Source organism: Staurois parvus, unplaced genomic scaffold (assembly GCF_062004578.1).
Source record: "Staurois parvus isolate SC_StPar_1 unplaced genomic scaffold, SC_StPar_1.0 ptg000283l, whole genome shotgun sequence".
In the NCBI taxonomy this organism is placed as follows: Eukaryota; Metazoa; Chordata; class Amphibia; order Anura; family Ranidae; genus Staurois; species Staurois parvus.
The window spans coordinates 8,281,940-8,354,028 of record NW_028318079.1 but is presented as its reverse complement, the minus strand read 5'-3'; the positions used below and the strand labels follow the sequence as shown (position 1 = coordinate 8,354,028).

The 72,089-nt window shown below is 45.9% G+C and overlaps 2 protein-coding genes across 2 annotated transcripts in view; one reads left to right on the top strand and one right to left on the bottom strand.

Moving 5' to 3' along the window:
• Positions 1-12,973: 12,973 nt before the first annotated feature.
• Positions 12,974-56,288, top strand: LOC149458593 (tubulin tyrosine ligase 3-like). The gene is made up of 12 exons (XM_089682009.1): positions 12,974-13,030; positions 23,565-23,742; positions 25,544-25,605; positions 29,201-29,329; positions 35,715-35,829; positions 38,215-38,343; positions 43,452-43,638; positions 45,389-45,537; positions 47,435-47,678; positions 49,959-50,394; positions 53,626-54,226; positions 56,083-56,288. Exons 1-12 carry the CDS (start codon positions 12,974-12,976, stop codon positions 56,286-56,288), a joined length of 2,493 nt encoding a protein of 830 aa, XP_089538135.1.
• A 2,835-nt stretch (positions 56,289-59,123) lies between these two features.
• Positions 59,124-72,089, bottom strand: part of LOC149458592 (mitochondrial mRNA pseudouridine synthase Rpusd3-like) — a 20,654-nt gene continuing 7,688 nt past the window's right edge. Inside the window, exons 5-9 of the mRNA XM_089682073.1 lie at positions 71,581-71,688; positions 69,291-69,375; positions 67,899-68,025; positions 66,008-66,147; positions 59,124-62,620 (exon numbers count right to left, since the gene is read on the bottom strand). Of these exons, the coding sequence (XP_089538199.1) occupies positions 62,426-62,620; positions 66,008-66,147; positions 67,899-68,025; positions 69,291-69,375; positions 71,581-71,688 (655 nt within the window). The 3' untranslated portion in view covers positions 59,124-62,425. The remainder of the gene's footprint in view (positions 62,621-66,007; positions 66,148-67,898; positions 68,026-69,290; positions 69,376-71,580; positions 71,689-72,089) is intronic.

Sequence of the window (72,089 nt, the reverse complement as noted above, 5' to 3'; positions counted from 1 at the left end):
ACGGAGTGAACTATACATGTGAAAATCATATAGTATGGGCTCATACTCCAAATCAAAAATACCACAGTACTCACATCTAGTTAGGAGGTATGTAACATATCATAAACTGAATTGCAGATAGAGGTATTCCAAGAGTTTTGTAAGACGAACATAATGTAAGGAGAGCAAATAAATAATGCGAATAGACTATTAATATGATATTAGCATTGATCTAATTAAGAGACAAGGGTCAGAGGCAAGCACGTACAGCAGCACACCAAGATGGTACGAAATCTCATGAATCCAGATTATGGTATTATTGTTTAGGATGCTTCAGGAGAGATAAACACATCTCGGTACACTACTGATCCGCACAAGCCCCCATCCCCCGTCCCACCAAAGATGGTATGTACAAGCGTATAGGCTAGTCCCGAGGCATTTCAAGGCTTATGGAGAATTTATCTGCAAGATCAAGACAAATAGCTTTTCAGAACCATAGTATTGCGCACTAGCCAAGCAAAAAAGAGCCCATCAATACCAGCAGGTACACAACCAATAGCTCCACAGATCCCAACATCTCTCTTCCATAACACAAATAAGGATACCTCAGCACTTACATGCCTACAAAACGAATAGATATGATTGATACATATTACATATATGAAGCTTGGCAATGTGATGCGATACACATACCCTAGAGAAGTACAGGTGATGTTAGGTATGTCACATAAAGGAACCGTGGATAAAAAATAACAAAACCTACTCGATTCACTAGTAAAGCAGCCTCAGACTGTGGGGGTGTTTATACTCATGAGCATGAATATCAGAAAACGGGAAAAGGTCATTCATGACGCGCCTTACGGTGTGCAGGCGATGCTGGTAAACTGTCATCATTAATAAGCCTTCTTCGTACCGGGGAAGTTGAAGCTGGGTGTGAAGATTTGCGTCGTCTTTCTCCAGATAAGTGGCCAGCAGATTGTGCTTCCATGGGGCTTTCATCTAGCTGCAATTGTAAAGAAGAAACACTGGACCAGTTAGGTATATCCGGTAGAGGGATATGCAAGGTTTCACAGAATGGTGCAAGGTCTTCCGGAAATCTCATGAGAGCTGATCTCCCCATATGTGTTGCAGCAAGACCAAACGGAAACTTCCAACGGTAGGCGATACCTTCAGAGCGAAGTAAATCTAGTAAGGGGCGCAGGTCTTTCCTACGTTGCAGGGTGAGATGGGAGAGATCCTGAAATAATTTAATTTCCGTTTCCTGGTAAAACAAGCGCTGTTTGTCCCGAGCTCTACGTAATATTTCCTCTTTAAGTCGGAAGTCGACTAGGCAGCAAACTATATCTCTCGGTGGGTCTGTGTCTCTGCCTTTGGGACGTAGGGCCCTATGGAGACGTTCGATCTCAATAGGAGATTCATGCGGTCTTTCCAAAAGATCATTAAAGATGGTTAAAAGAACTTGGGCGAGCTGGCCAGACTCTATTGCTTCCGGTACACCGCGCACCCGCAAGTTATGTCGTCTTCCCCTATTATCCAAGTCCTCAATATGACGATCGAGCTCTCTTAGGTGCATTGTGTGCGTGTCAACCTGCTTGCGCACCTCATGAATAGCAAGGCCTTGCATACTAACTTTATCCTCCACTGCGTCCAGCCTATGCGCCACTGCCTGCAGGTCAATATGTAGCTCAGCTATTGCCGCTGAAAGAGTCCCTTTAATATCTGATGCAACCGCTTTCAACCGCTTTCAAATCCCCGATGGTGAGAGGGGGAGGTTCGACATTGTCCAGGTATGGCCGCTGTTGTGGCAACTGTTGTCAAACTAATAGACTGTGATGGAATCTCCTTTGTAGGCGAATGTAATGGTGATGCAATAGAAGAGGATTCTGAGTGATCCGGAGTGTGAGACCGGAATAGCTCCGGGATACTGCGATTAGCAGGACCACCTGTACGGCGAGGGGATCTGGAGCGAGGAGTAGTAGCTTTCCTGTCTGCCTTCCCCATGTTTGCATCGCCTCTCAGTGAAGATTGCGTAGCCCCACCTACGTGTGTCAAGGCTCACGGTATTATATTGCCATTTTCTTTGGGGTCAAGCTGGATCCCCCAGAACAGATATGTGAAAATGAGAATAGGTAGTTTACAACAGGCCCAGAATTGCACTATATGCCTCAGCGTGCAGGAAAGGATAAGCGAAACAGGGGGGGTCAATGGTTTCTGCTGTGCGGACTTACGGATACAGGGATTACCACAGCCTTCCCCTCATATGAATCTGTATGGGACGTCTTCTATAGGCCTATCCTCAGCACAGCTTCCTGTTGTAAAGGCTGTAGCAAGGCCTCTACAATATGCCGATATTTCCTGGGTTTGTGTGGGGGGTGACCCAATGGATCGTGAAGTGCTGGCAGTTCTCTGTGGGAGAAGGAATGTGCTCATGTGTGATGTGTCTCCCTGGACTGAAAACGCACTCAGCCTGTACCCTGATGGGAGAGGTCCTGGGCTCACTAGGCCTCACTACTCCACACCGCCCCTGTTTCACATATGGGGGGAGGGAGGGTGACACTTATATGCCTGTCGTCCCGTCTGGAACGGAGGGACGACAGGCGGATCGTTCACTGAACGAGTGGGAGGGGGGGTGACCAGTCCTCCCCCTTCCCACCTCTGCCCCGCGTGCTCTGTCACCACCGACCGGCCCGATGTGAGCCGGAGGACTCCGCGGCTCCACCCGGCCGCAACAAGGCCACACCCGGTCACCGCCTCCGAGTGGCGCCGACAGCGCCCGAAGCTGCCCAGTAGGGAAGTCGCGGGGACGGGTGAGTCTCGCACTCACTCCCGCCCTCTGATGTATGGTGGATGCCGGTGAACTCCGCGGCTCCACCCGGCCGCAACAAGGCCGCACCTGGTCACCGCCTCCGAGTGGCGCCAACAGCGCCCGAAGCTGCCCAGCAGGGATGTCGCGGGGACGGGTGAGTCTCACACTCACTCCCGCCCTCTGATGTATGGTGGATGCCGGCGGATGAGGAGATGAGCCGTCGGAGCTCCAGTTCAGGCGACTGGTCCGATCGCCATCTTGGACACGCCCCCCCCAATTCCTAGATATTTTAAATCTTTATCTCTCCAAAGGAAAGGGAATTCCTCTTTTAGTTTTTCCTTTTCTTCATTTTTAAGGTTGATATTTAAAATTTCAGTCTTTGTCGGGTTTATTTTCAGATTCGACAGTTCTCCATACTCTCTCAATGATTTCATTAAATTTGGAAGTGATGTTCTGGGATTTCCTACATAGAACATCAAATCGTCCGTATACGCCGCTACCTTATTTTCTCTATCTTTTATCTTTATTCCTTTTATATCTATATTCTTCCTAATCCTAGACAGCAAGGGCTCCAGTGATAATACATATAACAGTGGGGACAATAGACATCCCTGTCTTGTACCATTTGACATCTTAAAATACTCTGATCTTCCTCCATTTTCCATTATGGTGGCGGTAGGCCCTCTATCTAACTCTCCAATCCACCCTCTTATTCTATCTCCCATTCCTAATGCTTCCAGGGTGTCCATCATAAAACCCCAACTTACTCTGTCGAATGCCTTCTCGGCATCTATCGACATCAATATCATTGGGGTTTTCCCTTTCTTGCCCTCTTGTGTAAGCAGCAGTGATCTCAGAGCGTTGTCTCTACCCTCTCTTCCTGGAACAAACCCCACTTGATCTCTATGTATCCACTCCGGCATCAGTTCTTTTAATCTATTTGCCAACACCTTTGCAAATATTTTAGTGTCTACATTCAATAGCGCTATTGGTCGATAACTCGCACATTGCGTGGGATCTTTATCTTCCTTCTGAATCAGTACTATATTAGCCTGTAACGATTCTCCCCTCATCTCCATCCCATTCCCCAAGGCGTTCATATAACTCTTCATCTTGGGTATTAAAAGCTCTATATATTTTTTATAGTATTTAACTGTGTATCCGTCTGGACCCGGACTTTTCCCTCCCGCCATGCTTTTTAACGCTATTTTTATTTCCTCTGAAGTTATTTCTTCCTCTAAAGAGTTCAGTTGTATTTCTCTTAATTTCGGTAGACCTGCTTCCTCTAGGTATATCTTTCTTTTCCCCCTATTTACTATTTCCATTTTCTTAAACTTATCCTGGGGTATAATATTATACAACTCATTGTAATACTCTTTAAATATTCTGGCAATATCCTTAGTTGAGTGTAGAAATTCACCCCTGGGGTTTCTTATTTTCTCAATATAATTTCTATTTTTCTTCTTTCTTAAAGTTCTCATTAAATACTTTCCCGGCCTATCTCCCCATCTATACCTTTCACATGTTATTTTATTAAAGACTTTTCTTTTTTCTTTCTCCATTACATTCTCTAGTTCCTCTTTCTTCTTTATTAACCCCTTGTCAGGGCTACCGGGTATGACCAGAGGTGTGTGACTGACGCAGGGAAACGCAGACTTCAGATATGTTATAAACAATGTAATTTATTCACACTAACAATACAAACATAAACGCAGTGCAATACTAAAACATAACACAGAGCAAACAAACCAAACCAAACCACCCACAGATAACAGTACATACAATGCAAGCGTCGTCAGGCAGGCCGGGTCAATATCAATCGGGCAGGTAGGTACAGGGGGAGCAAGCGGAGAATGGTCGGGGTCACAGGCCAGGTTCAGCAGGTAGCGGGCAGCGTGGTACAGAGGGTCAGGCAGAGGGTTGGTCAGGGTCACAAGCCAGGGATCAGAACAGGAGAAGTCAGCAGAGGTCAGAATCAAGCAGGGTCAGCAACAAGACAGGAACAGGAACAGGAACGCAGGTTTACAAGATACAGGGCCCAGGAAAACACACACCAAGGCAGAGTCTGCAGGTCTGGCCATCCCTTAAATACACCAGTGTAAGCAGTTTCAGCTGTTTTAGCTGGCTGCAAGGTTGAGTCTCTGATTGCTGGGAGCACCCGCTGGCCAGCCCTGGTACTGCAGCGCATAAGGCAGGCGAGTCCCACCATTGCTGGCCAGTCCATTCCTGACAGTACCCCCCCCTCAAGGAGCGGCCTCAGGATGCTCCAAACAGTCCTAGCTGGGCAAAATGTTCCACCGCCTGGGTCTGGTAACTGGCGGGATATCAAAGACTGGCACACCGGGCAGGACTCCGGGCAGCGGCACACCGGGCAGGACTCCGGGCAGCGGCACACCGGGCAGAGGCACATCGGGCAGAACTTCGGGCAGAGGCACATCGGGCAGCGGCACATCGGGCAGGACTCCGGGCAGAGGCACATCGGGCTAGACTCCGGGCAGAGGCACATCGGGCAGGACTCCGGGCAGAGGCACATCGGGCAGGACTCCGGGCAGAGGCACATCGGGCAGGACTCCGGGCAGAGGCACATCGGGCAGGACTCCGGGCAGAGGCACATCGGGCTGGACTCCGGGCGGAGGCACATCGGATCACCAGGCGAAGCAGCAGGCAGCGGCCACCAGGCGGAGCAGCAGGCCCCGGGCCCCCAGGCGGAGCAACAGGCACCGGGCCCCCCGGCGGAGCAACAGGCACCGGACCCCCAGGCGGAGCAACAGGCACCGGGCCCCCAGGCGGAGCAGCAGGCACCGGGCCCCCAGGCGGGGCAACAGGCATCGGGCCCCCAGGTGGAGCGGCGGGCGCCGGGCCCCCAGGAGGGGCGGCAGGCATCGGGCCCCCAGACGGGGCGACAGGCATCAGGCCCCCAGATGGGGCGACAGGCATCAGGCCCCCAGACGGGGCGACAGGCATCGGGCCCCCAGGCGGAGCGGCGGGCGCCGGGCCCCCAGGAGGGGCAACAGGCATCGGGCCCCCAGACGGGGCGACAGGCATCGGACCCCCAGGCGAAGCGACAGGTCTCGGGCCCCCAGGCGGGGCGGCGGGCGCCGGACCCCAAGGTGGAGCGACAGGTCTCGGGCCCCCAGGCGGAGCGGCGGGCGCCGGACCCCCAGGCGGAGTGACAGGTCTCGGGCCCCCAGGCGGAGCGACAGGTCTCGGGCCCCCAGGCAGAGCGACAGGTCTCAGGCCCCCAGGCGGAGTGGCGGGCGCCGGACCCCCAGGCGGAGCGACAGGTCTCGGGCCCCCAGGCGGAGCGGCGGGCACCGAGTCACCAGGCACAACAGTGGGCTCCGAGTCAACTGGCAAGACTGCGGGCACCGAGTCGTCTGGCAAGACTGCGGGCACCGAGTCAACTGGCGGAACAGCGGGCATTGAGTCAACTGGCGGAACAGCGGGCTTCGAGTCGTCTGGCAAGACTGTGGGCACCGAGTCGTCTGGCAAGACTGCGGGCATTGAGTCGTCTGGCAAGACTGCGGGCACCGAGTCGTCTGGCAAGACTGCGGGCACCGAGTCAACTGGCGGAACAGCGGGCTTCGAGTCGTCTGGCAAGACTGTGGGCACCGAGTCGTCTGGCAAGACTGTGGGCACCGAGTCGTCTGGCAAGACTGCGGGCACCGAGTCATCTGGCAAGACTGCGGGCACCGAGTCGTCTGGCAAGACTGCGGGCATCGGGTCACCAGGCATCAGGTCATTTGGCTCAACCGCGGGCACCGCGTCATCTGGCAAGACAGTGGGCACCAAGTCACCAGGCACGACAGTGGGCTCTGACTCAACTGGCAAGACTGCGGGCACCTAGTCGTCTGGCAAGACTGCGGGCACCGAGTCAACTGGCGGAACAGCGGGCATTGAGTCAACTGGCGGAACAGCGGGCTTCGAGTCGTCTGGCAAGACTGTGGGCACCGAGTCGTCTGGCAAGACTGCGGGCACCGAGTCGTCTGGCAAGACTGCGGGCACCGAGTCGTCTGGCAAGACTGCGGGCACCGAGTCAACTGGCGGAACAGCGGGCTTCGAGTCATCTGGCAAGACTGTGGGCACCGAGGCGTCTGGCAAGACTGCGGGCACCGAGTCATCTGGCAAGACTGTGGGCACCGAGTCGTCTGGCAAGACTGCGGGCACCGAGTCATCTGGCAAGACTGCGGGCACCGAGTCGTCTGGCAAGACTGCGGGCATCGGGTCACCAGGCATCAGGTCATTTGGTTCAACCGCGGGCACCGCGTCATCTGGCAAGACAGTGGGCACCAAGTCACCAGGCACGACAGTGGGCTCTGACTCAATTGGCACGACAGCGGGCACCGGGTCATCAGGTACCGGATTGGCTGGCTCGACAGCGGGCATCGGGTCACCAGGTATGACAGCGGGCACTGGGTCACCAGGCCATTTGGCTTGCCAGCGGGCACCGCGTCATCTGGCAAGGCAGTGGGCACCGGGTCACCAGGCATTGGATCGTCTGGCTCGACAGCGGGCATCGGGTCACCAGGTATGACAGCGGGCACTGGGTCACCAGGCCATTTGGCTTGCCAGCGGGCACCGCGTCATCTGGCAAGGCAATGGGCACCGGGTCACCAGGCATTGGATCGTCTGGCTCGACAGCGGGCATCGGGTCACCAGGTATGACAGCGGGCACTGGGTCACCAGGCATCAGGTCATTTGGCTCGCCAGCGGGCACCGCGTCATCTGGCAAGGCAGTGGGCACCGAGTCACCAGGTACGACAGCGGGCTCTGAGTCAATTGGCACGACAGCGGGCACCGGATCAGGTACCGGATCATCTGGATCAACAGCGGGCATCGAGTCAACTGGCCTAATAGGATCATCAGGCTGGATCAGTTCATTATGCTGGGTAGAGGCATCCGGCTGAGTAGAGGCATCCGGCTGAGTAGAGGCTTCCGGCTGAGTAGAGGCTTCAGGCTGAGTAGAGGCTTCAGGCTGAGTAGAGGCTTCAGGCTGAAGAGAGGCATCAGGCTGAAGAGAGGCATCAGGCTGAACCACGGAAGGCAGGTTCTCAGACGGCAGGCTCACCGGTTTGGATACTGGCAGGATGGTACTGGTTGTAAAGAATTTTCGCTTTTTTCTGGTTTTAACTACTGGAGCACTGCAAGTAAACGCAGGTCTGCAAACAAATGGAGCAGCTGGAGACAGAGAAGAGCTGGAGGATGGAACAGAGTAGGGAGCAGTTGCTACAAAGGGCTTTTTTACAGGGTTAAAGGCAGGATAGGTGCAGCGAGCGGGAACAGGGTACTGACATGCGGTAGATAGCAGGGCAGGAGGAGCTGTTGGGAATGCAGGAATAGAGCTTTGAGGAAATAGATTAGAAGCAGGACTGGGTTTTTGTAAGCTGACTGAGGCTGGGTGCAACAAATCTGTCCATGTCTGCAGTATGGGTTGAACAAAGCTCAGCTTACACAAAGCCTGTCTGACCAATGACTGCACTGCGTTTATACAATCTCTTAGTGTCTGTGGTGAACATGCAGCATAATGCTCCAAGAAGCAATCCACATCATCCTCTAATAACCACACCAGGGACTCTACCTGGTCAGCACTAAATGGCGGCAAAAATTCATCCCTGCATTCGGGGGTACCAGATGAAACCAACTCCGCACAAACCTGAATCAATGGCTGCACCTCAGAGAACTCTGTGCCCTGATCTACTAGAACATGAGCGAGCCGTATACATTCTAGCAGTTCATCCCGGGGATACTCCTTCAGAGTTTGATAAGCATACTCTCTGTCATCAAACACTAGCAGATATAAATACACAACCTCATCAAGATCCATCCTTCCCATCAACAAGCCAAGATGGCTTCCCTGTGCAGCCACTTCTGGTCAGGATTGGCCTTGGTGTAATGTCAGGGCTCCCGGGTGTGACCAGAGGTGTGTGACTGACGCAGGGAAACGCAGACTTCAGATATGTTATAAACAATGTAATTTATTAACACTAACAATACAAACATAAACGCAGTGCAATACTAAAACATAACACAGTGCAAACAAACCAAACCAACCACCCACAGATAACAGTACATACAATGCAAGCGTCGTCAGGCAGGCCGGGTCAATATCAATCGGGCAGGTAGGTACAGGGGGAGCAAGCGGAGAATGGTCGGGGTCACAAGCCAGGTTCAGCAGGTAGCGGGCAGCGTGGTACAGAGGGTCAGGCAGAGGAGAATGGTCAGACAAGCCAGGGATCAGGAGCAGGAGAATGGTCAGACAAGCCAGGGATCAGAGCAGGGTCAGCAGAGAATCAGACAGGAACAGGAACAGGAAACAGGGCCCAGGAGAAACACACCACCAAGGCAGAGTCTGCAGGTCTGAATGTCCCTTAAATACACCAGTATAATTAGTTCCAGGTGTTTGACTGGCTGCAAGGTTGAGTCTCTGATTGCTGGGAGCACCCGCTGGCCAGCCCTGGTACTGCAGCTCATAAGGCAGGTGAGTCCCACTATTGCTGGCCAGTCCATTCCTGACACTTCATCAACAACACCAACAACTAGGAAACTTTATCTTCCCAAGTTTTTTATAGTCTCAAATATTAGTAGTCTCTATTTATCCAAATCTGTGCCCCCCTGTATAGTACAGTGCTAATTCTAGTCCAGCCATTCTCAACCAGGGTTCCATGGAACCCAAGGGTTCTCCAGGAGTTGCTAGGGGTTCCTTGAGCCGTGGCTGGTTGACCTTCCTTTTAATGGTGCCTGTATTGTTCTAGGACCAACAACACTTGGCAGAGTCAGCAGGGTGACATCAGTTATCTTTTTTTTTAGCATTATTGCTACTTTTATTTCCAATTTTCTTTTTTATCATCATTCCTACTGACCACCAACGTAAGGAACCTTTGCCTCCTGATTAACTGGTTTTAGTAAGGTTCCTTTGAGATCTCCACACTTTTTTAGGGGTTCCTCTGGTCTATAAAGGTTGTAAAAGGCTGTTCTAATCTGTGAGAGTCTCCATGTTGGAGCTTGTATAGCATTGTGTACTGTACATTAGGGGCAGGTATACCTTGAGGCGTCTCATTCCTTCCTAAAGGTGCAGGGACACACAAGAAGTCCAGCAAAGCACAATGACAGCTGAAGGCGTCCAACGTGTCCCTGCTTCAATTTAACCAATTTAACTAAATAAAAATGGCAATCACCCGAACATACATATAACATGCTTTTAAAGTATGGTGCACATAAAAAGCCTTTGCATAGCAAAGTTCTTTTATGTGGATCTTACTTAAAAAAGCTAGTTATAAATTCAGGTGGCTGCCATTTTTGTTTATCTTGGTTCTGTCTCCAGTCCTCTGCCCACTGCACCTTGGCCATCCATAGGTACACATCAAAAGTGAAAAAAAGTAACTTTTAATCAGAAGATTTTAGTTTTACCTCCTTGGAACATCTCTTAGCCAGTTGGCCAAAAGGTAGTAGAAAAACCATATAAGCTCCACTTGATGGACAGGTTGGGTGAGTATAGTTGTGGGTCACAGTACCATCAGGGGCGGGCAGGAATCTCACTGGATTTTTTACTCAAGAAGACACCCGTCCTATCTATAGCCACTACTGCATCAAGTCATCTACAGAAACCTGGTGTGGCCATGTTATATAAAATAGGTTGGTTCATCATTTCTGAATATAGGTTCCTCCCAATCTAGAAGTTGTAGAGTAGACTTTCTGAATGTCACTGCTGGTTATATGACTTGGCCATGATATTTGTGCTCTTGTTTAAAAAAATGAACACTGAATGAGCAGCTGGGGCACATTTAAAAAAATATTATATACTTTCCAGGCACCTCCTTGAATCTTCAAAGTCAACATGAAGGCCATCGAGCACCATCTCCTACTGGGAACCTCAAAAAGAATCCTCGGTCTGCTGTGGAAAAGCACAAGCAGGATGGTAGGAAAACAATCAAAGACTCGCTATTGATGCGTATGGGAGGGCCTCATGCATAATAGTTTAAGGAGGAAAAATAGTTCATGCAGTTAGGCTTTACGAACCAGTCAGGCTCTCTATTCTTAAGTTTCCAGCAAAGGTTAGTTGCTATGGAAAACCAGAACTGTTCATCTCTCAGCGACCTTAATGTATGGGGCCCAATGGGTATGCACGATGAACATCTGCTCACAGCATCTTCTCACAGCTACTAATCACATTCCCTATTTAATCCCCTAACCAGTACTGGAAAATTAAATATAGACTGAAGGCAATGCTTGGATGGTCCACCATCCACCCAGCTCTGTATTTCCTTATTGAGAGTGACAACCCTATTCCAGCCAATGCTCTGTGTACCACTTTTTCTGCTCATGCTCCAGTTTCCGCTGGGGATGAAGCTGTGCACTCCCAAACGTTTCCCCTTTTAGCCACCACAGGTGACATTCTTCATCAGCTTGCAGGACAGCATGATTGACAGCTGCTCCTCCAGGGATCCTCACTGTCAGAATGGAACCCCAGGCAAAGGAAGAGAGAGTCCTGCAGTGATGTCACGCTAGCTATGACTCATAATAATGCATATCATCCTTCAATAAAAGAGCATTTTATGCAATGATCAGTCATATTTTCAATATCAATACCAAAATTTCACAATTTCTGCCAGGGGATGCAAACTTTTGAGCACAACTGTATATATTTATATATATAAACAACATTTGACAAATAGAGGACTATTTCTAAAAAATATTTGTTGGACCAGTGTGACAAGCATTTGCCCATCTTTGACTAGTTCTGACCATATTATATTTAATACATTGATTTTCTGTGATCATCAGCTTCATCTAGTGGCCATAATAAGGTATTGTTTTTGATTGAAGTATTTCAGGAAAAATACCACATTAAAGCCACTAGATGGAGCTGACAATCATAAAAAAAATCACTGTATTAAAGGAGAAGTACAGCCAAAGCTCTTCTGGCTGTACTTTTCCTGTGGATCACAGGAGTGCAGTTCATTCTTCACTTCTGTGACCCGTTTTCAGGTGACAGCGGGCTGAAGCTCGCTGTCGGCTGACGTCGCTCAGCAGGTCCAGGCTGGAGAAAGGCTGGATGAATTCTTGTCACATTCATCCAACTTTTTATTTTTCTAATAATTACAGCCCTTATCTTTATGATCATATGCAAGTGCTAAAAAATTGGTATGCAGACACTTTAACACCTTCTATCACTGCAATTCTACTAAAAGGGATTGTGCCAGGAGAAATGTACATTTTTGTGTGTGGATCTTATCTTGAAAGAATCAGAAACGTTAGTCTTCAAGTATAGCTAAACTCAAGAATAAAAATGTAATGTATTGCAGTCCTTAGATACACTATTTTTTCAGGCTAAGTACATTTTCTACAACTATAGAAAAATTCCTGTTGATCCTGCCAGAAATCTAGTATCTCCTTGTGCACTGATCTCATCAAGGTTATCAGCTTTCCAAGCTATCTTCTGTAAATTACCCAGCTCCCTCCTCCATATGTAAGAGACATATAGAGGGCAGTGGCGTCCCTATAGGGGTGCGTGGAGTGCGGGCCGCACTGGGTGCCACAATCACAGGGGGTGCAGGAGCAGGATGCCGGCATAGTGACAGCTGCCCCCGCCCCGGTGTAGCGGTAAAATAAGTATCCTCTGAAGCAATTGCACATGTGTCAGTTTCAGGCCAAAGAAGCCGATCGCTGGCTCTGTGCTAAAGTAAGAGATCGGCTTCTTCGGCCTGAAACCGCCACATGTGCAGTTGTTTCAGGGGTTACATATCTTCAAGGGATACTCATTTTACCGCTACACCGGCACCACTCCTCTCTGGAGGGGGGACACCATGTGTTACTGCACCGGGTGACACCAACCCTAGGGACGCCTCTGGTAGAGGAGTAGATGTTTATAGTCCAAATCAGGGGATCAGCCTAGGGTGACAACACTGCTCCTCTATACAGTACAATGAGTGAGCGTTGTCACTCAGGAAGTGTGTTTCTGGCAGGATCGTTAGGTGAAAATAAAGAAAAAGCCAGAAAGAAAAGAGAACTAACGCAGCCGCCACCAAGAACTGGTGTGCTGAGATGGATATAAAATGTTCTTGGGTATAGATACAATAATATCATGCAGACAGGGCAGGCGTAACCGCCTCTATTAACATCGCAATCTAATCTTTATGTACACATGCTATGGCAGCCGAAGGACGGATAAGAAAAACAATGAATTCTACCATGATCAACCCAGAGAGACTGAAGCTAGCCAAGCTCCTAGTGGAGAAAGCAATTAAGGTCAGTAAAACTAGTTCAGCATACTCTAAAGTGCGGCACGATAATTATTCATCCCCCGTTAATGAAGTAATTAAATCTTTAGGGTTTAATATATATGAGACGTGACACAAGGGCCAAGCTGGGAGCCCAAATGAACTGTCATTGTAAATCAGTTAAATATATTCCAAGCAAAGGCTATGGGGTGTGTTATAAAAAAAAAAATGTAGATCTCTTCTTCGTGTGAAAGAGCATGTACATTCCTTCTGTGCAAATTGGGGCAAAAATTCATGTAATTAGGCTATTTTTTCTCCAGGTTGAGTTACTCTTCATACAGAATAGATTGACGGAATATACTGCATTATGGCAACTAGATGGAGCTAAGTGTTTATTTCCTATGATTATCAATAGAGATGAGCGAATCGAACTTGGCGAAGTGGAATTCGTTTCGAAGTTCAGGAAAAATTCGATTCGCGCCGAATCTGAAAATTAGCAAACTTCGGATGCACGAATCAAATTTTCCCAAAAATGGCGGCGACATGTGTGGCGACGGGGCGGGGATCTCTGGGAAGGCGCGCAGACAAGGCGCGCTGACCCATAATGCATTCATTCATGACGTGATCGCATTAGCCAATCAGCAGCCAGCCAGTCAGCACTGTGTAATGGTGGAGCTATAAATTGCGGCCATCTTACAATTCTCCATTAGCCTCCGGTCATTCAAGAGAGACAGACCTGTCTGTATTAGGGACAGAGTTAGGGCCAGAGAGACTTTAGGGCCACAGAATCGTTACTTAGGGACACAGAATCATTACTTAGGGACACAGAATCGTTACTCAGGGACACAGAATTGTTACTCAGGGACACAGAATTGTTACTCAGGGACAGACACAGAATTGTTACTGAGGGACACAGAATTGTTACTCAAGGACACAGAATTTTTACTCAGGGACACAGAATTGTTACTCAGGGAAAGACACAGAATTGTTACTCAGGGACACAGAATTGTTACTCAGGGACACAGAATTGTTACTGAGGGACACAGAATCGTTACTCAGGGACACAGAATTGTTACTCAGGGACACAGAATTGTTACTCAGGGACACAGAATTGTTACTGAGGGACACAGAATTGTTACTCAGGGACACAGAATCGTTACTCAGGGACACAGAATCGTTACTCAGGGACACAGAATCGTTACTCAGGGACACAGAATTGTTACTCAAGGACACAGAATCGTTACTGAGGGACACAGAATCGTTACTCAGGGACACAGAATTGTTACTCAGGGACACAGAATTGTTACTCAGGGACACAGAATTGTTACTCAGGGACAGACACAGAATTGTTACTCAGGGACACAGAATTGTTACTGAGGGACACAGAATCGTTACTGAGGGACACAGAATTGTTACTCAGGGACACAGAATTGTTACTCAGGGACACAGAATTGTTACTCAGGGACAGAAACAGAATTGTTACTCAGGGACACAGAATTGTTACTCAGGGACACAGAATTGTTACTGAGGGACACAGAATCGTTACTCAGGGACACAGAATTGTTACTCAGGGACACAGAATTGTTACTCAGGGACAGACACAGAATTGTTACTCAGGGACACAGAATTGTTACTCAGGGACACAGAATCGTTACTCAGGGACACAGAATGGTTACTGAGGGACACAGAATTGTTACTCAGGGACACAGAATTGTTACTCAGGGACACAGAATTGGGACACAGAATTGTTACTCAGGGACACAGAATTGTTACTCAGGGACACAGAATCGTTACTGAGGGACACAGAATTGTTACTCAGGGACACAGAATTGTTACTCAGGGACAGACACAGAATTGTTACTCAGGGACACAGAATTGTTGCTCAGGGACACAGAATCGTTACTCAGGGACACAGAATCGTTACTGAGGGACACAGAATTGTTACTGAGGGACACAGAATTGTTATTCAGGGACACAGAATTGTTACTGAGGGACACAGAATCGTTACTCAGGGACACAGAATTGTTACTCAGGGACACAGAATTGTTACTCAGGGACACAGAATTGTTACTGAGGGACACAGAATCGTTACTGAGGGACACAGAATTGTTACTCAGAGACACAGAATTGTTACTCAGGGACACAGAATTGTTACTCAGGGACAGACACAGAATTGTTACTCAGGGACACAGAATTGTTACTCAGGGACACAGAATCGTTACTGAGGGACACAGAATCGTTACTCAGGGACACAGAATTGTTACTCAGGGACAGACACAGAATTGTTACTCAGGGACACAGAATTGTTACTCAGGGACACAGAATTGTTACTCAGGGACACAGAATCGTTACTCAGGGACACAGAATCGTTCCTCAGGGACACAGAATCGTTACTCAGGGACACAGAATCGTTACTGAGGGACACAGAATCGTTACTGAGGGACACAGAATCGTTACTCAGGGACACAGAATCGTTACTCAGGGACACAGAATCATTACTGAGGGACACAGAATCGTTACTGAGGGACACAGAATTGATACTCAGGGACACAGAATTGTTACTCAGGGACACAGAATTGTTACTCAGGGACAGACACAGAATTGTTACTCAGGGACACAGAATCGTTACTCAGGGACACAGAATCGTTACTGAGGGACACAGAATCGTTACTGAGGGACACAGAATTGTTACTCAGAGACACAGAATTGTTACTCAGGGACACAGAATTGTTACTCAGGGACAGACACAGAATTGTTACTCAGGGACACAGAATTGTTACTCAGGGACACAGAATCGTTACTGAGGGACACAGAATCGTTACTCAGGGACACAGAATTGTTACTCAGGGACACAGAATTGTTACTCAGGGACACAGAATCGTTACTGAGGGATACAGAATCGTTACTCAGGGACACAGAATCGTTACTCAGGGACACAGAATTGTTACTCAGGGACACAGAATTGTTACTCAGGGACACAGAATCGTTACTGAGGGACACAGAATCGTTACTGAGGGACACAGAATCGTTACTGAGGGACACAGAATTGTTACTCAGGGACACAGAATTGTTACTCAGGGACACAGAATCGTTACTGAGGGACACAGAATCGTTACTCAGGGACACAGAATTGTTACTCAGGGACACAGAATTGTTACTCAGGGACACAGAATTGTTACTCAGGGACAGACACAGAATTGTTACTCAGGGACACAGAATTGTTACTCAGGGACACAGAATCGTTACTGAGGGACACAGAATCGTTACTCAGGGACACAGAATTGTTACTCAGGGACACAGAATTGTTACTCAGGGACAGACACAGAATTGTTACTCAGGGACACAGAATTGTTACTCAGGGACACAGAATTGTTACTCAGGGACACAGAATCGTTACTCAGGGACACAGAATCATTACTGAGGGACACAGAATCGTTACTCAGGTACACAGAATTGTTACTCAGGGACACAGAATTGTTCCTCAGGGACACAGAATTGTTACTCAGGAACACAGAATCGTTACTGAGGGACACAGAATCGTTACTGAGGGACACAGAATTGTTACTCAGGGACACAGAATTGTTACTCAGGGACACAGAATCGTTACTGAGGGACACAGAATCGTTACTGAGGGACACAGAATTGTTACTCAGGGACACAGAATTGTTACTCAGGGACACAGAATTGTTACTCAGGGACAGACCCAGAATTGTTACTCAGGGACACAGAATTGATACTCAGGGACACAGAATCGTTACTGAGGGACACAGAATCGTTACTCAGGGACACAGAATTGTTACTCAGGGACACAGAATTGTTACTCAGGAACACAGAATTGTTACTGAGGGACACAGAATCGTTACTCAGGGACACAGAATCGTTACTCAGGGACACAGAATTGTTACTCAGGGACACAGAATTGTTACTGAGGGAGACAGAATCGTTACTGAGGGACACAGAATCGTTACTCAGGGACACAGAATCGTTACTCAGGGACACAGAATCGTTGAATTAAAGAGTATGTCAGACAACACGCAGAGGAGTGGCAGAGGAGGCAATGTTTTAGGAGCGAGCAGACGTGGCAGCAGAGGAAGGGGTCGAGGCAGCACTAGTCGCAGCCAGAGGCCAGTGCTCCCGGTGTCATCCAGCGGTCGTGTCTCCACCGACAACCCTGCCGTCATCGATTGGTTGGCTCGGTCGTCTTCCTCTTCCCAGGTCACCTCTGACACCTACAGCCAACGGTCGGTGGGTACGTCAGACACAACCGTTAGTTGGCATGGCCCGGGAGCAAGCCCACTGAAATCACGTGTCCTCTACCTGCCCCTGTCCTTAGGTGTTCCCTCACCAAGCGAAGTATCGCATGCTGTGGGCTCAGCCCCACTGTACAGTGAGGAAGAGCTAACAGAGGGCGGTCAGGAACGGGGGGAGACATCCGCCTCTTCAGCAGCCAGGCGAAGAAGTACTGGCGAGGAGAGTGGCTCGGTAGCCGGTCTAGGGACAGGTCTGTCTCCTGACCCACACGCAGCCGAGGGGGCTAGTAGTGAGGCGGAGACCCTAATTGATGATGATGAGGCTGATCGCACTTGGCAGCCTCGTCGTCATCAAGCTATTGCTTCCGCATCATCAGGAGAAGAGGGTGCCAGTTTGGCAGCGAGCAAAACAGTCGGTGGGTTGCCCAGGAGGCAGCAGGGTCGCAGCAGTGTCAGTGGAGGCAAACGGCCACGGAGTAGAGCACCAGCTCCACTGCAGCCTACCACCACGGCCAGTAGTGGTGCCGGTGTGCACGGAGGAAGTAGCAGTCAGCCAGTGAGGAGTAGCGGAGGCAAAGTTTCCTACTCGGCGGTGTGGCAATTTTTCGTCAAGCCGCCCGAGGAAGTAAACGTAGCCGTATGTCGACTATGTGGCCAGAAAGTCAAGCGTGGCCAGGGGGCCCATGTTGGGACTACAGCGTTGCGTCAGCATATGCAGCGTCGCCATTCGGTGGCCTGGGAAAACCGTGATAAAGATACGGCGGTTCTGCCTGCCCCAGCCCCCGCTCCATCACCCGCTCCGTTACTTGCTCCGTCACCCGACGTCAATCGCCCTCTATCAGCCAGTCAAGGCTCCAACACCTCTGCTGAGGGGAGTTGTCGCTCGTTGGCATCTTCCGCTCGTTCAGATGCTCCTTCTCCTGCTACTCCTCTTCACGGATTCCGTCAGCAGTCTTTCTTGGAATCCGTTTCCAAGAGACAACAGTTTGCGAGCACGCACCCGACGGTGCAGAAGCTGAACGTCCTCCTGTCCAAGTTGCTGGTGGTGCAGTCCCTCCCTTTCCAAGTGGTGGACTCAGCACCTTTCCGAGAAATGATGGCTTGTGTCGAGCCGCGGTGGAGAGTGCCAAGCCGGCATTTCTTCGCCAAAAAGGCAGTGCCAGCCCTGCATTCACATGTAGAAGAGATGGTGGGCCAGTCTTTGAGCATGTCGGTCTCTGCCAAAGTGCACGGCAGCGCCGACGTGTGGAGCTGTAACTACGGTCAGGGACAGTACATGTCATTTACGGCCCACTGGGTGAACGTGGTGCCGGCACAGCCGCACCAGCAACTTGGACACGTCACACCGCTTTTGCCTCCACGTTTGCACGTCCTTGGTCCAGCAAAGATGTCCGCCTCTACCACCTCTTCTTCCGCCGTGTCCTCAGCCGCCACCCCCGTGCCAAGTCCCATTACCCGACCGGCATATCACATGTGCAGGGCGCAACGGTGTCACGCTGTGCTGCACCTGGTATGCCTTGGCGAACGTAGTCACACAGGGGAGGAACTTCTTAGTGTAATGAACAGAGAAATTGACAGATGGCTGTCTACGCGCAAACTGAAAATCGGAACCATGTTGACCGACAACGGAAAGAACATGGTGTCTGCTCTGCGTCAAGGAAGGTTGTGCCATGCGCCATGCATGGCTCACGTGTTCAATCTGGTTGTCAAGCGGTTCCTAAAATCCACCATCCCACTGCAAGACATCCTTAAAATGTCACGTAAACTTTTCATGCATTTCAGCCATTCCTACACTGCAAAGCACACCCTCCTTGAGCTGTAGCGGCAGAACGGAATTCCACAGCATCGCCTGATCTGCGACGTTGCAACAAGGTGGAATTCAACCCTACATATGTTAGACCGCCTTTACGAACAGCGAAAGGCCATCACCGATTTCCTGATGTTACAAGCGGATAAAGGTACTCCCCTGTGTAACTTAGATGTCAGCCATTGGCAGCTCATGCGTGACACCTGCCGCTTGCTCAGGCCCTTTGAGGAGGCCACGCTATTCGTGAGTCGGCAGGACTATGGGATGAACGACGTCATTCCTCTGTTGCACGTCCTGGAACAAATGCTGTTAACAATGGCTGGTCAGGGTGCGGTAGACGTGGCGCACAGATCTCAACGCCACATGACCCCTGTGGGGGCAGGACAGGAAGAAGAGGAGGAGGTAGAGGAGGACATTGGTGCTCAGGAATTATTGAGTGAAATGAGTGGTTTTTCCACTCAGCGGACAGGAGTGGAGGAGCAGGAGCATCTGGTAGAGGAGGAGGAGGAGACAGAGGACCCAGACGCACCGTGGCAGTATGCTGTGGAGATGGAGGCAGGGAGTCCCTCGCATTCCTTGGCACAAATGGCCCATAGCATGCTCGGTTGCTTGCGTAGCGACAGCCGAATAATAACCATCAGACAGAGGGATGACTTTTGGCTGTCCACCTTGTTGGACCCTCGCTACCGTTCAAAAATGGTGGCCTTTTTCACACCTGCTGAGAGGGAGGCCAAAATAACGTACTATAAAAACCACCTATGTAGTCAGTTGGTCTCTGCCTTTCTGCGCCAACGTCCATCCTCAGACACTGTGGGCCCTGTGCGCTCGCGTTCCGCTGCCATGGCAGCAGGGGAGGGGTGGGGTGGTAGGAGCAGTGGCAGCTCCACCAGCAGCGGCTGCCTCAGTCTGCAGTCGATGATGAGTAGCTTTCTTCACCAGCGCAGTGAGGAAACTACTAACCAGCCGCAGCAGCAGCAGCATCAGGTGGACCTGGAGCAGGACCTCAAACAACAGGCTTGGGCCTACTTGGACAGCACCCTGCCAACCGAGGTAGACAATCCCCTTGACTACTGGGCAACGAAACTTGACCTTTGGCCCCAACTAGCTGAATTTGCCCTTGAAAGGCTGTCATGCCCGGCCAGTAGCGTGGCATCGGAGCGCGTGTTTAGTGCGGCAGGAGGTATTGTAACTCCGCGGAGGACACGACTGTCCACCCAAAGTGTGGAGAGACTCACGTTTGTGAAAATGAATCAGGCGTGGATTAGTCTGGATTTCAAACCACCAGTTCCTGACACAACTGACTAAATCCGCCAGGTCCAGAGTGTGTCATGGGTCCCTGTACGGCCTCCCATTGCTGCTGTCTCCATCGCCACACTCTGCCATGTGCCACTTTCAGGTCTCCTCACACTGCTGGTGGGTTCCATTTTGTCATAGGGTGCTGGCAGATTACGGGCCTCCCATTGCTGCTGCCAGGCCCGTAATCTGCCATGGGCCCCCGTACCGACTCCTCATGCTGCTGCCAGGCCCGTAATCTGTCATGGGCCCCTGTACCGCCTCCTCATGCTGCTGCCAGGTCCAGAGTGTGTCATGGGTCCCTGTACGGCCTCTCATTGCTGCTGTCTCCATCGCCACACTCTGCCATGTGCCACTTTCAGGTCTCCTCACACTGCTGGTGGGTTCCATTTTGTCATAGGGTGCTGTATGGCCTCCCATTGCTGCTGCCAGGCCCGTAATCTGCCATGGGCCCCCGTACCGACTCCTCATGCTGCTGCCAGGCCCGTAATCTGTCATGGGCCCCTGTACCGCCTCCTCATGCTGCTGCCAGGTCCAGAGTGTGTCATGGGTCCCTGTACGGCCTCCCATTGCTGCTGTCTCCATCGCCACACTCTGCCATGTGCCACTTTCAGGTCTCCTCACACTGCTGGTGGGTTCCATTTTGTCATAGGGTGCTGGCAGATTACGGCCCTCCCATTGCTGCTGCCAGGCCCGTAATCTGCCATGGGCCCCCGTACCGACTCCTCATGCTGCTGCCAGGCCCGTAATCTGTCATGGGCCCCTGTACCGCCTCCTCATGCTGCTGCCAGGTCCAGAGTGTGTCATGGGTCCCTGTACGGCCTCCCATTGCTGCTGTCTCCATCGCCACACTCTGCCATGTGCCACTTTCAGGTCTCCTCACACTGCTGGTGGGTTCCATTTTTTCATAGGGTGCTGTATGGCCTCCCATTGCTGCTGCCTCCACCGCCACACTGTGGCTCCACACTCTGGTTTTGGCCCCGTGACTGCCCAAATGAGTGAAGTGTGCGGTGATTCTAAGATCGACGGCACTCATCTGCATGTCATACTGACTGACAGTATTATTTCTCTTCCCCAGCAGACTCCAAGGGCATTTAAATTAAAGGTACAGTGTTCTGCACTAATATAAAGGCTCTCTGAAGCCTAGAAACACCCTTTTTATAAGTTAAATTCGCAGCGAATATATTCGACTCGAATCGAATTTATTCTGCGAATTCGCCGAATCAGCCGAATCGAATTTTTGAATAATTCGCTCATCTCTAATTATCAACCCCATCTAGTGGCCATAATGCAGTATTTTCCTGATCCACATTTTTCTGATGACAGAAAAAAGCCTATTAGCGTTTGTTTTTGCCTTGGTTCACACAGGACGTACATGTAGTTTCTCAGGACAAAGAGGCCTGTAATTTTTTTTTCTTAATAAATACACGCCTTAGAGTTTGTCTTCTTTCTAAAGCAGAAACAGCGTGTCTCCTGCAGCATGCCATAGAGAAGGATGCTATGTTCTAGCAATAACAATAATAGTCTGGTTCTATTAATAACAAAGCAGTTTTTGTTTTTCTCAGATTCCCATGTAGCGTAGTTTTGTTACCTTTTGATCCCGCCAGTATGTGACTTCTCACAAAGGTCACAGCACTCCCCCTGAAAATGCCTTCATCTGTATTTTTTTTTTAAATTCAGGACCATCTTTGTTCAGGTATCAATTCAGGGTCCATGCACTCTGGCTTAACCCCTTGCCCTCCAGAGGATTTACTCCCCTTGCTGACCAGGCCATTTTTTGCGATACGTCGCTGTGTTACTTTAACTGACAATTGCGCAGTCATGCAACGCTGCACTCAAATGAAATTTACGTCCTTTTTTCCCACAAATAGAGATTTCTTTCAGTGGTATTTAATCACCTGTGCATTTTTTTTGCGCTATAAATAAAAAAAACGACAATTTTGAAAAACGAAACAATATTTTTGACTTTTAGCTATTAAACAAAAAATAAAGAAAAAAAAATAAAATTTTGTCATAAATTTAGGCCAAAATGTATTCTGCTCCAAGTCTCTGCTAAAAAAAAATCCCAATACGTGTAAATTAATTGGTTTACGTGAAAGTTATAGCATCTAAAAATGGCGGTATATACACTGGAATATTTATTTATTTATTACTAGTGATGGCGGTGATCAGCGACTTATAGTGGGACTGCGGCATGCATTCTGGCACTGGGGGGAACTAACTGCCACTAACGTCCCCAGTGACACCAATACAGTGATCAGTGCTAATAAAAAGCACTGACACTGTACTAATGACACTGGGCAGGAAGGGGTTAACATGAGGGGCGATCAAAGGGTTAACTATGTGCTGTGTGTATTCTACTAGGGAGACTGCGCAGAGCAATACAAAGCAGAATGCCATTGCTGACAGGGGAGAGATCTGTGTTGTTCACATACAGACCTCTCCACTGTCAGCTCCCCCAACGATCACCAAGTCCTGGTCGAGAATCGGCGGCCGGGACCCGGTGATTGACATGCCGAGGAGCCAATAGCGGCGCAGGTAGGGAGCCAGATATAGTGAATGCAGGGTCCTGGGAGACCAGATATAGTGAATGCAGGGTCCGGGGAGAGCGGATATAGTGAATGCAGGGTCCGGGGAGACCGGATATAGTGAATGCGGGGTCTGGGGAGACCAGATATAGTGAATGCAGGGTCTGGGGAGACCAGATATAGTGAATGCAGGGTCTGGGGAGACCAGATATAGTGAATGCGGGGTCCGGAGAGACCAGATATAGTGAATGCAGGGTCTGGGGAGACCAGATATAGTGAATGCGGGGTCCGGGGAGACCAGATATAGTGAATGCAGGGTCTGGGGAGACCAGATATAGTGAATGCAGGGTCCAGGGAGACCGGATATACTGAATGCAGGGTCCGGGGAGACCAGATATACTGAATGCAGGGTCCGGGGAGACCAGATATACTGAATGCAGGGTCCAGGGAGACCAGATATACTGAATGCAGGGTCCGGGGAGACCAGATATACTGAATGCAGGGTCCGGGGAGACCGGATATAGTGAATGCAGGGTCCGGGCAGACCAGATATACTGAATGCAGGGTCCGGGGAGACCAGATATACTGAATGCAGGGTCCGGGGAGACCAGATATACTGAATGCACGGTCTGGGGTTTAGTAACACTTTGATAATACTGTTTTCTCCCCATCCCTGTTACACAGCAAAAAAAGATATTCAGCATCCATGGTCCATACCCCGTCATACGCAGATGTCTGCGGAATCGCGGATGGGTGGAGAAGAAACTGCCCAAGGTGGCCAAGGCAGTGCGGAAAAAAGAGAAGTCATCAGATGAGGAGACAGAGGAGGATGATGGCGATGGAAGCGGCCATGATGATGACGGTAATACAAATGGCAGAACATGGGCTCCGTATAGACATGACTAGGACGTCTCCATGCCAGAGCTGTATGCTTTTCTGCTCCTTGCTGCAAATGGAACTAAACCGATTTCCTGGTAATGTAAGGAAGAGGAAAAGAATATTTACCAGCATGGCATAAGCTGCGCTTCTATCTAAGACTCACTACAATGACGCCTTCTTTATGATGCATAAACAGTCCTTATATATGGTGGCTGCATTTGTTTTCTTTGTCTAATGTCTTTTCTCCCGTTATTTTCACCTTGTGATCCTGAGACTAACACACTTCTTGCCCCTCCATGGCTACACTCACTTCTCCATTGTATCTATGCAGGGAGCCCCAGGCTGGACTTTAGGTCTACTTTTGCACCTCTCCACTACATGGGGAGGGGTGATTGGTTTACAAAACAAAGATATGATTGTTTTGTTGTCCGTTCAGCTCACAGAAAGTGATAAGAACACTGCATTTATGGCAGGATCAACAGGTATTTTCTGTACTTGCTGAAAATGTTCTTAGCCTTAAAAAAAGAAAACTAATGCAGTCACCACATCTAAGGACCTGTAAGCTGCAATATATTATGTTTGTTTTTGGGTTGTAAACCTTTACATATACCCTATCAGCATGCTTCTTGTCAGCTCATGAACTGATTGGCTGCTTGTGCTGGTTCTTCCTCTCATACTTCAGTCCTGCTGTACAGGGACTGCAAGAAGCTGATGCCAAGTCACAGTCAGGTACTTGCATTTAAAAAATAAATTTAAAGTGGTTGTAAACTCTTATATACCCAGTGAAGTGTCTGGCCTCAGGTAATACACAGAGATGAAACATAAGTTGTCCTACATAAGTTGTACCTGTTTATCTGTACCACTCTCCTCTCTACAGTCATTCTCTACATCCGTTATAAAGCTTGTCTGAGAGTTCAGAAAGCAAGGGGCATGCAGCGGAAGTTACACTATGCAGAGCTCAGTGAGGAGATCTCAGAGAGCTGATTGGAGGGAAGAGACACCCCCCCCCCTTCACATAGCTCACAGGAACAGAGCTGAGGCTGTCAATCAGCTGGAGGTCCCTCCCCCATCACCATTTTTCTCTTGGTGTCAGGAAAAATTGTCAGAAGTGATTCATGCTGACAGCAGAGGAATGAGGCAGCAGACAGAAATGACACTTAGTGCTCTGGATTGAGACACGTACACACTATAGAGGGATTTGCTTTGTTCATATTTCATGTCTGAGGTTTACAACCACTTTGGGTTAGCAATAGTCGGACACCAGTATCAAAGTCAGGCATGGAGACAGAGGGTCATTTCCCGGGAAAATCCAGTGTTACCCACAGACACACTTTAGTTGGTTCTTCTTCTATTACCATTCAGTGAGCAGGCATACATCTGCTAAGGTGGAAGTAGGGGCGGACTGACCATTCGAGCACTCGGCACTGCCTGAGGGTCCGGGGTCAGTAGGGGGCCCAATGAGATACCCCTGGTACCTTTCTTTGGCTTTTTCATAGGCTTTTTTGGGTGTGGGCAAGGACACAGGAGCCCCATAATCCCCTATTGCCTGGGGGCCCCATGAGTTGTCAGTCCGCCCCTGGGTGGAAGCCTGCGACACACCACCACACACCATGAAGGTGAAGGTAGGAGATCTTTGGGAATGGCCAGGAACTTACAATAAAGTCATTTGGAAAAAATGGTAAAAAAGTTATGAAAGTTAATGTCATTTCCACAAAACTCCCAGATGAGCAATGCTGAATGGCTGGTAAATGTAATGGTGAAATCATGTTTTATTTCCTGATCAGATGATGATGGTGAAGAGGAGGACGAAAAAGATGATGATCCTGATGGCACCTATGACCTTATGGCAAGTATCTAATCAGTCAATAACCCATTCCTTTACATTCCATTCTGTTTTATTTTATTCTTTTATTCTATATTTTATTCTGTTCTGTTCTATTCTATTCATTTTGTATTCATTTGTTAGGTTATGTTAGAATGATTCGCTTTCGGAATTCGTATATTTGGATTAGTTTCGTTTGTCCAACAAGGACTGTGTTTGCTTTATCTGCAGTTCACACCTGAGCAATTTGAAGCACATCAATGCTTTGCATGAGGATTCCCCATGTATAGTATCCTACAGTACCCTTTAACATCTGAGCAGTGTTTTGCTTGAAGCTTGTCCTCCAAAGCTTGAAAAAAAAAACATGAGCTTCTTTGGGCAAGAGGTGCATATTTTTTTCCCCTATAGGCGTTAATGGGAGTGCCTGAAAAAAAAGGCCTAAAAATGTGCACTTTCTTGCCTCTAGAAATGTGCATAATGGAAAAATCTGTTTAGTTTCGGATTCATTCATTGACACCCCGGTCACATCAAGCCCGACTTTGAAATCATGCAACTAACTGAGAAGTCGCACAATTTCTTTTATATTCCATTCTGTTTTTTCTATTCTATTTTATTCCTTTACATTCTATTCTGTTTTCTTTTATTCTATATTCTGTTCTATTCTGTTTTATTCTATTCTATTCCATTCGTTTTGTATTAATTCGTTAAGATAGGTTATGTTAGAATGATTTGCTTTCGGAATTCGTATATTTGGATTCGTTTCATATTTTCATTATTTTCAAATCTATTCGAAATGTGAATTTCAGAAGATAGCTATATTAATTCTATTTCATTCTATGCTATTATATTCTAGTTTTTATTTTCTATCATATTTTGTTAATTCTATTATATTCTTTTCTATATCTCTTCTATTCTTCTATTTTATTGTATTCTTTTATTTACTATTCTGTTGTATTCCATTCTATTATATTCCTTTATATCCTATTCTATTATTTTTTTATTCTATTTTATTCTTTTTTTTCTATTCTAATTTTTTATTCTATATTATATTCTTTTCTGTTTTGATCTATTATATTATATTATTTTCTATTCTATTCTGTTTTGTTTTATTCTATTCTACTCTATAAAGCAACCTAAGTAGGATTCATCATCTTATTTCACTTTTAGACTTTACTGTATTTATTGCAATATGTTTCCATTACAAATTCAAATTCATTTTCAAATGTAAATTCAAATTCATTTCCAAATTCAAATTCATTTTCTAATTTGAATTTGGATAGTACGGAATTTGGATAGATTTGAATTAGTACTGTTACAAATTTTAATTTGGATAATTTGTTTGTTACAATTGATTTCGGATTTGTTGAAATTCGTTACTATTGTGATTCAGAATTTCAGATACATCTGAGTCACCAAATAAAGAAAATTTTGTCCGAATTACAATTCGTAATCAAATGAATCGCACACATCTATTTGCCTCTCCTTCTCCTGGTAACTGTTTTTTCATTGGCTAAAATAAAAACGCATGAAAAATGCATGTGCAACCGCACATAAAAAACATTCCAAAAATGTCTAAAGAAGCTCAAATGTGAACCTAGCCTTGAGATTTCTACATCTCTGAGCCTTCTCCACCATCATTTAATCACTGCCTCTCACTGTTACTGCCCCCCAACTGTGGTATAAAGACTGTTCCAGTGTTACGTTGGTGATGGACCTTTATCTGAAGACCTTCAGCAAACACTAAGTCATTGTTCATGAGGTGGATAGGGAACACGACTATGCAAACGCACTTCTCTTGGCTCTCAGCTGATCACTTCATTTCTTGCATGTGCATATTTTTCAACAGTTGGGTATATTGGAAACCAGAAGGGTAGCTGGACTTTGAAGGCCAAGTATAGCTTTGGAACAAGCAGCCTTGGTGTGTGGTTTTCCTGGGCCCTGTATCTTGTTCCTGCATCCCTGTTCCTGTCTCTGTCTGATTCGTTGCTGACCCTGCCTGATCCGGACCTCTGCTGACTTCTCCTGTTTGGCTATCACCGTGTGTCAACAGGGATCCATTTGATCCTTCACCTCACCCTACTCACTGGGAGATTGTGAACTATAGATTTGTGTGTCAATTGAGACTATAAGGGGCAGTATAAAAATTACACCCTGCCTGCGTTTTGCAGTTATATACTCTTGCACTTTGATATTTTGCATGTTTTAATATATAAGCGCTGCACTTTTTTATATGTATAGCTTTGGAACAAGTGGCCCCCATTCCTCTGAGCTGACCCAGTCCAATACTTGCCTTCATCCTGCTTCCAGCAATTTTTACTGTATGGCCCTGTTCACACCGGTACAGGCTTTCTTCCAAAACTGTCCCTCTGGGTCCTCTTCATCCTGCGCATACATGCCATGGTTCCATTAGTTCCTATAGGGAAAGAAGTACTCCATAGGACTGCTGGAGGCCACAATGAATACAGATATCCAAAGAAACGAATGGGGCCATGGAGTGTATGCCCAAGATGAAGAAGACTCGGCAGTGCTCCTTTGATTTCTTCGTTGAAGTTTGTTAAGTGTATGGCCAACTTTACAGGACACAGGACAAATCTGTAACACAGATGATGTTTTGAAGGCATTACACAGGATCTTCTATCCCTAATCTATGGAAACACATTTACGTTAGTTTGAATAACACTTCCCACGTAGTCTGCTTTAATTTTTAGTTTATTTTTGATTACAAGGGTTGTGGATCCCTTTTTTTATAAGGACTTTACACAGCAAGGCCCCATTAAAAGGAATTCTTGAAGAAGATATAGTAATACAAATGTCACTGTAAGAGTATAAACTAATCCTTCCATTTCAGCTTTGCCCAGCCGACTTTGTTGAGTTCTGGCCTGGCTGTCTGAGTGGAGTTCTGGCCTGGCTGTCTGAGTTGAGTTCCGGTCTGGTGGGCTACATTGAGTTCTGGCCTGGCTGTCTGAGTTGAGTTCCTGTCTGGCGAGCTACGTTGAGTTTTGGCCTGGCTGTCCGAGTTGAGTTCCGGTCTGGTGGGCTACATTGAGTTCTGGCCTGGCTGTCTGAGTTGAGTTCCGGTCTGGTGGGCTACATTGAGTTCTGGCCTGGCTGTCTGAGTTGAGTTCCGGTCTGGTGGGCTACATTGAGTTCTGGCCTGGCTGTCTGAGTTGAGTTCCTGTCTGGCAAGCTACGTTGAGTTCTGGCCTGGCTGTCTGAGTTGAGTTCCGGTCTGGCGGGCTACGTTGAATTTTGGCCTAGCTTGTAAGCAAGGATTAGTAGCTCTTTTAGCGAGACACCACCCCTGGGTGGGTACTGTGGATTGGGTCAGCTTATTTCTTTATAAGCAGGGTCCCGGAAGAACCATAGTGGGTTGACTTGAAGTCTGTAAAACAACACCATGTAGGTACACAGTCTGAGTGGAGCATGCCCCTCAGGGTAGGCCTAATATAGGCCCCAATGAGAACCCATCTCAGGAAAGCTAAGGCTGAGGTAAATGGAAGCGTTGGTTGACATCCGTATGTTTGAATATCACTTCCCATGTCTGCTTTCATTTTAAGTTTATTTTAAATTATGCTTAAAAAAAAAATAACTTCTAGTGTCCATTGTATGTCCTGCTCAGTCCAGGCTAGTTCGCAATGAGATCCCCTATTTTATCTGGACGACCAGACGTGATGCCGTGGACTGTCGCTTCCTGAAAAAAGACCAAATGATGAATCACTACGCCAGAGCTGGTTCCTTCACCACCAAGGTGGGTCCCTCCACTTTGTATCTTAATGCCTACATTATCCCGATGAAGACCAATGAAGACTGGCCTTATGTTATAAACAAGAGCAAAGTGTGATGATTGTGTGCACATGTAAGTCTTTATCCTTCTCATCATCTGACAGCAATGTCCTGAAATCTGATCGGCTGCACTTTGCTCTTTTGTTAAATACATTTCTTTCAGAAATGGAAAAGAGGGACACCTTTTATAATGTTGGCACAGGACACACCCCTGCCATGTCCCCAGCTGAGTGGACCACAAATCTTTTGTCCTTTAATCTGGGTGGCAGAGTACAAGGAAACAAATGGCCGCACACTGGTGTCACCATTTTTCTTTATAAAAACTTTATTGAATCAGCCAAGAAGGAGCTGAAGACTGAGCCTCTGCTGGTGTCAGAGATGAGCGGTCTTTCAGTGGAGGTGTCAGTGTGTTCTTGACTAGTTCAATAAAGTTTTTATAAAGAAGTGACAACTTTGATGCCTGGCTGTTAATTCACTTGAGCTACATAGTAACTTAGTCTGGCTGAAAAAAGACAAAAGTCCATCCAGCTAAACCATAAAAAAAATAAAAAAAAAACAGTTATAATCCTACACCCATAGTTGATCCAGGGGAAGGCAAAAAAACCCAGCAAAGCATGATCCAAATTTGCTCCTGCAGCAGAAAATATTCCTTCCTGATCTCCAGAGAGGTAATCGGATATTCCCTGGATCAACCTTACCTATAAATGTTAGTATCCAGTAATATTCTTTGTATCCAATAAAGAACCCAGGACTTTTTTTAAAGCAATCTATTGAGCTGGCCAGAGCCAACTCTTGAGGGAGTCTATTCCACATTTTCACAGCTCCATGTTTGAAGCTAGGGTGTGCAAAAGCAGCTTGACCGGCACCTGAGACACCCATGGCTGGAGAATTTAGAGCATTAACTGGGTTATTTTATTAACTGGGAAACAAAGTGTTATAGAGTGCTTTATAAACAAGTTCAGACAGCCATAATACGTGTGCAGGCATCTGAATGTATCATAACAAGAACAAGAACTGGGACTAACTTTCAGAGTATAGATAAAATCAGAGGTGGGCATCCTTGGAGAAGTGGAGGTCTACCTGAACAACATGGAAGAGATCGAAGATTACCAGGGTTGTGGAGCCCTTTTTTATAAGGACTTTACACAGCAAGGCCCCATTAAAAAGAATGCTTGAAGAAGATATAGTAATACAAATGTCTCTGTAAGAATAAACTAATCCTTCCATTTGAGCTTGGGCCAGCCGACTTTGTTGAGTTCTGGCCTGGCTGTCTGAGTTGAGTTCCTGTCTGGCGGGCTACGTTGAGTTTTGGCCTGGCTGTCCGTGTTGAGTTCCGGTCTGGTGGGCTACATTGAGTTCTGGCCTGGCTGTCTGAGTTGAGTTCCTGTCTGGCGGGCTATGTTGAGTTTTGGCCTGGCTGTCCGAGTTGAGTTCCGGTCTGGTGGGCTACATTGAGTTCTGGCCTGGCTGTCTGAGTTGAGTTCCGGTCTGGCGGGCTACGTTGAATTTTGGCTTGGCTTGTAAGCAAGGATTAGTACCTCTTTTAGCGAGACACCACCCCTGGGTGGGTACTGTGGATTGGGCCAGCTTATCTCTTTATAAGCAGGGTCCCGGAAGAACCATAGTGGGTTGACTGGAAGTCTGCAAAACAACACCATGTAGGTACACAGTCTGAGTGGAGCATGCCCCTCAGGGTAGGCCTAATATAGGCCCCAATGAGAACCCATCTCAGGAAACCTAAGGATGAGATAAATGGAAGCATTGTTAACTTTGAGTTTGAACTGAACAGTAATGCTAATGTCTGATGAATAGAGGAAGAGATGTACGTGTGTATGGGGAAGAACTGAGCATAGTAAAGCATTCAAAAGGCTGATTGTGTGGACATTCTTCTATTCCTGGAGGAGGGTATTTTGGCTGGGAGCATGTAGTTAATCAAAATGGCTGAACACATTTGTTGTACAGGTGAACGATACCCCATTTCGTTCATGTTGCAGGAGTATGATGAGAGGTGCCCTGAGCCAACATGATTGTTGCTGGTGGCGAATCCGGTCCTTGCTTATAAGCTAGGTACATTTGGCTCTGTCCTGGCTGCCTTGAGTTCTGGCCTGACTGGTTGGGCTGAGATTTGCTCTGGTTGGCTAGGATCGGCCCATCAGAGCAATATGTAATTTAGTTAGGATAGCACAGCGGTCAGGAGTAAGTAATGCAGAGTGCAGAGCAGGGGCGGACTGACAACTCACGGGGCCCCCGGGCAATAGGGGATCATGGGGCCCCTGTGTCCTTGCCCACACTCAAAAAAAGCCTATAAAAGGTACCAGGGGAATTTCTTGGGCAGTGCCCAAGTGCTTGAATGGTCAGTCCGCCCCTGGTGCAGAGTTATGTAACACGTAATGCAGAGTGCAGAGGTCAGTAGGAAGTAATGCAGTGTGAAGAGGTCAGTAGGAAGTAATACAAAGTGCAGAGCTCAGTAGGAAGTAATGCAGTGTGCAGAGGTCTGTAGGAAGTAATACAAAGTGCAGAGGTCAGTAGGAAGTAATGCAGTGTGCAGAGGTCAGTAGGAAGTAATACAAAGTGCAGAGGTCAGTAGGAAGTAATGCAGTGTGCAGAGGTCAGTAGGAAGTAATACAAAGTGCAGAGGTCAGTAGGAAGTAATGCAGTGTGCAGAGCTCAGTAGGAAGTAATACAAAGTGCAGCGGTCAATAGGAAGTAATGCAGTGTGCAGAGGTCAATAGGAAGTAATGCAGTGTGCAGAGGTCAGTAGGAAGTAATGCAGTGTGCAGAGGTCAATAGGAAGTAATGCAGTGTGCAGAGGTCAGTAGGAAGTAATGCAGTGTGCAGGGGTCAATAGGAAGCAATGCAGTGTGCAGAGGTCAGTAGGATATAATACAAAGTGCAGAGGTCAGTAGGAAATAATGCAGTGCGCAGAGGTCAGTAGGAAGTAATACAAAGTGCAGAGGTCAGTAGGAAGTAATACAAAGTGCAGAGGTCAGTAGGAAATAATGCAGTGCGCAGAGGTCAGTAGGAAGTAATACAAAGTGCAGAGGTCAGTAGGAAGTAATACAAAGTGCAGAGGTCAGTAGGAAGTAATGCAGTGTGCATAGGTCAGTAGGAAGTAATACAAAGTGCAGAGGTCAGTAGGAAGTAATGCAGTGTGCAGAGGTCAGTAGGAAGTAATACAAAGTGCAGAGGTCAGTAGGAAGTAATGCAGTGTGCAGAGCTCAGTAGGAAGTAATACAAAGTGCAGCGGTCAATAGGAAGTAATGCAGTGTGCAGAGGTCAATAGGAAGTAATGCAGTGTGCAGAGGTCAATAGGAAGTAATACAGTGTGCAGAGGTTTTAAAATCTGACAGATAGTACAGGGGGGACTTCTCCCCATATTATCTGTCAGAGAGATGGAGGGGCAGCGGGCGCAGCTACAGCCATAGGAACATGTTACATGTTTCACCCTAAAAACAGGTGGAACATGTAACAAGTAATATGTTCCCAAAGGTGAACTTATCCTTTAAGCGCAATGCTACCTTTTTAACAACTACTTTCCTTCGCTTCAGCAGGCAAAAAGTTTCGTATAGTGTGACCTTTTTGTTAGATAAAGTGGATGTGAACTAGGTGCAAAAGCTGGGGTACACACAAAAAGCGAGGTCTGATGACAGGGTCTCTTTAACATGTTAAAAGCTCGGTGATTTGATTTACACTTAAATGTATTTTAAATGATAGAGGTCTGTATATCAGACTACAAAGAGAATGAAAGACAGATTAATTTGGTTCCAAAACAGAGGATGTACCTCCAAGGGTGGCACCATCATTGCACACTGCATTCACTTATTAAGGTGTTACTAAACCCACAACAGTACAATCAGTCTGTATATGCAGCGAAGCATGCTTGTTATACTCACTGTGGAACCTAAGGGGTTAATCATGTGTAAAAATGCTGTTTGATCCTGACTTATCTGATCCTCCCCTTCTTATTTATTTATTTCAGGTACTTGTATATCGCTGTCAATTTACGCAGCGCTTTTACATATATATTGTACATTCACATCAGTCCCTAACCCTCAAGGGGGGTACAATCTAAAGTCCCTAACTCACATTCATACATACACATACTAGGGACAATTTAACAGGATCTAATTAACCTACAAGCATGTCTTTGGAGTGTGGGAGGAAACCGGAGTACCCAGAGGAAACCCACGCAGGCACAGGGAGAACATGCAAACTCCAGGCAGATAGTGCCATGGTTGGGATTTGAAACGGCGACCCTAGTACTGCCAGGCAGACGTGCTAACCACTTAGCCACTGTGCCGCCTTCTTCCAGTGCCCCCATCTTATCTCCTGATAAGACATACGGAGACACTCTGCACATGCTCAGTTTGGGAGAGTGCATGTGATCAGCACAGAGCCAATCAGCACTGTCCAGACAGAGGTCAGGGGTCCTGCATCCTCCTAGAGCAGAAATAAACTCCTCCTACAAGCTTTAACAAGTGCTCTGCTGGACACTGATAGAAGTCATAAGACTGCTCTAACTGCTGATGAGAAAAGGGATTTAGCAGTTTATATTTCCTAACATAATTGCATTTCCATGTTGTGTGTACTGTGGGAGACCAGATATAGTGAATGCAGGGTCCGGGGGACCAGATATAGTGACTGCAGGGTCCGGGGAGACCAGATATAGTGAATACAGGGTTCGGGGAGAGCGGATATAGTGAATGCAGGGTCCTGGGAGACCAGATATAGTGAATGCAGGGTCCGGGCAGACCAGATATAGTGAATGCAAGGTCCGGGGAGACCAGATATAGTGAATGCCGGGTCCGGGGAGACCAGATATAGTGAATACCGGGTCCGGGGAGACCAGATATAGTGAATGCAGGGTCCGGGGAGAACAGATATAGTGAATGCGGGATCTGGGGAGACCAGATATAGTGAATTCAGGGTCCGGGGAGACCAGATATAGTGAATGCGGGGTCCGGGGAGACCGGATATAGGGAATGCGGGGTCCGGGGAGATCAGATATAGTGAATGCGGGGTCCAGGGAGATCAGATAGTGAATGCAGGGTCCTGGGAGACCGGATATAGTGAATGCAGGGTCCAGGGAGATCAGATAGTGAATGCAGGGTCCGGGGAGACCGGATATAGTGAATGCAGGGTCCAGGGAGATCAGATAGTGAATGCAGGGTCCGGGGAGACCGGATATAGTGAATGCAGGGTCTGGGGAGACCAGATATAGTGAATGCAGGGTCCGGGGAGACCAGATATAGTGAATGCAGGGTCCAGGGAGACCGGACATAGTGAATGCAGGGTCCAGGGAGATCAGATAGTGAATGCAGGGTCCGGGGAGACCGGATATAGTGAATGCAGGGTCCAGGGAGATCAGATAGTGAATGCAGGGTCCGGGGAGACCGGATATAGTGAATGCAGGGTCTGGGGAGACCAGATATAGTGAATGCAGGGTCCGGGGAGACCAGATATAGTGAATGCAGGGTCCAGGGAGACCGGACATAGTGAATGCAGGGTCCGTGGAGATCGGATATAGTAAATGCAGGGTCCTGGGAGACCGGATATAGTGAATGCAGGGTCCAGGGAGATCAGATAGTGAATGCAGGGTCCTGGGAGACCGGATATAGTGAATGCAGGGTCCAGGGAAATCAGATAGTGAATGCAGGGTCCGGGAGACCGGATATAGTGAATGCAGGGTCCAGGGAGATCAGATAGTGAATGCAGGGTCCTGGGAGACCGGATATAGTGAATGCAGGGTCCAGGGAGATCAGATAGTGAATGCAGGGTCCGGGGAGACCGGATATAGTGAATGCAGGGTCCAGGGAGATCAGATAGTGAATGCAGGGTCCGGGGACACCGGATATAGTGAATGCAGGGTCCGGGGAGACCGGATATAGTGAATGCAGGGTCTGGGGAGACCAGATATAGTGAATGCAGGGTCCGGGGAGACCAGATATAGTGAATGCAGGGTCCAGGGAGACCGGACATAGTAAATGCAGGGTCCGTGGAGATCGGATATAGTAAATGCAGGGTCCTGGGAGACCGGATATAGTGAATGCAGGGTCCTGGGAGACCGGATATAGTGAATGCAGGGTCCAGGGAGACCAGATATAGTGAATGCAGGGTCCAGGGAGACCGGACATAGTGAATGCGGGGTCCGTGGAGATCGGATATAGTAAATGCGGGGTCCGGGGAGACCAGATATAGTGAATGCAGGGTCTGGGGAGACCGGATATAGTGAATGCAGGGTCCGGGGAGACTGGATATAGTGAATGCAGGGTCCGGGGAGGCCAGATATAGTGAATGCAGGGTCCGGGGTTTAGTAACACTTTAACTAAGATCAAATGTTTTATTCGCAGGTGGGGCTGTGTGTCAATCTTAGAAACTTGCACTGGTTTGATGAAGCCGACCCTGATTCCTTTTTTCCTCGTTGCTACAGACTGGGGGCTGAAGATGAGAAGAGGACTTTCATTGGTAAGGCCTTTTATCACCTGTAAGACTTTGTTTACACGGGAAAAACAAGGAGGTTATATACATGTGGATGCAGTGCTACAAAACACCTCTCCCATATGTGATATGTGATGGGTATGCAAAACAATTATAAACTTTAAAATTAACCCACAAAAACAAAACAAATAAAGATAAAAATCCACATGGTGTTAAAATTACCAAAATATATGTACTATTAAATCCTCCCTCCTGCTACCAATGTTTCACCATCCTCAGAACATATCTATTCAGTGTAAATCCAACCAAATATCATTAGTCATGCGACAACAAACAGTTAATAAACACAATTTTGTGTGGTACTACGACACACCTCCCCCATTACAATATATGACATTATAAAAGTCTTATATGGTTTTAATTAAAAGTCCAATAAAGTGCTTGCTAGTGACACGTTTGTTATGTTGATCTGTTTTTGGGGGCTTATTTTATAGCTTAGAATTTTTGCATACCCATCATATATCACATATGGGGGAGGTGTTTTGTAGCACATCCATGTGTACATAACTTTGATTGGTTGTATCTCTTTTTGGATATGATTGAGGTGCTGGCAGCCACATGTTAGGAGTTTGTACACCATAGCGCTGGACCTATTGCTATTTATCAATAAAAGGGGTGCCCAAATTCCATTCTCTATGCCCTTTGAGCGCCCCTTCCACTTCTCCATGTCGAAAGGATGGATCTCAGCAATTCTTAGTAGAGTGTTACATTTTGCTGTCTTCAATGTTACCTGTAATATGTGGACAGAGAGAGAAGTCCCTTAAATATCATGTCTACCCTATTAAAGTGTTACTAAACCCACAACAGTAAAATCAGTCTGTATATGCAGTAAAGCATGATTGTTATACTCACTGTGGAGCCTAAGGGGTTAATCCTCCGCAATGATTACAAAGGATGTTTGCTCCTGTGTTCTCTGATCCTCCCCTTCTTCTACTGTCCCCAATCCATCTGCTGATAGTACAGAGCCTTGGGGGCAAGCTGCACATGCTCAGTTTGGTGAGTTTTATTTTCTCTGGGAGAGTGCATGTGATTAGCACAGGGCCAGTCAGCACTGTCCAGACAGAGGGATAGGGGTCAGGCAGCCTCATAGGACAATCAGGGGAGAATTAAAACTCTTCCTACAATCTTTAACCAGTGCTCAGCAGCACACTGATAGAAGTCACAAGACTGCTCTAACTACTGATGAGAAAAGGTATTTAGCAGTTTATATTTATTAAAATAATTGCATTTCTATGTTGTGTGTACTGTGGGAGACCAGATATAGTGAATGCAGGGTCCGGGGAGACCAGATATAGTGAATGTAGGGTCCTGGGAGACCAGATATAGTGAATACAGGGTCCAGGGAGACCAGATATAGTGAATGCAGGCACTGGGGAGACCAGATATAGTGAATGCAGGGTCCGGGGAGACCAGATATAGTGAATGTAGGGTCCTGGGAGACCAGATATAGTGAATGCAGGGTCCGGGGACAACAGATATAGTGAATGCAGGGTCCGGGAAGACCAGATATAGTGAATGCAGGGTCTGGGGAAACCAGATATAGTGAATGCAGGTTCCGGGGAGACCAGATATAGTGAATGTAGGGTCCTGGGAGACCAGATATAGTGAATGCAGGGTCCGGGGAGACCAGATATAGTAAATGCAGGGTCCGGGGAGCGGATCTAGTAAATGCAGGGTCCGGGGAGAGCGGATCTAGTGAATGCGGGGTCCGGGGAGACCAGATATAGTGAATGCAGGGTCCGGGGAGATCAGATATAGTGAATGCAGGGTCTGGGGAGACCGGATATAGTGAATGCAGGGTCCTGGGAGACCAGATATAGTGAATGCAGGGTCCGGGGAGACCAGATATAGTGAATGCAGGTTCCAGGGAGACCAGATATAGTGAATGCAGGGTCCGGGGAGACCAGATAAAGTGAATGCAGGTCCTGGGTTTAGTAACACTTTAAGAGAGTGATAGAAAGCCAGGTGGAATATTTCCTCAAGCCACACAAGTGTTGAGGGGTTCTTGAGTCCAGCATAAGGTCTAGCTGCTGTGATATCCATTGTCCTCTGGGATGGACACCATCAGTCAGTAAACTCTGAGACAAACCCTAAATGGGTGACCATCAAGGCCCCTTATGTATAGTCCTTCTTTCTTCTTCAGCTGTCACTCTGTTTGGTCCAAAGTCAGGATCTGTAGACGTAATGGTCTGTTCTACAGCACAATACTACAGTATATGGGAAATATTTATGTGTAAGATTTTATAACTACCAAATTACAAATAAAATGATTATAAAATCACAACACATTCTTTATAAAATTTCACTTTGCACAATAAATATATCCATTTCCGTGGGAATTTTAACCTTTAGAAGATTTCTGGCTGACGGCTGCTCGGAGTATTCTCAAGAGAGTGTCGGGAAGAAGAAGCATTTCGGCTACAGATACAGAGTTCATCGCATTGACCCCGGAGAATGCAACTAATCCAAAGAATGAACAAGGTAAAAACAGATCCCGACATGTTGGCATTTGACTGATGTAAAACGTACCTGTCACCAGATAAATAAAAACAGAAGAACATATAAAAATAAAGAGGATGGTGGCCAAAAACAAGTGTTTTTCCGTACATTGCCTGAGAATAGACGTGTTTATCTCGAGTATGGGAACTGCTGGGCCTGTTTTGAAAATATTGGTTCCTGGTGTCATTGAAGGGTCTCATTTATCCAGGCCATGGTATAACTAGTAGTAGTCACATTGCACCTGAATTGTTCTGTAATGTTGAAGACATTTGTAGCTTCTACAAGCCACTTCTTCAGTTCTACCGGATGTTAGGAAGATAACCCAGCATCCATATGCCCAGACATATTAATCCACTTAACAAAATCAAAACAGGACGCACTCTCTTCATGCATTGACGTAGTAGACCACGAATTTAATATAAAGCATAAAAATGCATACTCACAAACCAATGGGGGATAAAAACAGACAAGAAGTGTCCATAATAACAGTCCAAAGTGACGATAGATCCTTAGTGAGGTAAGCTAACGCATTTCAGGAGATGAACTCCCCTCATCAGAGCCAGTTACCATGAAATGTGTAGATGTTGATTGTCCAAGAACAGGATGGGAGGTGAGAAAAGATGTGATACTTAACTAGAACTTGGTGGTACCACTTTCCCATCTCCGATCCAGTTCTTGGACAATCAACATCTACACATTTCTTGGTAATTGGATTAAGGTGTCTGTGCTACTGATGTAGGTTTAAATGTTGGGGTATCTTCCTGATAACCATTGGAGCTGAAGAAGTGGCTTGTAGACGCTACGAAATGTCTTGAACATTGAAGTTCAGCTGAATATGACTTACTGCTACTAGTTGTAGTTCCCTGGCTGTACCTGGCTCTAATACCGTTGAGTCACTGACCTGCTGTATAATGTTGGAATTCCTTATCTCTACACTTGTTACAGATCAGTGATTCAGAAAGTATTAAAATGGTTGTAAACCTCAGACATGAACTATGAACAAAGCATATCCCTCTATAGTGTGTACTTGTCTCAAGCCAGAGCACTAAGTGTCATTTCTGTCTGCTGCTTTGTTTTTCTGCTATTAGCCTGAATCACTTCTGACAAGTTTTCCTGACACCAAGAGAAAAATGGTGACAGGGGAGGGACCTTCAGTTGACAGCCTCAGCTCTGTTCCTTTGAGTTGTCTGGAGGGTTGTGACTTTTCCGTACCAATCAGCTCTCAGAGCTCTCCTCACTGAGCTCTGCAGAGTGTAACTTCAGCTCTCCACCCCCTTTTTTATTTTTTTTTACTCAGGCTTTAAAAAAAACTGGACTTTGAACTGAAACAGAGAAGAGAAGACTGCAGATAACCAGATACAACGTATGTAGTAGGATTTGTTTCATCTCTGTGTATCACCTGAGGCCAGTCACTTCATTGGGTACATGGAAGGGTTTACAACAGCGGTTCTCAACCGGGGGGTCGCGACCCCTTTGGGGGTCGAGCGACCATTTCACAGGGGTTGCCTAAGACCATCGGAAAACACATATTTCCGATGGTCTTAGGAACCTAGACACCGCTCCTGTCTCAGGCGATCTGTGGGCGGGATGATATGCTGCCCCTGTAACCTGGCCACACCTCCGGGATCACTCAACAGCTCCGCCTCCTCGCCGCTGATTGGCCACCGGAACTGTAGCTCAGGAGAGGCACACAGGCGGCCAATCGCCGGCGAGGAGGTGGAGCTTGGAGAGGAGGAGCCGAGCGGCAGCGCGCGGAGATCGAAGAAGATCAAGGGAGCTGCAGGAGCGAGTGAAGAGAGAGGCCAGAGAAGGAAGACAGCTGACAGGTAAGTGCAAATTTTGCTGCTGCAGCCAGGTATGCAGGCTGTAGATGGGAGAGGGAGAGAGCGAGCCCAGGCTGGAGCAGGAGTCAGCAAGGTAAGTATCATTGGTGTCAGTGGGAGGGATAGTGCCCCATCATTTGTGTCACTAATACCAACGATGGGGCACTATTCCTCCCCCCACTGACACCAACGATGGGGCACTATTCCTCCCCCACTGACACCAACGATGGGGCACTATTCCTCCCACTGACACCAACGATGGGGCACTATTCCTCCCACTGACACCAACGATGGGGCACAATTCCTCCCACTGATACCAATGATGGGGCACTATTCCTCCCACTGACACCAATGATGGGGCACTATTCCTCCCACTGACACCAATGATGAGGCACTATTCCTCCCAATGACACCCACAATGGGGCACTATTCCTCCCATTGACACCCACAATGGGGCACTATTCCTGCCACTGACACCCACAATGGGGCACTATTCCTCCCACTGACACCAATGATGGGGCACTATTCCTCCCACTGACACCAATGATGGGGCACTATTCCTCCCACTGACACCAATGATGGGGCACTATTCCTCCCACTGATACCAATGATGGGGCACTATTCCTCCCACTGACACCAATGATGGGGCACTATTCCTCCCACTGAAACCAATGATGAGGCACTATTCCTCCCAATGACACCCACAATGGGGCACTATTCCTCCCACTGACACCCACAATGGGGCACTATTCCTCCCACTGACACCCACAATGGGGCACTATTCCTCCCACTGACACCCACGATGGGGCACTATTCCTCCCACTGACACCAATGATTGGGCACTATTCCTCCCACTGACGCCAATGATTGGGCACTATTCCTCCCACTGATGCCAATGATTGTACACTATTCCTCCCACTGATGCCAATGATTGTACACTATTCCTCCCACTGACGCCAATGATGGGGCACTATTCCTCCCACTGACGCCAATGATGGGGCACTATTCCTCCCACTGACGCCAATGATTGGGCACTATTCCTCCCACTGACGCCAATGATTGTGCACTATTCCTCCCACTGATGCCAATGATGGGGCACTATTCCTCCCACTGACACCAATGATGGGGCACTATTCCTCCCACTGACACCAATGATGGGGCACTATTCCTCCCACTGACACCAATGATGGGGCACTATTCCTCCCACTGACACCAATGATGGGGCACTATTCCTCCCACTGACACCAATGATGGGGCACTATTCCTCCCACTGACACCAATGATGGGGCACTATTCCCCCCACTGACACCAATGATGGGGCACTATTCCTCCCACTGACACCAATGATGGAGCACTATTCCTCCCACTGACACCAATGATAGGGCACTATTCCTCCCACTGACACCGATGATGGGGCACTATTCCTTCCACTGATACCGATGATGGGGCATTATTCCTTCCACTGACATCAATGATGGGGCACTATTCCTCCCACTGACACCAATGGTGGGGCACTATTCCTCCCACTGACACCAATGATGGGGCACTATTCCCCCCACTGACACCAATGATGGGGCACTATTCCCCCCACTGACACCAATGATGGAGCACTATTCCTCCCACTGACACCAATGATGGGGCACTATTCCTCCCACTGACACCAATGATGGGGCACTATTCCTTCCACTGACACCAATGATGGGGCACTATTCCTCCCACTGATACCAATGATGGGGCACTATTCCTCCCACTGATACCAATGATGGGGCACTATTCCACCCACTGATACCAATGATGGGGCACTATTCCACCCACTTATACCAACGATGGGACACTATTCCTCCCACTGACACCAACGATGGGGCACTATTCATCCCACTGATACCATTGATGGGACACTATTCATCCGACTGACATCAGTGATGGGGCGCTAGTCCTCCCACTGCAAAATTACAGTTATGAAGTAGCAACGAAAATAATTTTATGGTTGGGGGTCACCACAACATGAGGAACTGTATTAAGGGGTCGCGGCATTAGAAAGGTTGAGAACCACTGGTTTACAACCACTTTAAAGATAAAGTATCAACAAAACAACTATTCTCAAGGAGATAGTCAACAAAGGGAGCCCCCATACTTTTCTCCTAACAAGGTCACTTTAGATTCACTTGCAGTTCAAACTCACAATTGACCTAAACACTGCATATTTCTATTATGTTGCCATTCTGAATAAGGTAATTGAATTGTACTATAAACCATGTGATGACCCAAGTGGGACTTGAACCCACAATCTCCAGCTCTGGAGGCTGATGCCTTCTCCCAGGGGCGTATATACCACAAGGCAAACAAGGCATTTGCCTGGGGCAGCATTTTTCAGGGGGGCAGCACTGTCCCCTGGAAGAAGGGACTGAGGAAGGGACACATGCGGCATGGGGATCAGGTGGGATCTGAGAGAGGCTGCGGGCTGGTTGACAGTATATGCAAAGCCCAACTCTCATTCTCAAGGATGTCCAGAGCTGTGAAGGCGAGCGTCTTTCTCTCTCTTGCCGGGTGGGGAAGGCGGTGTATGGGGGGCAATGGTAGTAGAAGGCTCTTTCAGGTGGGGGGGGGGCAGGTTGGTTGGTGTCAGGCTCTCTATACGGGGGGGGGGGGCGATTTTTGTGTTGCCTAGGGCAGTACAAAACCTACATACACCACTGCCTTCTCCATTAGGCCACTGGGCCCACTATAAGGAACCTATGTAACTCCGCAGTATCTTTCTGCAGTTTCTGTGGACCCCTTGACGTGCTATAGGTAAGCTAGGTCCATTGAGATTCTTACTATTAGGGAGATTGCTGAAAGATACCCTCTAAAAAAATTGGATCAAATGGAAAAAAAATGTCCTTTCGCCCATAGCAGCCAGAGAGGTTTCATCTCTTTTATCGTAGATAAGAAAATGAAAAGGGGAACTTGATTGGTTATTATCGTTCACACCACTGCCCAAGCTCTACTTGTATTTTTCTCTAATGGAGAAAGCATGAGCTCTGGAGGCTCTATTAGGCCACTGGGCCCACTATAAGGAACCTATGTAACTCCGCAGTATCTTTCTGCAGTTTCTGTGGACCCCATTGACGTGCTTTAGGTAAGCTAGGTCCATTGAGATTCATGCTATTAGGGAGATTGCTGAAAGATACCCTCTAGAAAATGAAAGAAGGAACTTGATTGGTTATTATCATTCACACCACTGGCCAAGCTCTACTTGTATTTTTCTTGTTTTCTTTTTGTCTGCAGATGCCAAAAGAACAAATAAACATGGAGGACGTGTGTCAGCTCAGGTGATCAGTACCGCCATCCAGGCCTGTGAGGCCTACCTGAATAGCCTGGAACACGATGACATTGATATGGAAACATGCTCAGCTTCCATCATGACAGATGCAGCGTGGGAAGAATTTCTGCGTCATTATTATCAGGTCATCCAGTAAGTGAACACCCAAGGAATCATTTATGATGTAATTTTTTTTTTTACATCCAAACATGATGTCATTTTTATATTATCGGACATCTGCCGTGAACTCAAAATTCCAGGCAGATATAAAAAAAACATTCAAAATAAAAATTATATTATTAATGAATAATAATATTTAGTGCTGCGCTCCCGTGCTAAATTAATTATATAAAAAAACTTTCAACAGTGATTATCAGTTCATAATCAAATTATATACTCAAAAACATATTAAAATAACAAAAACAATATAATATAATAGCCTTGATGCAAACAATTTGTGTGTTAAATGAACAGTCCTCTTGATAAATCCAAAAACTCGTGTCACCAAATGGGGAAAAACACCGATGAATATTAATATATATTGCGCTCACCTCCAATTTTTGCCTAATATATAAATAGGCAAAAAAACACTTTTTGTCCTGACAGGACAGATGAAAACTACTCCTGCTCCAGATCTCTCACATAGGTGTCCGTTTATGACACAGAGAATAGCTGCGATTCAACAGATCTCAGCTATTCTCTGGTCATTCACAGTTTATGACACTCAGGAGATCATGTCAGCCCTTCACTGGAGATCTGTGTTCTCCCTCCAGATTCTCCAGCCCAGAGCTGGAGAATCAGAGGGACCGAAAACTAAGCAGAGATAATTTACCTCTGTTTAGTAAACTGATCTTTTACTGTAATCTCGCGAGATTATAGTAAAATGAGCCGTTTTCCAGCGTTTGGAGACCGTTCTCCCTTCGTTCGGAGAACTGCTTCATAAACTGCATTCACAGGAGAACTGTGTTCTCCGAGAATGCCGGAGAACTGAACAGCGATCTATTACCGCTGGTTCATAAACGGACACCTCAGCTGGTTGCACGTTGTTGTATGCTAATGATCCACCTGGTGTCTCTCCACAATGCTGCTTAATAAGATGGATATGGAAGGATTCCTCACTCGCACCTCCAGGGCTCTATTTGTCTCTATATCCCCTCCAGAATATTCTGATCACTGGAGCTAAGTGTAAGGTGCCACCATAGCATGACTTCTGTAGTACTGAAATGGAGCTGAGTAACTTCACCAAAAAAAACATATCACTTGATTTTTATAAAAAAAACATTGTTTAATTCTGGGAGGTATTCATTAATAATTTAATACATTTTTTAAAATGCAACTAGTGTAACAACCTGAATATGACTTGGTAGCGGCGTCTTGCGGTCCTTGTTCAAACCTAGAGGTAGGAGTAGCCGTAGGAACACTTCAGGTGTGCTGCATGTAAATATACTAAAAGGGAACAAGATGAGAGGAAGAGCGAGCAGAAGGATGATCTCAACAGTCTGCTGCTATCTTTATCCAATCAGTGGGATAGGAGTAGAAAGAGGACATCACTGTATTTCTGAACTGTAAGTGGCATATTCACTTGGGTGTGATGTATGATGGGGCTGTGTCAATCTTTGGACTGGACAGACAGATAATAAAAATGCATCAGAGGGGAAGAGCAGGTTAAAGTGTTTCTTGACTAAATAAAGTTGTTTAGGAGATGAAGGTTTGCAGTATGTTGTCTTGCCTCGTAGAATATGCTAGCAGAACGAGGTAACAAGCCCCAATGTTGGGTCATGACTGGAATGTGTAGCTTGGGGGGATGGGTGAATAGACTCATGGAACCAGAAATACCTACCGTAACATTATAATAGTACAGTATGTTCTGGCTGTTAAATAATCACTTCCTATCTTATTTTAGTGATGGAGCTGTGATAGACCAATCGTCCTCCTATGTGGACCAGTGTGATCATGTTTTAAGACAATTGGCAGACGTGAACCCACAGCTGGACATTGAAGGTGACAGAAACATCTGGATTGTTAAACCGGGTGCCAAATCCAGAGGTAGAGGTGAGAGAACAAGAATCACATGGCCTTATGTCCTACCATACCTTGCCATACTGGCGTACCCAATCCATTTTGTCTGGAAGTTTTGTTTTCTCTGCCATAATTCATTACATCAAAAGAGTCAGCCCACCTAAGACTAATTTATCGGTTAGGAATGGAGAGTGGTTGATGTTGGAGTATTATATGCAGCCAATTATTATCTAGCACCTCACAGACCCTGAAGAGCTAGTAGTCAACATGGGGTTTATTTACTAAAGCTGGAGAGTGCAAAATCAGACTCCCTTCTGCATAGAAACCAATCAGCTTCTAACCTCAGCTTGTTCAATGAAGCTTTGGCAATGAAACCTTGAAGCTGATTGGTTTCTATGCAGAAGTGAGTCTGATTTTGGACTCTCCAGCTTTAGTAAATAAACCCCCATGTGTCAAACGCCTATGAATCTACTTTGGAGATACACTCACCAGCTACTTTATTACGTACACCTTGCTAGAACCAGGTTGGACTCCCTTTTGCCTTCAGAACTACCTCCATTCTTTGTGGCATAGATTCAACAAGATGTTGGAAACATTCCTCAGAGATTTTGGCCCATATTGACATGATAGCATTACGCAGTTGCTGCAGATTTGGCGGCTGCCCTTCCATGATGCGAATCTCCCGGTCCACCACATCCCCAAAGGTGCTCTATTGGATTGAGATCTGGTGATTGTGGAGGCCATTGGAGTACAGTGAACTCATTTTCATGTTCAAGAAACCAGTTTGAGATGAATTGAGCTTTGTGACACGGTGCATTGTCCTGCTAGAGATAGCCATCAGAAGATGGGGACACTGTAGTCATAAAGGGTGGACATGGTCAGCAGCAATACTCGGGTAGGCCACGGCTTTTAAACGATGCACAGTTGGTACTAAGGGGCCCAAAGTGTGCAAAGAATATATCCCTCACACCATTACACCACCACCAACAGCCTGAACTGTTGATACAAGGCAGGATGGATCCATACTTTCATGTTATGTACACCAAATTCTGACCCTACCATCTGAATGTCGCAACTGAAATCAAGACTCATCAGAACAGACAACATTTTTCCAATCTTCGTTTGTCCAATTTTGGTGAGCCTGTGCGAATTGTAACCTCCGTTTCCTGTTCTTAGTTGACAGGAGTGGCACCCGGTGTGGTCGCCTGCTGCTGTAGCGCATCCGTTTTAAGGTTCAACGTATTGTGCATTCAGAGATGGTCTTCTGCATACTTTGGTTGTAACGAGTGGTTATCTTAGTTACTGTTGCCTTTCTATGATCTCAAACCCCAGTCTACCCATTCTCCTCAGACCTCTAACATCAACAAGGCATTTTCGTCCACACATCTGCTCACTGGATATTTTCTCTTTTTCGGACCATTCTCTGTAAACCCTAGAGATGGTTGTGCGTGATAATCCCAGTAGATCAGCAGTTATGAAATTCTCAGACCAGCTTGTCTGACACCAACAACCAGGCCACATCCAGAGTCACTTAAATCCCCTTTCTTCCCTATTCTGATGCTCGGTTTGAACTTCAGCAAATCGTCTTCACCACATCTAGATGCCTAAATGCATTGAGTTACTGCCATGTGATTGGCTGAATAGTAGTTTGTGTTACCACACAATTGAACGGGTGTTCCTAATAAAGAGGCTGGTGAGTGTATAAAGGACACAGGAGCACATGGAAGAAAACTGTGCAAACAAAGAGAGCAGATACAGACTCCATGCAGATGATTGGGACCTGATAAGAACTGCACCCAAGACCCCAGCATTGCAATACTGTACAACAAAATAGTTCTAGTTGTTCCATATGTGTTGAGATCATCCAAGTTACAGGCAGATGGATGTGGTTGGCGGAATCTCTAACATGGTTGAAATTCCTTTTTTCCAGGAATAATCTGTATGGATCGTTTGGAGGAAATTCTGAAGTTGGTGGATTGCGATCCCATGATCGTTAAGGATGGCAAATGGGTGGTGCAGAAATACATTGAGAGACCACTGCTCATCCATGGCACAAAGTTTGATGTCCGCCAGTGGTTCCTTGTTACGGACTGGAATCCGCTGACGATTTGGTTTTACCGAGAATGTTACGTCCGCTTTTCAACCCAGCCGTTCTCCCTGGAAAATCTAGACACGTAGGTTAGGTTGGGACTGTACAGAAACTAGCTGTTTAAAAAACACTTTTATATGTTAAACATGCAGGCTAGGCTACAAGGTTTGGTTTGCACAGTTTCACAGATACCAACCGGCTAGGACCATATACGTGCTGCCATGTCACCCGCTGTGGAAAGTGTTGTCAAGATAACTCCATACTGACAAAGCAAAATGATGAGCGGCCGCATTATCATGTATATTGTACATCAATGTATAATGTAGAGGTAACATACCTACTTTGGGCCCACCCTATATATGCAGCCACAGTTCTGCACTCACATTGTACAGTTGACCCAAACTTTACCCAATATATTTTACAGGTATACGTCGATAGATAGACTCCAGTGAAACATGGAGATTTTTCTTTTTAACCAACCAATAGCACACAACTTTGCAGCTCAATGGTCCTGATATTTATCTTGTGTAGTTGACTTTCCCCTTGCTAAATATGTATTCCTGTTGGTTCAGCATAACAATCAAAATTACCACATCACAGGGAATGGGTGTATGGTGCCACATCCAAAATGTTGAGACCAAAAAGAGAAGAAGAGGGAGATTCTCTCAGAATGAAGGGGACAATAAAGGCACCATACTAATGCATAGCATAATTTGGTTAAAATATATATTTATTAATTAACATAAATATAAAAATAGTGGAATATTACATAACCACCATGTAAAATTCATACATTTTATATACACATCAACCTTCATAAACCATACAAAGTCATGGCTGGTATTGTGTCCCGTTTTATGCCAACACATTTCTCAGTTTACAGCTACTTCATCAAGGACATCATGGGACTATTTAAAGATTTAAAGCATTATTTCATAGTACCAATAACATTTCCATTAACAACATTTCATATATCAACAAAAATTTTATTTACAGCTTTCCACAGCGTCAGTTAATAACCTAACTGCCGCTAATTCTGAGAGGGTGCTATATATACGTGGTTTAAGAAATCCTACCCCAGGTGGCAATAGGGGAGTGCCTGCAGGACACTGGGATAGATAAAGGGGAGGCAGAATAGAGCCGTAGCCAGCTGTGTAATCCCAACTATTACAAAAAAAAAAATGGAGAAAACAAACTATGTATACCCACAAGCCAAGGCTCCAGTGAAACATGGGAGATTTTTCTTTCCAACCAACTCAGAGAACACGACTTAGCAGCTCAATCGTTCTGATATTTATCTTGTGTAGTTGACTTTCCCCTTGCTAAATACTTATTCCTGTTGGTTCCGCTTAAGAATAATTGTAAGTCTGGGGCTGGTCAAAGTGTTCCATGTTTCCAGTACTTCCCTCCCCAATGTAGCTTTTAACATACACTGGATAATAAGGTGGAGGATGAGCAGAATCATGTGACAGATACTGCAGTACCTAACAAAACGCAAGTAAGAAGTCTGCAAAACCAGACTACATTTGATGATTTAAGACTTTCTGACATTCCTGTAGTATTTGTTTTGATGACCTTGCCTGATCATTGGGAATTTCAGAAAAAGGAAGTGCTGTTTGAATAGTATTAAGGTGTAATACTGTACAGAACAGAACAGAACTCAGTCGAATTGTATTCCCTTAGCTCTATCCATTTATGCCACAACTCCATCCAGAAGAATTTTGAGATCTCCCGCCATCGCCACCCTCAGGTGCCATTGGAAAATATGTGGTCCAGTGACCAATTCCAGGCCCATCTGGAAAAAACCCTCCCCCAGGTGGCATTAGGAGAGGGCCTGCCAGGCAGAAAAGAGCCGTAGCCAGCTGTGTAATCCCAACTATAACAACAAATGGAGAAAACAAGCTACGTTTACCCACAAGCCAAGTCTCCAGTAAAACATAGAGATTTTTCTTTCCAACCAACTCGACTTAGCAGCTCAATGGTTCTGATATTTATCTTGTGTAGTTGACTTTCCCCTTGCTAAATATGTATTCCTGTTAGTTCATCTTAGGAATAATTGTAAGTCTGGGCCTGGTCAATGTGTTCCATGTTTCCAGTACTTCCCTCCCCCTCCCCAGTGTAGGTTTTAATGTACACTGGATAATAATGTGGATGATAAGCAGAATCATGTGACAGATACTGCAGTACCGAACAAAATGCAAGTAGGAAGTCTGCAAAACAAGACTACATTTAATGATTTAAGACTTTCTGACATTCCTGTACAGTATTTGTTTTGATGACCTTGCCTGGGAATCTCAGAAAAAGGAAGTTCTGTTTGAATTGTATTAAGAACATAACATAACACAGTCAAACTTTATTCCCTTAGCTCTATTCATTTATGCAACAACTCCATCCAGAAGAATTTTGAGAACTCCCGCCATCGCCACCCTCAGGTGCCATTGGACAATATGTGGTCCAGTGACCAGTTCCAGGCCCATCTTCAGAGGCTAGGAGAAAGACATGCCTGGACTGACATCATTGTCCCAGGGATGAAAGCTGCCATCATACATGCCATGCAGAGTGCTCAGGATGTTGTGGAGTTCAGAAAAAGCAGCTTTGAATTATATGGGGCCGACTTCATGTTCGGAGAGGACTTCAAACCCTGGCTGATTGAGATCAATGCCAGTCCAACCATGGCCCCTTCAACGGCAGTGACCACCAGAATGTGTGCCAGCGTTCAGGAGGACACCATACGCATCATCATAGATAGGAAGCACGATCGCAACTGTGATGTTGGCAGTTTTGAACTCATCTATAAACAGGTACAGATAATCCATGAACACGAGAAACCCTTAAAACTAAATGTTGAGATTCCACTGTTCAGGGGGCCAAAGCAATATAAAAGATTACAGTTTCCTGGAAATGTTCTAGCTTGGTGACGTATACAGGAAGGCCACTTGCTTCAGAAAGCTGTCTCTATTGCTGTAGTCAAGCCTTTGAAAATAGCAACAAGACGTCATTTTGCAAATTTCTAGCAGCGTATTGTGAAACATGGGATTTTTTAGGCAGAACTATTAAAAAATATACTTTATTTATTCAATTAAATATAAAACCTGCTAATATAATATACAATGTTTTGTAAAATCAATCCATAATACAATCTTATTCATCGGTTTCACCAAAACATTTTATAAAATTGGTATACAGATATGCTGGGCTTATGTGGGCCGACACGTTTCATGGAATACTCTACTTCTTCAGGAGCCGTCAGTCTAGTATTGTATCAAAATTGATCTGAAGAAAAAAGGAGTATACATATATGTGTCATAATTATGAAATACCATCTTGACCTAAGGGCCAGGAACCCACCGCATGCTATGACAGAGAAAGAAAAAGCAGCCATGGAACAGGGTCCAGAGGAGGGACAATGGCAGTGAAAGAGTCTCCATAGTTTCCAAAATGATAATGCATTAAAAATAATGAAGGTTACTCTACCTCAATAAAACCAAATGGCCAGAATCCATCAGTTGCTAACATAAGGAAGGGATCTGTATTCATAGCATTATGCAAAACTATTATTATTATTATACAGTATTTATATAGCGCCAAAGGGTATGCTCAGCGCTGTACGGTATCAAGGGGGACAGAACATGAGACGAGACAGTAACAATACAATACACGAGGGGTTCGAGGGCCCTGCTCTTTCGAGCTTACAATCTAGGAGGGAGGGGAAGGTAGTACAGGAGGAGATGGCTGTGGGGGATGGAGTGGTGGGAGGAGTGGAGGAGGTTAGTTGCTAGGTGAGGTCAGGCGTTAGGTGAGGTTGGGGTAGGCTTCCCTGAAGAGGAGGGTTTTCAGGGTGCGCCTGAAGGTGAGGAGGGTAGGTGACAGTCTGATGGATTGGGGTAGGGAGTTCCAGAGGATGGGGGAAGTCCTGGAGAAGTGCTGCAATCGGGCGTGGGAGGAGGAGACCAGGGAGCTAGAGAGTAGGAGGTCCTGTGAGGAGCGGAGGGCACGGGTAGGGAGGTATTTGGGTATCAGGTCAGTTATGTAGTTTGGGGCGGCATTGTGAATGGCTTCGTAGGTCAGGGTTAGCAGTTTGAATTTGATGCGTTGGGCAACCAGGAGCCAATGAAGGGATTGGCAGAGGGGGGAGCCAGATGTGGAGCGGTTGGTGAGGTGGATGAGTCTAGCCGCTGAGTGTAGGATCGACTGGAGTGGGGATAGCGTTCATTTGGGTAGGCCAAAATCCTCCAGTTTATAACAGAGGCATCTGAAAAAAGGAAATTTTTATTCAGGTAAAGTGAGCTTCATTATTGTTTTTGAATTATAATTTTGGAAACTATGGAGACTCTTTCATTATCATGATAACTAGACAGAAAATAGCCTAACAATTTTATTTTCTTGGGGTGTATATCCAAAATAACCCATTCATATGAAAAAGCTTTCGTAGATCAATAAACCATCAACTCAAAGTCACTCTTTTTTTTTAGACCATTATTATATAATTAGGCCTCATGCACACAGGGGCTTTTTGCAGCTACTTTTAGGGGCGTTTTCAGCCCTCCATGTTATCCTATGTATCCATGCACACAAACATTAGGAGCTTTTAGTAGCAGTAGTGTTTACCAGCAGGAAGAAAAAACCCATGGCCAGTGCATCCAGGAGCAGCAGCGTTTTGTCAGAAAAATGCTTGATGTGTCTAAACGCGTATTAATGATAGGCGCTTATTATTCTCGCCAATTAAATGGATTATCGCCAAAGCACTTGACACCTGTAAACGCGCCTAAATGCTTGTAAAACTGTTAGACGCTTTGATAAGACTCAGGCGTTATTTCTGCCAAAACGCAGCTGCCAAGAGGAGGAGCTTTTTTAAAACGTACTGTGTGCATGAGGCCTTGACGTGTAATTTTAGATATACATAATGAGATGGCACCACTCCCACCCTGCTAAATTCCAGAAAGTTTTCAGGCCATCTAGGAGATTCAGTCACATACGTGAGTTTTTGGTCTTCCTCAGGATGTCATCCCCAGTGGAGTTGACTAGTAGTTACCTGATCTAGTTCCAAGAGAAACCTCCCACCTACAGTGCCTTGAAAAAGTATTCATACCCCTTGAAATTTTCCACATTTTGTCATGTTACAACCAAAAATGGTAATGTATTTTTGTTGTGAGGATGCTTTTCTTCATCAGGGACAGGGAAGCTGGTCAGAGTTGATGGGAAGATGGATGAAGCTAAATGCAGAGCAATCTTGGAAGAAAACCTGTTAGAGTCTGCAAAAGACTTGTGACTGGGGCGGAGGTTCACCTTCCAGCAGGACAACGACCCGAAACAACCAGCCAGAGCTACAATGGAATTGTTCCGATCAAAGCATATTTATTATTATTATAATACATGATTTCTATAGTGCCAATAGTTTGCACAGTGCTTTACAAAATGAAGGTAGACATTATAGTTACAATACAATTTTGTACAAGAGGGAAACAGATGTGTTAGAATGGCCCAGTCAAAGTCTAGACCTAAATTCAATGGAGAATCTGTGGCAAGACTTGAAAATTGCTGTTCACAGACACTCTCCATCCAATCTGACAGAGCTTGAGCTATTTTGCAAAGAAGAACGGGCAAAAATGTTCCTCTCTGAATGTGCAAAGCTGGTAGAGACATCCCCAAAAAGACTTGCAGCTGTAATTGCAGTGATAGGTGGTCCTACAAAGTATTGACTCTGGGGGGCTGAATACAAATGCATGCTGCACTTTTCACATATTTATTTGTAAAAAATTTGGAAAACCATTTCTCATTTTCCTTCCACTTCACAATTATGTGCCACTTTGTGTTGGTCTATCACATAAAATACCAATAAGACACATTTACATTTTTGGTTAGAACATGACAAAATGTGGAAAATTTCGAGAGGTATGAATACTTTTTCAAGGCACTGTGTATAAGTGGACCACTGCTTCTGAAAGCTGTCAATAACATCAGTTACTTTTCACTTCTTGCACTATAAAAGACCAGCAATGGAGAACTGTGGTAACATCTTGATTGTGTTACAGGCTGCAGTAGACATCCCTCAATACATTGGAATAAATTTGCTGGTTGAAGGAGCCATGGTGAAAAAGCCACGTGTCCCTCTTCCAAGACAACCCACTAACCTTGTCAACCCAGGCATGACTCACCTGATCAACCACCAAAGATCTCTCTCCATGGTGCAAGCCAAGGTGTCAACAGCAACAAGCTTTGCTGGGCCTCATGATACCACCAGACACCCACCTGCCATCCCATATTCAACATTCAAAGCAAATCATCGTACCAAAACACTGCACACCTTGAACAGGGCAAAAACCACAGTCCTAGATAAAGAAAACAAAGCAACGTCCGAAGTTCGGTGCGGATCAGAGAGCGTAGAGTTGGTCAGGCTTTCTGAGAAGTTTGGTGTTGATCATAAGAACACAAAATCGCTCATGCATGGAGTAAGCACGGCAAAAGTCATACAGCTTCACCAACGTTTGCTTGCCACTCCTAAGCTGTGTCTTTCGGAAAAGCCTTCTTTAACAAAACACCTGATTGGGCAGAAAGATGCATCACGTCTGGATCTGAAGATTACAAGCCTTGACTCAGGAGAAATGCAGCTTCTTAAGAGGGTGACGAGGGCAGGTAAAGACATCTGTCATTTATAAAGCATACACTCATAATTTGTCCAAGAAGGAGTTTAATTGGTTGATTGCTTCTAGTTTTTAAAGCGGAGCTCCACCCAAAAGGTAAGTTCCGCTTTAAGGACTGCTTCCTCGCTCCCTATTAAGGATTAGTACCTTTGGGGGGTGGGGGGGAGCGGGTACCCGAATTTGACAGGTACCCGCTCCCATTTCCGGTCCGACTGCCTAGGCGATCAGAAACGGAAGGTGTCCTCCCTCCCTCCCTGTAGTCTTTTGGGACACGTGACAGGTCCCAGAAGACTACAGGACCATTCAGGAAGCACAGCGCTACTCGCGCATGCGCAGTGGGTACCCGGCTGTGAAGCCGCAAGCTGTCACAGCCGGGTGCCCACACTGAAGATGCCGGCCTCCTGGAATACAGGACAGCCGGTGAAACGGGGGACACACCACGGGACCGAGGAACAGGTAAGTGGCTGTTTTTTATTAAAAGTCAGGAGGTACAGTTTTCGTAGCTGCTGACTTTTATTTTTTGACAGGGTGAGCTTTAACTGCATAGTACACTTTTAATGGCGATCGCTTTTCCATTTGACGTATAAGGGCTACCCAAGGGCTGTGGTAAAGCCAATATCTCCAACTAGACATGTATGAATCGTTTCATTACAAATTGAAATTTGGACAAAATTTGTTATTCAGAGATTCGGATGTATCAGAATTTCTGAATCACAATAACAAATTTCAACAAATGTGAAAGAATTATAATGAAAACAACGAATGCTTTCGTATTCATTTGTTTAACCACTTGCCCTCCAGAGGATTTACCCCCCCCCCCCCTTCCTGACCAGGCCATTTTTTGCGATACGGCGCTGCATTACTTTAACTGACAATTGCGCGGTCATTCAACGCTGCACCCAAATGAAATTTTTGTCCTTTTTTCCCACAATTAGAGCTTTTTTCCAGTGGTATTTGATCACCTGTGCGGTTTTAATTTTTTGTGCTATAAACAAAAAAAAGACCAACAATTTTGAGAAAAAAAAACAATATTTTTGACTTTTTGCTATTAAACATGTCCAGTAAAAAAATTTAAAAAATCAAATTTTGTCATAAATTTAAGCCAAAATGTATTCTGCTCCATGTCTGGGTGGTGATCAGCGACTTATAGCGGGACTGCAGCGAGCTTTCTGGGGGTGAACTGACTAACTGCCACTGATATCCCCAGTGACACTAATACAGTGGTCAGTGCTAATAAAAAAAAAGCACTGATACTGCACTAAAGGCACTGGGCAGGAAGGGGTCAATATATGGGGCGATCAAAGGGTTAACTGTGTGTTGTTTCACATTATGTGCTGTGTGGGTGCTTTCAAGTGTGGCTCTGCACAGACATTTCCCTCCTTTTTCTTTTTTAGCTAAAAATACGGTATATAATGAATGAATCCAACATGAAACAAAATAAAAGAAAAAATTCCTTTCTTCTGAGTACTCTACACTAAACTGAGCATGCTAGGTGAGGTTGATTATCTACCTCACGGGTGTCAAACTGGTGGCCGTCCAGCTGTTGCCAAACTACAAGTCCCATGAGGCATTGCAAGATTGACAGTTACAAGCATGACTCCCAAAGGCAGAGGCATGATGGGACTTGTAGTTTCTCAACAGCTGGAGGGCCGCCAGTTTGACACCCCTGATCTACCTATAATGTACTGACATCTTGAATGTTAGTGTCCAGATCCTCCTGTAGGTGGTAGTATAGCCATAACATGGAATTTAGAGACGTGTCCCTAATAGAACATATAGAAAATGATGCTGGTATCCCCTATGTGTAAAATAGACCTTGTTACTAAACTAACCTTCTTTATCATGCAGGACTTGACTCCCATCGGATGCCCTGCCTGTTCTGTAAGGGAATCTCGTCTCTGCAAGCCACATGCAGCTGTTGTAAAAGCACCAAACTCCCCCCTAAACCAATCCGCTTCCAGCTATCCAAAGGGACGCATCTCAGCAGGTTCCACGGAGGAGCACAACAGCTCTCGGCACGAGGAACCGCCATCATCACATCCTTGCTGCTGTGAATCTCATCTGTCAGTCCATGCATTGACCTTTGGTTTTAAAGAGACTCTGTCACCTTAAAAACATGAACGCTGCAGGTATACAGTGCCTATATTTTTATTTTTTTCAAGGTGACAGAGTCTCTCTAAAGTCAACCTATCACCAACTCAGAGACCTTACCAATGCAGACTAGACAGTATTGAAAGGTATCTCTTGCATTAGAATCTGTTGCTGCGGCATGATACTGTAAAACCTGCAATATGCAAACACTGACTTTTTCAAAAGTCAGCAGCTGGAATCGCTTCCTGCACCTCCCTATATACACATTGCATTGTGGGATGATTGGGAACATTTTCAGCCTCGACATCTCCAAAGACAGAACGTTTGAATATTGTAGGCCACAGAGTTGTGGAGGCTCCTCGGGGGCCCTGCAGTGGAAGACTCATGTAACCAATCAGAACCCGGTGCTGTCTTATCTTCATTGGTAAACTTAGCCATATCAGTTGGGGGAGTGGCAGGTTTGTTTTAGAGAAACATGGAGGCTGCCATTGTTGACGGGTCTATCTGTAAATGTTGGCTGCCTGGCTGTTTCTTGCTTCAATAACTTGTGACCTGGAAAAAGCACTCAGGATTTGACTCTTCTGTGACTTTCTCTACATTCTTGATCCAAGGGGTGACTCAAAGTATTGAACTAGTAGCTTCTCTGCACCAAAAAAAATTAGCACTTTAAACTGCTGCTGTTGCTGTCTTTACAATCAGCCTCTAAGAAGCCCAGGACCCTGGGTGCGTGGGCCATTCCACAGTCTTCACTGGTGCTACCTTCTCCGAGTTTCCCTCTTTAAAAACATATTCAACATATTTCTGCCATAAATGCAAATTTTACTGTTTTATCCCTTTAAAAATGCTGCAAGTACAGAAAAAGACCAATCAAATCTGCCAGAAATCCAATGAGCTCCCAACTTCCTGTAGTGAGGTGACAACGCTGCTTCTGCTGCACTGAACTCCCAAACAGTGTTGTCAGCCCTTCCAAGCTCTTCTCTGCTGGATTACAGAACACCTTCCCCTCTCCATAACCCAAGGGAAAAGTGTACTGTAGTCAAGTAGAGAACTCAGACAGGACTGACAACACTGCCTGGGATTTCAGTAAAATATATCGGTATTTTGGTGTTGGAGGGGTATAGCCAAAGTAACTTAAAATTCCAATAAAAATCCAGTGAAAAGTTCAATAACAAGTCCGTAAATAAAGTCCAACTTATAGCCAGGGGAATTAAAGGGAGAGGGATTGTTGGACAGGCTGTGGTTACTCAAGGGGGGCAGTGGGCAATAAATGGTAGCATCAGCGGCAGCTCCCTTAGAGTAAAGCTGAACTCTGTAAACAGGGAAAGAGAAAATAGGGGCGCCAATCTAAGTGCAGCATTAAAAGTCATTTATTGCAAGGTTAAAAATATTAGCAACTCACTAGACATAAGTTGATAAAAGGCATGTCACCTTCGTACGGGGTCCTGAAGGATCGAGAATCCGGCACAGCGAGTCTGGGCGTCCCATTGGTAGTTGAGAGCAGGTTCTCTGAGGCACAGGAAGCATCCGGCCACGATGAAGGAACCAGCCTGGAGCGGAGATGGCGCTGGAGTAGACATGATGTCAGAGCGTGATGGCGTGAAACAGGGGGCGGTAATGCGTTTCGAAGCGTAGCTTCTTCTTCAGACCTCCTAAAGGCCTGAAGAATAAGCTGTGCTTGGAAACGCGTTACCACCCGTTTCACGCCATCTCGCACCGACGTCTGACGTCACGTCCGCTCCAGCGCCATTTGTGCTCCAGGCTGGTTCTTTCATCGCGGCCGGCCGCTTCCTCAGCCTCAGGGAACCTGCTCTCAGCTATCAACGGGATGCCCAGACTCGCTGTGCCGCATATCGGCTCCTGGATCCTTCAGGACCCCGTACGAGGGTGACATGTCTTTTATCAACTTATGTCTAGTGAGTTGCTAATATTTTTAACCTTGCAATAAATTCCTTCTAATGCTGCACTTAGATTGGACCTATTTTCTCTTTCCTTGGGATTTCAGTGAAGCAGAGGCAGTGGTGTCAGTTCACTAAAAGAGGTCATGAGCACACTGGATTTCGGACACGGTCAACAGGTATTTTTTGGTACTTTTTTAATGAGAAATAAAATATAGGGAACTGTGCACATATTGAAGAGATGTACTTAATACTTTTTTTTTTTTTGTAACTTTGACCAGACATACGCCCTCAGAGACTATATGACCCGTGCTGTTTGTGAGGCCCCCTACAGGCTAAAAATGGTGCATACACTGTGCTTTACTATTGCATACATGAGACTGTGATATATACTTTTTCTGTACTGATTGATGTAAAACGGTTTGGAAAATGAACAATCACTGCAGAAAAATGCACTCTTCTCTCACTATCTACCTTTACCTCCCTGGAGAAATGTGATGGTGCTGGTTGTCCCAGCTCTGTGCAAATAAAGTTTTATAACTGCTTATCATGTGTTTTCTTCTGGCCATTTCATTCATATTCCCTGTAAGGCCTCTGTCCTGGTTCAGACTTGAGTCGCACAGAATTGCATGATGATGGAAATCACATTGTTCTCAATGATGTCCATTCACATGAATGCAACTCAGTATGGAGCAATTTTGGAACTTTGATGCTATTCCAGAACAATTTTGGCCCCATAGAGTTCAAAGGAATCACACAGAAATTGCACGTATATTCGATTCTGATGCGATCTGGAAAGTGATTTCATGTTTTTTAACCTTCAACTCTTTATCCAGGTAAAGCAGCAACACCTTGACTACTAGGGATGAAACTGCATGAAATCATGTCAAAATCACTCACAAGTCGCACTTCAAATTTATTTATTACAGGTACACTGTCAACTTACGCAGCGCTTTACATATATATTGTACATTCACATCAGTCCCTAACCCTCAAGGGGTGTACAATCTAAGGTCCCTAACTCACATTCATACATACACATACTAGCGACAATTTAGACAGGAGCCAATTAACCTATCAGCATGTCTTTGGAGTGTGGGAGGAAACCGGAGTACCCGGAGAAATCCACGCAGGCACAAGGAGAACATGCAAACCCCAGGCAGGTGGTGCCGAGGTTGGCATATGAACCAATGACCCTAGTACTGCCAGGTGGAAGTGCTAACAATTTAGCCACAATCTCCTCAAAAACGCATTGCACTTGTTTGAACCAGGCCTTAGAGTCCTGGATCGGGATTCTTGATCCAGCTGGTTACAGTCAGATCAGGAAACATCATGGGGTTGATTTACTAAAGGTAAAGAGGCTGTTCATTTTGCCCATCAGTTGAATCAGTGCCACCTAACAGTGCAGCCTCATCAGTGTCACATATCAGTGACTCCTCATCAGTGCAGCCTATCTGTGCCAATCAGTGAAGGAGACAAATTACTTTTTTAAAAACTTTATAACAGAACTAAAAAAGCTAAAAACTAAAAAAAGTTTGGTCTTTTTTGGTTTGTTTAGCAAAAAATAAAAACCCCACTGGTGATTAAATACCACCAAAAGAAAGCTCTATTTATCTAAAAAAAAAGATAAAAGTTTAGTTTGGGTACAATGTTGCATGACCGCACAATTGTCATTCAAAGTATAAGACTACTGAAAGCTGAAAATTGGTCTGGACAGGAAGGGGGTAAAAGTGCCCAGTAGGCAAGTGGATAAACCAGATACAGTGAAGGAAATGTGTTCAGCAGGATTTCTGGCTACCAGATGTCTTTTATACAGGTAACAAATTGAAATTAGAAGCAGTCTCTTAAAGGGAGTGCTGCTAATCTCATTTAATTACCTGTATAAAAGACACCTGTCCACAGGAGCAATCAAACAATCAGATTCCAAACTCTCCACCATGGCAAAGATCAAAGAGCTGTCAAAGGATGTCAGGGACAAGATTGTAGACCTACACAAGGCTGGACTGGGCTACCAAACTATGGCCAAGCAGTTGGTGTAATCATTCGTGAAATAGAAAAACCGCAAAACAACTGTCAGTCTCCCTAGGCCTGGTGCACCATGCAAGATCTCACCTCGTGGAGTGTCAATGATCATGAGAACAGTGAGGAATCATCCCAGAACTACATGTGAGGATCTTGTCAATGATCTTCAGCCACCAAGAAAACAATTGGTAACACACTATGCCGACAAGGATTGAAATCCTGAAGTGCCCACAAGGTCCCTCTGCTCAAGAAAGCAAATGTCTGAAGTTTGCCACTAAACATCTGAATGATGCAGAGGAGGACTGGTTGAAATTTTTGTGGTCAGATGAGACCAAAATCGAGCTCTTTGGCATCAACTCAACAAGTTTGGAGGAAGAGGAATGCTGCCTATGACCCCAAGAACACCATCCCAACTGTCAAACATGGTGGTGGAAACATTCTGCTTTGGGGGTGTTTTTTTGCTAAGGGGACAGGATAACTGCACTGCATCAAAGGGACGATGGACGGGGCAATGTACCATCAAATCTTGGGTGAGAACCTTCTTCCCTCAGCCAGGGCATTGAAAATGGGTCTTGGATTGGTGTTCCAGCATGACAATGACCCAAAACACACAGCCAAGGCAACAAAGGAGTGGCTCAAGAAGAGTGGTTTAGCCATTCTCCACCCCTTAATCCGATTGAAAATCTGTAGAGGGAGCTGAAAGTTTGAGTTGCCAAAAGTCAGCCACCAAACCTTAAGGACTTGGAGAGGATCTGCCAGGAGGAGTGGGCCAAAATCCCTCCTGAGATGTGTGCAAACCTGGTGGCCAACTACAGGAAACATCTGACCTCTGTAATTGCCAACAAAGTATTTGCCAACAAGTACTAAGTCATGTTTTGTGAAGGGGATCAAATACTTATTTCCCTTGTGAACATGCAAATCAGTGCATCATTTGTTAGACATGCATTTCTGCTGAATTTGTTGTTGCTATTCTCTCTCTCAGTGTTACAATACACCATTTGATTTTTAGACTGATCATTTCTTTGTGAGTGGACAAACATTCAAAATCAGCAGGGGATCAAATATCTATTTCCTTCACTGTATAACCAAAAATTATCATTTATTTTAATTATGTATAATTTATTTTTTAATATTATTAGTTTTTTTTTTAAATATACTGCCTGAAGATTTTTTTTTAATACACCATAAAGGCTGTAAAAGCAATCATTTCTCCTACTACGAGAGCTGCAGTTGGTCACAGCTTGTCACATGGTACAAGGCTGTTGTGAATAGCCTTGTAGCGTGTGATCTCTGTGATCATTCACAGATTTCACTAGTAGTAAGCAATGATGTCAGGAAGTGACATCTTGCTTACTACTATTCATGTGATCACTGAGGTCCCGTACAGCGATCGGTGTTCCGCTGTGTCCGGAGGACAAAGCAGACACCGGATCGCGGTACTGCGCACTCCCATGGAGCACACACAGGCTCAAAATGCAGGCGCCATTTATGAACGGCAACCCGCTCCTGCACTGCTCCCGCCCGGCCGTTTACGGACATGTGCTGGACGAGAAGTGGTTAAAAAGGTGACAACACTGTTCATTCTGCAGTGAAATCACACATGTAGACAGGGGATGGATATTGTCCATGCCTCTGTTATTGCATGGTCCACGGTTCAGATTTTAGGTCCTTCTCAGCCCTGACACAGGGGGACTCCTACAGCACCTGAAACACGTTGACTTTCCTATGAAGATTTTTAAATAAAATCCCATTCTGAACTTTTAGTGGAGGAGTGGTACTTCTATTACTTTTTCTATATGGTATTGCACATCTTTTTATTTTATTTTGCCCACAGTCACATCAACCTATGCTTGGAGGCCAACATTAGAAAAGGTAATGATAAAACATCAAATGTGTTTATGTGTTAAAAATACAAAGTCATAATAATTAAGAGCATGAAGTGACACTGTCATTTTAAGTTGCATTACAGTTAAAAAAAACTAAACAAAAAAAAAACATATTTTGTAAATCCAGAAACGAGGCTACTGATTGTATGTGTTTTGGGATCACTCAAATTGTCCCAAAAAATATATTCTGCAGGGAGCTACAGTTAAAAGTCCACAGTGAAATCATGATACAGTTGGAAATGGCTTAGACAATCCTGAAATCCATGTGCAGATGAAACCATGCTTGATGCAAGCAGGTTAATTTTGCATCCTAAGTCCCAAGAGTTCCATTGTCCGCTGGAAGAAGGGCAGGGGTGGAGCCTGGATATGTGCAGGATACCTCCCTCGAGGATCCTTTGGCATTAACAGTTGGTGAAGGTGGAGGTGAAGAGGCATCCGATGCATCAGCTGGCTTGAAAAATGCATCTTACGAAGAATCCTCTCTTCTACCCGCTGGAGAAAACCAAGACAAAAATGAATCCATTTGTTACCACAATGTTCAGTAAACTTCTCTGGTGTTGGATAAATACAATGGATAGGTTTTCCTATTGAGATGATTTATTAAGATGGGAAATGTCTCCACTAGGGACACAAACAACAATACAATTTAAGCAGTGAAGAGGGGTTAGAACATCTGAAATGGTTTACTATCTGCGCCTTTCTGTCACGGTGATAATCCCTTTTATTTGGAGAACAGGAATTAAGGGGGAAGTCTATCAAACAGATTCACAGGCAGAAATAAAAGCCTGACAGAAATGTAATTCTTCCTCAAGCCATCTAAAGCTAGAGAAACATTTTGGTTGAGTTTAAAGCCCAGGCTCACCCCTGCAGCCCGAGTTGTTTTGTTTACTTTTGCCCTGACTGGGTGACCATTTGCCTAGAGTTGAGCTTTCATTTTGGCTGTCTGAAGTGAAATTATGTCTCCCAATGAGTCTGGAATGCCAACGGGGCCCAAATGATTATCATCACTTTTTCCTCTTCAATGCCGTAGTATGTTATTAAATAAAAATATATTTTCTTGTGTTTATTTTTTATTATAGGTCTCGTCATAAACATCATTTTAAACAAAACAGAACTCTAGGCATATACCTACAACTACAATACAGAGGAGATGGTATCAAAAGGTTTGGGGACTACCACTGTTTACAAGAAAGTACTTTGTCTACGTTCACACACTTCCACCTTCAACATAGTCCCCTTGCAAAGCAATACAGCGCTCCCAGCGTTCCGGTCACTTCTGGAATGTGTCCTGGAGGTCTTTTCAAAGCGCATCAAGCACCTTCTGCTATTCTTGGATCTCTTCTTTACGAAGAGGGTGAAGTCTGCAGGAGCCAGATCTGGTGAGTGCAGAAGTGAGATCATTGCAGCCTGGGGTCGAACTTGGCAGCAACATGCCACATGTTCAAATTACACAAGAATAGCCTGGACTGCCTTGATGTTTCTTCAGGGGTGCCTTGGCCAAATGCCTAAAAATTGCCCAAAACCTGTACACAAGCTTGCCTTTTAGTTACACAAAGCCACAGGGTTTTCATTGTGCAACATTATGACCTTCTTAGGTGCCGGCGTCCTGACAACCATCAGTTGAAAAGCAGGATGTCAGCTGCCTGCACAGCATCCTAGTTTGACCCTTCCCTGCCCACCTCCATCAGTGCTGGGGTCATATTAGCTCAGTGATGGAGAAAAACTGAGGGAGAGGAGAAACATGGGAATACTAGTCAGTACCAGTGTGCAAAAGTGTATTTGCTTTGGAAGAATGAATCCCCTCTAATGTTGGGTGTCCTACATGTGTGGATGTTGCTGCGTTATATAAAACTTTTCACTTTTAGAATGGGGTGCCTCAAGACTGTCCATCATTTTAAAAGGGTGCCTCGGAACTGTCCATTTTTAAGGGTGCCGCGGGACTGTCCGTCATTTTTAAGGGTGCCGCGGGACTGTCCGTCATTTTTAAGGGTGCCGCGGGACTGTCCGTCATTTTTAAGGGTGCCGCGGGACTGTCCGTCATTTTTAAGGGTGCCGCGGGACTGTCCGTCATTTTTAAGGGTGCCGCGGGACTGTCCGTCATTTTTAAGGGTGCCTAAACTGAAAAAAAGGTTGAGAAACACTGCCGTAGGATATACCGACAATGGCAGCAATGTTGTGGATTGTTCTCCAATGATCATCATGCACAAATTGCCGATTGGTTTCGACATTTTCGAGGGTTGAGCTTGTTGAAGGTCTTCCTGATCTCTCCTCGTCTTCCAGTGATGTTCTTCTGCTCTGCTCTCGTGTGCTACTCGAAACACTTCAAACAACTCATTGCAGCATCGCCATAAACTTTCTGAATCATGTCAAATGTCTCTGTAGCAGATTTGTCCAGTTTCAAACAGAATTTCACGTTTGCCCTTGTTTTTTGTTTTTTTTATTGCAGTAGTTAACACTTACAGACCTTATTCCCCTACACCCCCTGTGACTGAAAAGTGAATAGAAAAGCAGTAGGTTTGATAGGCTGAACTCTGGCACTTCACTCTCTCCTCCTATCGGGATACGCCACAGCAAAAGGAAATGCAGCAAACATTACTGCCATCTTTATGCTGTTTCTCTTACTCCCAGTCTGAGCTCTGCTGTTCGGGGAACACTGAGTCACATTCAGGCACTTACACGGCTTACATTAACCTCTTACCGTTCACGTAATGCAAAATGAGTGGGCTTTAGAACCCACGCATCTCATATATGCGTCCGTGGGAGGCAGAGCTTTATGAATTGAAGGCGTGCTCACTTCGTATACCCAGCACAGTGACCAAGCTATCAAAGATAGCCTTTGGTCTCTATAAGGGCTCATGTACACAGGGTGTTTGGAAAACTCTTCTGAACGATGGAAACTGACTGCTGGAAAACGTAGGTTAAAAAAACGTCAGTTTAGCTGCATTTGCATACCGCATTTATGCACGTTTGTGTTTAGAAGCATTTTTAAAAGATAACCTCAGGAGACCTTCCCAAACGCCCAGAATGCACTGAAAAATAGTAAAAAATTAACTATTTCAGACATTTTGAGAAGAATAGAGAGCAGAAGCAGAGAGAGCAGTATTTGTTGAGATGACCTGTCTTTTCTGGTTGTATTCACTATGGATCCCATCATGAGCATAATGAGGTGCGTTCTACCATTGTTTCCTTCACGCGAAACCTGGAACTGACTGCGCTGGTGTGCCGGGTCCATTTGAATACATGGAAAACGCTTTGCATGCATTTCTGATGATGAAAAAAGGCTCTGGACAGCATCTGGACATGGAACAGTTAAAAAAAATGCTTCTAAACGCAAATGCTTATAAACGCAGTTAACCGCGTTTACAAGCGTTTGAAACGCTGGTAAAATCTACTCCAGTTTGCCGCGTTCAAAAAAACAACTGGAAACTCAACTGCCTGTAAACGACTCTGTGTACATGGACACATAGGAAAACATGAAGGAGAGTTCATGGGCTGCTGAAAAAAATGCTGAATGGCTCCTGAGTCAGTTTATCAGCTGCAGTGTACATGAGCCCTTAATGATTGGAAGCTGGCAGGACTGGCTCACAATCACACAACCACTGATAGGCAATTGCAATGGTCACACGATCGGCTGGTCTTTCCCACCCACCAGGCATAAAGACCCTGATACAGAGACCCTGGGCTGGGCTGGAAGGGGTTACAAAATACACGGAATGATAACAGAGCTGCATTCAATTGTGTCTTATATCTGCATGGAGTTCACATTTCGGCAAAGAGCAGCAACGCTTCACATTGTAACATTTTGTATACTGGCTCTAGAACATTATTTATACTGGAAATGTGACAGGTACTCTTTAAGAAAATCAGCCAAGCATCTACCTGAGTTTGTGGAAGAGCCACATCAAAGGGGATGTAGATGTCCTTTCCCAAAATCTTTGCTACCCGCATGCTGTACGTGTGATCGCCAAGTACTGGACAAAACTTCAGGGTGCATTGAACCAGCAGCTGGTCTTTAAAGACTGAAAATAAAAAGTAGTAAAAAAATATAAAATAATGATAAATGCAAATAATCCTCCCCAAAAGGAGCTATTCCATTTTTACGTGACTGTAAGACAGTGGTCTCCCAACTGCGGCCCGGGGGCCAGATGTGGCCTTTTTCTTGGCTTTATCCAGCCCTTGGGACACTATTTCCCCCACTGTCAGGAACAGTGGGGGATACTGTAATTCCTGACAGACAACGGGACACCCACATTCTCCCCACTGACACCAATGATGGGACACTATTCCTCTCACTAACAAGGACGGGGCACTGCTCCTCCCGCTGACACCAATGACGGGGCACTGCTCCTCCCGCTGACACCAATGACGGGGCACTGCTCCTCCCGCTGACACCAATGACGGGGCACTGCTCCTCCCGCTGACACCAATGACGGGGCACTGCTCCTCCCGCTGACACCAATGACGGGGCACTGCTCCTCCCGCTGACACCAATGACGGGGCACTGCTCCTCCCGCTGACACCAATGACGGGGCACTGCTCCTCCTGCCGACACCAAAGATGGACACTATTCCTCCCATTGACACCAATGATGGGGCACTATTCCTCCCCCAGTAATAACGATGGAGCACTATTCCTCCCCCAATAATAATGATGGGGCACCATTCCTCTCACTGATACCTCCGATGGGGCACTATTTCTCTCACGAATAATGAGGCACTATTGCTTCAACTGACACCAATGAAGGACCACTATTACCGGCTACAGTCTAGCCCCCCTAAAGTCTGAAGGACAGTAATCTTGCCCTTTATTTAGAAATATTGGACACCGCTGCTGTAGATAATGTTCAACACATTGGAGGGGGGGGGGGGGGATAAACAAAAAAAGAAAAATGAAATGCACATCTTTTACCTGCTAAATAATGTGCATTTATTATTTTTTTGTAAACGGTAGTAAACTGGATAAAACAATCTTTATGTATCCTTTGTTACTTCTGATCTCCTGCAGCTTCTTCCTGTCTACATGCACTCCAGTGATGGCTGCATGACATTTCTCAGGGTGGGTTTCCCGATGACAGCAGTAGACCATGCCTGTGTGATGTGGGTTCAAACAGCCACTTGTAATCTCTGTAAGAGGTCGTGTTACAGTGTGACAACACAGGAGCACAACTGGTAGACAAAGACAGAGCGTTGTCGCCCTCTAACAGGAAGTGCCTGCACAAGTACTGTACATTCATGGCAGGATCAGCAGGAATGATTAGAATGAAAGTTGCAGATATGAAAAGCTTGTATGTGATTTTAGCAATTGGATTGACATTTAACCTCTTCACGCCGGCCGAACGCAAAAGTGCGGCCTCCCGGCGTCTGGGCCTAGACGCTGAGCGGCTGCACATTTGCGTTCTATTAAAAAAGAACATATGTGCTGAGAGTGCACGCCCTGCGCGCTCCCAGGACACATGTCTGGTACTCACGGAAAGGTCCCGATCTCCACTTTTGATCGAGACCTTTCCCGATCATGTGACTGCGTGTCACGGCAGTCACATGATCCTAAAACCCCTCCCAGCTTCTGAAACCCTTATAAAGGGCCGGGAGGCGCCAGCACCAAGAGGTTAGAGCACTACGCACTCATTGAAAATATACTGTACATGGCCTTCAACCACAGGTGCGCTGCCTTTGCCCTCTGGCCTTGTTACATAGAGCAGTACAGGGGTTCTAGGACATGCAAACGTCTCACCACTGACTATCATTGAGCCTACAGAGCATTTCTGATGTACCTTTCATGGGCTGCAGCTGTAACAAAGAACAACCATCCACAGAGTCCAGAACCTTATAGAATGTACAGGTCTCCTTCAACTCTCTCCTCTCCAGGCTCCCTCTGGATGGATCAGTCACTGGAATGACCTGTACAAAAATCATAAACTGCATCTACACAGAAAAATATTTCAACACATCTGCTTATTTCATACCTCCTTCCCCGAGCAACATGTTAATGACATTTGTAAATAAAATCTTTTCATTGCATACCTTATTTTAGACCCAGTGACATTATCACTGGGTGTCTGTGCTTCTCTATGCAGTGCAGGCAGGTCATAGCTATTGTGAGGGGCCAACAAGGTGCTGTACATACAGTAGTTCCCTGAATACACCACAGCCCCCTGCTTCAGTACTCCTCTCAAGAGCCCTCAGTCCCTAAGAAAACAATGAGCTGGTTCTTGGGAGGAGTTATGCAAATATTAAAGCGTCTTAATTATTGGGAGCAGTGGGCATTCTGAGTCAGGCTTTATTTGTATGCAGACCCCCCCCCCCTAGGTAACACCCCCAAGTGTTCCTGAGCCTGCATGATTGGAAAAAACTGAAATCCAATGAATGAAAGGGTTGGGCCAGGGACATTCAGGCTGGGGAGGAAAGGCCTAAAGGGTGCTGAATGTCCTCCAGCCAGAAAACGAGACAGGCCCCATGTGACCTGCTTCTAACGAACAATGGGAGAAGCCAGAGGCGTCCCTAGGTGCGATCACACTTGGTGACACCCCCTCCGACGATCCCCGCAGAATAGATCGGATCTGCAGATTGAGCATAATGGATCAGACTACAATCCATTATGCTCAATCCGCAGATCCAATCCATCCTGCGGGGATCGTCAGCTTTCTTTACAACTTATCTTTTCTTGGAGCGGGTCCGGGACAACTGCGCATGTCCTGGTTTCAGGCACGATCAATAGATCGAATGATCGTGCCTGAAACCAGGACATGTGCAGTTGCTTTAGGGGGACATATCTACATGGGAGACACATCTTGCCGATACACTGGTGTCACCCCGCAGGATCGTCCGCATGCAACCTATACGGGGCGAGACCGGACCCGCTCCAAGAAAAGGTAAGTTGTAAAGAAAGCTGACAATCGTTGGCTTGCTTTACAACTTACCTTTTTGTGGAGCGGGTCCAGTGTCACCCCTTGCGGTCGGTGTCACCCGGTGCGAACCGCACCCCCCGCACCTGCCTCGGGACGCCACTGGGAGAAGCTCACAGTGTGCAGTGAAATCAGAGTAAGCAATTACAGTACAGGAGAGGAGCTGTACAACAACAAGACTGAAGGGAAGGCTGGAGTTCAGCTTCAATCCCCGAAGGGCCACAAGCTGCTCAAATCCAATGAGACATCAAATCAACTTACCAGCCTTAGATCTTTAATACTTTCCTCCTTCAGAGATACTTTTACATCCCCTTCCGCTGGGTCTGGCACTCCTAAAGTGATAACACTGAAAAATAAGTGGCCATTATTTATAAGAAGTCTTTATTCAAATCCCAGCCACGACACTAATTACATGGAGTATGCATGTTCTCCCTGTGCCTGCGTGGGTTTCCTCCAGGTACTCTGGTTTCCTCCCAAACTCCAAAGACATGCTGGTAGGTTAATTGGCTCCTGTCTAAATTGGCCCTAGTATGTGTATGTATGAATGTAAGTTAGGAACCTTAGATTGTACACCCCTTGAGGGTTAGGGACTGATGTGAATGTACAAAAATATATATACATATATATATATATATTGCTGCATAAATTGATGGCGCTCTATAAGTACCTGAAATATATAATGAGTAGGATGTGTTAAACGATAACGATATTGTGAACGAAAAATTGTCGTTTTGCATACGAACGATCGATTTTCTATGCGGTGGTATGACAGTCGTACAAAAAAAATCAATCAAGCGCTATCACGCATGAGCGGAAACAGAAGATAACCCGGATGTTTATATCCAAGGAATCTTCGTAAACATGAAGGAAAAATCCAAATGTTAAAAGTAGATTGTGCTAATGAGATGATGAAACCAGAATTCTGCAGATTATATTTTATGTATCACTATTTATGTATATAAGTCATGTAATAAACGATATTATACTCATTGCTGGTAATCGTGTATATCGCTCGTTCTGTCCGGAAGGGCGTGGCTACGAGGTCACACGCACACCGCATCACTTTCACTTGTACGGAAGACGTCAACACTACGTATTGCCCAACAATTTTTTTTAGATTGGTTAATGTGGCCCACGATTTCGACCAGCGAACGAACGCCTCTTGGTCGTCGGATGACCGATCAGTTGATTTTCTAATCGTGTATTCCCACCTTAAGGCTCACCCTTGCCATTAACAGCAGCGTTGTCAGCCTGCTGTGTTCACTCCTTCAGATGGTCATTGGGTTGTCTAACAGTTCTATCAGATAAGCAGCCTAATGGCCAACTAAAGCCCAGTACACATGTACCAAAAGTTGGCCAGTTCAGCAGGAACCGGTCAACTTTCAGCACACGTGTATTGCTGTCTTCAACAGAATCCGGGCTAACAAGAGTACACAGCATGCTGACAATGCGTCTGCTAACTTTGAGGAACCAAAAAAAAATAAAAAAAAATCTAAAACCTTAAAGAGATCCCTTGCAAAGCAAAGCAACAGCTTCGTCTACCTGCCCCCTCAACTGTTCTATTTGGCTGCCAGAAACAAAGAAATGAAGCCCTGTGTTTGAGTCTAGAGCTTACACAGGGCTTAGGACTCTGTCTGCCTCCATGTGACATCATTGGTGGCTGTGCGACCAATCACCATTGCTGCAGGTCACATGCTCCCTGTATTTGGAAGTTTTATTATTATAATACAGGATTTATATAGCGCCATCAGTTTGCTCAGCGCTTTACAATATAACGGGAGACAATACAGTTCAATACAAGAGGGTTAGGAGGGCCTGATCCTGGGAGCAGGGGCGGACTGACCATTTGAACCTCGGGCACTGCCCAAGGGCCCAGGGTCAGTAGGGGGCCCCATGAGATGCCCCTGGTACCTTTGTCATAGTCTTTTTTCAGTTTGGGCAAGGACACAGGGGCCCCATGAGTTGTCAGTCCGCCCCTGCCTAGTACTCTACTATCTAAGACGTATGTGTTATTTATGTTTCTTCACAGAACGGCAGTACAAGATGCTGAGTAGACTGGCACAAAAACCTTCATTCAAATATATTCCTCAGTAGCAATCGACTATATAAAACCACTATGTGTACTAAATGCCAGATATTACTTTGTAAAAGCAGCAGTGACATCACTGTGCTGTACAAATCCTATGCATAGAGCAGAGATGTGGGAAAGGTCCAGCAAGCTCCACCCATTACAGGCTGCCTGCAATAAACTACAGGAGGAGGCGGAGACAAGACCAGTCACCCTGCACAAGGAGAGAGCAGCAGTGACCGGTCTTTATTACAGGAAGCCAACATTTCACACTGGAATACTGCACAGATCTTGAAGAAATGCACAAAGCGCACCAAAATACAAGAAAAAATAAACATGACGAATGTATTTAGGCAATATTTACTTATGCCCGAGTTCAGTTGTTGCTTTGCCCTATACAGGCTCACTTGGATTCTTTTGGCATCGTACATAATGCTCACACATCTTGGGTATAACTTACAGGACTTGAAGACACAAACTCACCAGAACGTTGTAAACGGTTTCTTTGCTTTCCGACACCGAGAATAAAAATCTTCAAAGTGCTTGGTTGTCACATGGCAGGTGGAGAGGAGGACGAGCCCGGAGCTCTCCCTACAGGAGAGACAAGGAGAACAGATGACAGCCATCCTACAGAAGTGCACTCATATGGGTTACATGTCTGGTGGGGTGGGACATAAAGATGGCCATACATCACTAGAATGCCTTTTGAAAATGTTATTTCTTTGGCACATTTGTTTCATTTTCTAATGGTTAGTGGAGTCAAGTCGATGTTCGTTTGTGACATTACTGATGAGAAAATTTGAAGGAAGCTCTTGGGAGGAGTTATGCAAATATCAAAATACCTTGATGGGTGTTGCTAGGTGGGCTGTGTTTGCATGCAGATCGTCCTAGGTAATGCCTACATGTAATGCTGAGGCTCCATGATTGTAAAAACTGAATTCCAGAGATTGAAAAGGTGGGCCAGGGAGAAAAGTGCTAGATGATGCTGGATG

Bases quoted from the DNA above. Each gene is read 5' to 3' on its own strand.
- LOC149458593 (XM_089682009.1), top strand. From the start codon at position 12,974: ATGATCAACCCAGAGAGACTGAAGCTAGCCAAGCTCCTAGTGGAGAAA. The intron at 43,639-45,388 runs GTAAGTGAACAC...ATCTTATTTTAG, and splicing joins CATTATTATCAGGTCATCCA to TGATGGAGCTGTGATAGACC. The intron at 54,227-56,082 runs GTAAAGACATCT...TTTATCATGCAG, and splicing joins TAAGAGGGTGACGAGGGCAG to GACTTGACTCCCATCGGATG.